The sequence below is a fragment of the Canis lupus genome, chromosome 30, assembly GCF_011100685.1.
Source record: "Canis lupus familiaris isolate Mischka breed German Shepherd chromosome 30, alternate assembly UU_Cfam_GSD_1.0, whole genome shotgun sequence".
Classification (NCBI taxonomy): Eukaryota; Metazoa; Chordata; class Mammalia; order Carnivora; family Canidae; genus Canis; species Canis lupus.
The window spans coordinates 4,955,085-5,027,173 of record NC_049251.1 but is presented as its reverse complement, the minus strand read 5'-3'; the positions used below and the strand labels follow the sequence as shown (position 1 = coordinate 5,027,173).

Here is a 72,089-nt window from a genome sequence, read left to right as displayed (position 1 = left end):
ATGACCTGAGTCAAAGGCAGACACTCAACCACTGAGACACCTACATGCCCGGAAGGAATACTTTCAAACCAAATATTCCTCACTTGAGATATTTACTCACTATGAACTTGGTCTGTAACAAATAAGTCAGCATATACTACACACTACCTTGTATTTTTCCTACTGATTTCATGAATATATATATATATATATATAGGTTCTCATATTGCATTGTAAATTCATCAATGATAAAATCTGTATCTCATTCACAAGCCATTGCATCCCAAAACACCTGCAAGTAGGAATCCTTGGCACCTGGAAAATGGCTATAAATACTTGGGGCTTGATGATATGACAGGGACTATTTTGTATGTGGAGGGACAGGATATAGATCTCAATAATCACTTTTATTTATTTATTCCACAAACTCTACTGAAAGTACCTTAGTTTCCATCCATGGGGATAGAACACTTAAAGAAAAATTGCCCTGATCTCAGAAGCTAATAGTCTTTAAGAGGAGATAGGCTTCAAATAAATAATTATAATGCTTTAAGATACATGCTACTATCAAATTTTGTATAAGGTTCAGAGAGAGAAAAAGTAGAGGCTTGCATTGGACCTTAACATATTCAGGGGTGCCTGAGTGACTCAGTTAAGTGGCTGCTTTAGGCTCAGGTCATGATCCCAGGGTCCTGGGATTGAGTCCCACATCAAGCTCCCTGCTCAGTGGGGAGTCTGCTTCACTCTCTACCTCTGCTGCTCCCACTGCTTGTGCTCTCTCTCTCTCTTTCTCTCTGTCAAATAAATTAATAAATTCTTAAAGAAAAAAAAAGAACATATTCAAAAGGTGGAAGGTATGGGAAGAATTAATCTGATTTCCATGGCAGGCTTTTCCCTTCAGATTCAGTTCTAAAGCAGTGCATTTATCCCTGAGCATATCTTTACCTGGGACAAAAACATTAGCTCCCCTGTGTTCTTTTACCCATGGTCATGGGACAGATTCTGAAGGCCCCTCCTCAGGAAAGAGCCCACACCCCTCTCCCATTCACTTACACCAACAAAAGCCTCAACAGTAGACTTGGCCAGGAAAGTTTTGTTGTATGCCTTGCCAGAGAGTTTGGACTTTATCCTCTAGTCTAGGCAATGGGGTTCTATGTTTATACTTTGTTCATAAAGTAAAAGATGAACATTTAATAGGATACAACCAAAATGGCATTAAATCTAGATCAAACCTATGACTCACATTATGGTCTTCTGAGAATTAATAGAATAATTAACCATTAATCCAGGTAAACATTTGATCCATCATTGTTTAGATTTTGGAAAGAGAGAATGAATCAAGTCTTGGAAGCATGCCAATATTCTACTCTGCAGATTTTAACAGTACTCAGAGAACCATTTTTCTGATATCCATATGTCATTACACAAGGATGATTTATTAATCATCAGATGTATTTTAAAATACTGTACATACGCAGATTATAATGTGCCCAATAATCATGCACAGTACTGCATGATTTATGTTACAGACTTCCCTATTTAACATCAGAGTCTTGTTTTTTCTGGAGGTGTTCTCTTCAGAAGAGACTGGCTTCATGCCTCTGCTGTTTTTCCATGGATAAAAAAAAGATTTACGTTACAATCCTAAGAGAAGGAGCTGTTTTACTTATCCCAGCTAACAATCATTTTAATGGTTGGTGCAACCTATCTCCCATTGAACTTCAAGCTCAGTTTCAAGTTTCAGCAGTCAGAGTTAATCTATAAAGATGGCATTCCTTCCATGAAAGCATACAATTATGATTAGGTCAACAATGTTTAGGTAGAATTAAAGACTCTTCATGTCTCCTGCGTACAGTGGTACAGATTGGGCACTGACCAACTCCAAAGAGAGCCACTCTTAGGTACTGTAGATTTATTTATCAGGACTAATGTTCTGGAAGATAGGAAAGTGTCTTGAGGAAAAACGAGCTTCTTCTAATGTACACAAATGTGCCATAGAGTCCAGCAGCACGTCAGTGTAAGAGATGCAATATTATTGAGTTTATATGTTAGTAGTATTTCTTCTTTATTCCCAAACCTATGAACAATTTTTTAATAGTATGTTTTTAGAATAGAAACAAGACCAGAAATGCTTGGGATGCTTGAGAGATGTTGAAGGAAACTGAAATTGAAAATTATTTAAACCACTATAACATGAAACAGATTAAAATATAAAACTAAACATAAGTTCAAAAGAAAAAAGCCATTCTAGAAATATGATTATAGGGCTAAGAACCACAGCGACCTTGAAAGGCCTGACCCAGTGATTTTTCACTAATCACAACATTACTAACAAAACTGAGCTAAGAATAGCCCAAATTCCAGAGCATACTATTAGTGATTTAATCAAGAGTGTCCAGAAAATTTTTCCAAGTCTATAAATTGTCTTGAGAGCCAGCCTCACTGAGAGATATCATAAGTCTTTGAACCGTTTGAGGAGCACCATTTCCCCTCTATGTACAGTAGAGAAAACACCAGCTTGGAGCAAAGCACTTTGGAAGTCAGAGATAAAATGCAGCACTCTGGGACAGCAGTGTTAAAACAATAGTTGTCTTGACTGTCAGAGTTAAAGGACCTCTATAGAAAGACTTCACTTTTTTATTCTTTCCATTCATGTTTTTATTTATTTTTGAGAGTAAGCAAATGGGGAAAGAAGAAAATTACATTGGCAGAGGGCTGACCTCTATTTTATATAATTTGTAGCTAAAAAGCTCACAGGCTAAAACATGTAAATATATGCAGATCTGAGAGCAAGACCTCAGAAGGAAAATAGCTGAGCAAGATTGAAGAGAATGTGGGCCATACATAGGAGCTGGGGCTCTTAGCAACCTGGAAACCTGAAATGAATTATTATCTGGTCCTATTGTGACCTACTTAGTCTCCTGGCAGCATGTTGGCATAAGGAGAAATTTGGGGCTGTAGGAATGGCTTATTTACTTGACCTTGAAGATACACGAACCAGTGGGATGACTGCTGATTCGGCCCAGTGAGCAGATGCTGCTGTAGTTATAGGCCAATCACATTGTGCTAAGATGACTCACCATGCGTCGTGGACAAAGGCGGCCTGAGCCTACGTCCTCTGCTGAGTTTCTCTTTCACTGGAATATGCCGTATCTTAGTTGTAAGGATTGCTGCTGATAATCGCAGTAGAAGAAAAGCAAAATGTATACCACTCCCATTCTTACTTTTTCAACTCTGCTGTGTGGTGTCTTGTTTTGTTTTGTGTTTTAAATTATGTCACAATAAGAGGAGAGACAGAGCATGAATTTCAGATTACAGTTAGAATGAGAAATCAGTTACTTTGATTAAAAGAGCATAGCATTTCTCTAAAGGGGAGACTTTAGGTGAATGAAAACAGGAAATATTTGTAGCAAAATAGAGAAAGCCAGCAGAAGACTTCCTCAGACCTCAAGATTCTCCACCCACAGACTTTGATCACATTGAAGAGTTGGACTGATCCAAAGACAACATCTGTTGTACCTGTTGGGCCTTACAGAGGAGAACACGAGGAACAAGATCACAATCCCACCTAAAGTGCCAGAGCAGAGCTCGGCTCCCCCCAATGCTCAGAACCCTCCGTGCCTTTGCGCCCAACTGCTCCCTGCAATGAATCTTCCTTCAAAATCCCCTTGACTGTAAATCTTTTCTAACGCCACTGGGAATCAGTGAGTCTTTATTTTTTTTTAATTTTTTTTTTTTATTTATGATAGTCACACAGAGAGAGAGAGAGAGAGACAGAGACACAACAGGCAGAGGGAGAAGCCCGACGTGGGATTCGATCCCGGGTCTCCAGGATCGCGCCCTGGGCCAAAGGCAGGCGCCAGACCGCTGCGCCACCCAGGGATCCCGAATCAGTGGAGTCTTGAGTAAAGTGAGCTGAGGTAAAGGCAATGCCTCTCAGCCTTATTTTCTTCTTTTGAGAAAGAATCTGTTGGGGGGCCAAGTTTGCCCTCCACTCAATCAAAGCAGACACGAAATTAGATCCTACACTGATTTTGCCTGTGTACGTCTAGTGTAATATATGTCTCACAAATGGATTCTTTCAGAGGAGCCAGAACCTGAGATGCCATGATTGATGGAAAAATCCAAGTAACCCAATTAGCACGAATGAAAAAGTTATCAAATGTGAAAACTTTAGGTGAATTAACTGCCATCCACTAGGTTATGATGTGATGAATAATGGGCATCTAGATTTTTATTAATGAATATCTAATGGAAAAGATGGGACTGGAACTAACAAGTTTAATTCCCAATACTGTGTAAAACAAGCCTAAGCCAGAATCAGGAGCCCTCTTGGCACCAGACCCTTTGACCTACAATAGGAAGCATCTTAACTCATAGGTGTGTTACTGGAAAGATACATGCCTGCCATCCAACCGTGTTTTCAGGGGACAGGATACTCTGTCTTAAACCACTCCAGCCATTACTGTATTGTCTTGACTGTCACAAGTACATCTCAGGATATGTATTACCCAGAGAATCACCAGAGTCAGTGGTTGTTCTGTACTTAACAAAGTAAACAGCAGTAGAGGGTGTTATTCACAATTGGATATATTTCTTTTTTTTCTTCAGATAAGGTTTCTATGAAGATGATTTCATTTAGGAATCAGAGTGAGGCTTATTCGTGGCCAGATAAATGGCTATCTCTGATGAATGCTGTGAAAGATCCCCCAAACATCTCTGGAACAAGTTGTTGCTGCTGTTTCCTGAAATTCTACCATCAAAGGTTTGTACCATTAGAGCATTGCCCTCTTTGGGGATAGGGAAGATAGCGTCTACGGTATCTTAGAAGTCAATGGCAAATATTCACACAAAGGCGTTAGTGTCCTCCCACAAATAGCTATAATGGAGTGACATTTTGTGAAGAAAGAGAAGACGACAGCAAGGTCCTGATCCTAGTCTGCCATGAAAGGGGCAGCCATATGGACTGGTGTCCCTGGAGTTAGTAGATTCAGTGAAGAGGATACATAATTCCAACTGGATCCTTGCAAGTCATGCTCTTCTTGCATTCCATCTCTGCACAAGTTCTGTCCTTATGGAAGGAAGTCTCTTTAAACCATGCCACTTTTCCTTCACTTTTCCTGGCTAACTGAGAACTTTTAAAGATTAAAGAAAGTACTTCAATCTTTTACTCATATCATAATGATTAGAATGCTATGTACATTCAACAATTTTTCTTTTCTTTTTTTAAATATTTTACCTATTTATTCATGAGAGACAGAGACAGAGGCAGAGGGAGAAGCCAGTTCCCTGTGGGAAACCTGATGCAGGACTCGATCTCCAGGCCCCAGGATCACGACCTGAGCCAAAGGCAGATGCTCAACTGCTGAGCCACCCAGGCATCCCTCAACAGTTTTTCAAATGAGAAAACTGGAATTAAGAAAATACCTAGGATAAATCCCCCTTAGTTCACGATTTTGTCTTGGGCCACCCTAATTAAATGAGACTTGTTTTCCTAATATGTTTACACCTTAAGTTGGAAATGCATTTAGCTAGAAAAAATATTCCAATATATGATTATATATTAAAATTACATGCATAAAAACCTTTAAATTAAAAAGCATCAATGCTAAGTGTAAAAAAAATCGTCAGTGTTTTGCCTATTATGAAATATCATGGCATTAAAATAACTAAGGAAAATACAAAAACACTAATTCAAAGGGATACATACACCCCTATATTTAGAGCAGCATTACTTTCAATAGCTAAATCATGGAAGCAGCCCACGTGTTCATCCATTGGTGAACAGATAAAGAAGATGCGGTATATATGTGCAATGGTATATTATTCACCCATAAAAAAGAATGAAATCTTACCATTTGCGACAACACAGATGGAGCTAGAGAGTATAATACTAAGCAAAATAAGTCAGAGAGAGACAAATACCATATGATTTCCCTCATATGTGGAGTTTAAGAAATAAAACAAATGAGCAAAGGAAAAAAAGAAAGAGAAAGAAACCAAGAAACAGACTCTAATTATACAGGACAAACTAATGGTTACCAGAAGGACGGTGGCTAAGGGGATGGGTGAAATACATGAAGGGGATTAAGGCGTGCACTTGTTGTGACAAGCACAGGGTGATGTATTGAATTGCTAAATCAGTATATTGAACACTTGAAGGTAATATAATACTGTTTGCTAAATAACAACAATTAAAATTAAAATTAATAATAAAGAAGAAAAAACAGGAACTTATCAATGTGATTTTTCTAGCTCATATAACATAGCCACTTTTTTTTTTTAAGTAGGCTCCACACCCTGCATGGAGCCCAACATGGGGCTGGAACTCATGACCCTGAGATCAAGACCTGAGCTGTTATCAAGAGTCAGACACTTAACTGATTGAGCCACCCAGGTGCTCCTGTAGCCACTTGTGAGGGGAAAAAAAAATCTCTGACTTTCTAACATTTTTACTGGCCAAAAACTCCCCCAAATTCTAACTTCACTTAAGAAAAGTATTTTTGTCTAAATGTTTTGGTTTCTTTTCAAATCTTTCCTTTCAAATTCAGGAAAATAAACTATGTATCTTCGTCAAGAAAGGATAAAATGCATACAAAAAAATAGAGATTAAAAGCTTCAGTGAAGGTCAAACAAACATCTCTTGGAATACATGCTATTTTTCTAGTGATGCACTTCCAATTGACAAGAGCTAATGTAGTGAATTGGGAATGGAACTATGCACCATTCTATTCTCAACTTACTAATGATTGGTGGCCTCCTTAGAAATTTAGTAATCATATACTAGATTTAGGAGGTTTACAGAATATGCAATTCCTTCTGAAAGAAATGAAATATCATTTAAAGTCTATACACAGATTTTCCCTATGGAAATGTTCTTAGCGGACACTTTAACAGGAGCAAGATGGCAGGCATAGAAATGAGAACATGGAATCCCAAAATTCTGAAGATGAATGGTCCTTTCTGCTGCAGTGAATTAATGCGATGTTTAGAAATTATTTACATTTATCATTAACTTAGATAAATTTCTGTTACATGAAGGAAGATTTTGCACTTAAGAAATATAAAAAGGTGCTTTGCTCCACATTTGTCTAAAGAAATGGAGGAATAAGGGAAGAAATGGGGGGGGGTAGTAAGAAAGGGACCCAACATACTCTCAAAGGATATTTACACTTGTAGTTAGGAGTCATGAGACAAGAAAACTGAAGAGTCGTTTCTTTTTTTTTTTTCTTATTCCAAGTTTTCATTAATATTCTGGTTAGTTAATATACAGTGTAGTGTAATACTAGTTTCAGGTGTAGGACTTAGTGATTCATCACTTACAAACAACACCCAGTGTTCATCCCAAGTGTCTTCCTTAATACCCATCATCCGTGTATGTGTGTATCTATCTATCTATCTATCTATCTATCTATCTATCTATATAAAATGGATATATATATTATGCCTAAGACCAAACCAAAAAGGAGAAACTGCTAATACTAAAAGTAGCTATTAACAAAGGTTAAAGTCCAGTTTTTATTTGTATTAATATCTAATAGTCGAGCTTTTATTTTTTTATTTTTTTAATAGTCGAGCTTTTAACAAGAAGAATGGCACATAATAAGTTGAAGAAAAAATATTTTAAAAACTCTTCTTAAAATCTGCTACAGATATCAGATTCAGGGAAATCTATTATGATGATATTTTCTTTAATGCTGACAACACTATTTTTACTGCAGTTTTTATTCCAAACTAGAAAAAGGCAATAATGATTTCACCCTGTAAGTTTTCTTCCACCTAAGTACTTCTCTCAGACTTACTATTTATTTACCCTATCTTCTGGGACATGACTACAAATCAGTTCCCAACCTGGGAATACACAAACCCCCCAAACTAATATGTAAAACACATTGTTCCATCATCCCATGGTTAACAATTGTGAAGAATTATTGGTCTTATAAATAATATTCAATTGAAATTTTAGAACAGATATGGCTCTGCCTGAGTAGTTTATTGGAAAATCATTTGTTTCACATCCGTTTTGGCATCCAGTATTCAATGTGAATTATGTAGTTATAGCCCAGTTTATTATATTTCTGTTTGTGCCACTGTGTATATATGTGTCTTAGGCTTTAAAAAGGTAATTTGTGCCCTCAAAATGTATTATGTAACAAACTGTGATTCATGCAAATCACTTTGATTTGTTTTCCAAAAATGTAACTAGCTTCGATTAATCAGTTGCTATTCATTTCATATGTCTCGATTGCACTCACAATAAAAGCTCCAGTGGGTTGTCACTTGCAGGGGGGCTGACCTCCAGAGGGTATGAAAGACACAACAATCAGACATGGTACCAACCGTACAATTATAGCATGTGTCCCCACAAGCTCCAGTAAATCACACATCACATTATGTTGGACTCCTGCCTCTCTCAAGTTCTCCCTTACCCAAGCCACCTACCTGCTGCAATCAGAGCACTCTGCGGTGTGTGGGTGCACAGCTCTTAACTGCTGAGACCTAGTCCATGATTCCCAAGGTGTAGCAGAAGTCAGCCAGGCAGATTGTCGTATCTGTGTTCTTTAGCCTGCCTATCGTGATGTATCAGTAGCTGGAAGTGCTGTGCTCCCGTACATGGACTTTGTTCTAGAAAAGAGGAAAGTAAAAGCTACATGTCAGTTGCAATTGTGCTTCGACATTGGTGATACACAATACTGTCACATGGCCTTTATTACTTGAAATGTAAAAATGGACATAGTGAAAACTTGCAAGAGATGTTATAAACTAACTATGGAAAATGTTCCCTTTTCTAAAGGTTTTATTTTAATTATGGGACATCTTAAAGTGTAATTACCACTCATGCTTTTACTTAAGTGTCACATTGTCTCAACCCTATCCCATAGGATGAACTAATAATAATGGAATGGGATTAGCATTTTGTAAGAGGTATATTATTATTTATTTTCCCAGGAATAACAGGGTACTTAGTGTCATCTAAAATAGAGGGCATTATTAAACCAAAACCACTTTTCTATGCCAGCTATTTATAAACCAACATATGAATAGTTCTAAAATATAGGGTACTGAAATGACTAATTGTACTGAGTAGACATTCATTTGGGGTAAAACTGCCCACAAAAGGAAGATTTGTATATGGAGTTCTGATATCACTCTGTCAGCCATTGCCAAGTTACTCTGATGACAACACAAGATCTTATTTCTTCTGGGGTCAATTACTATGGAAATAAGTAAAGGTTGGAGAAATGTAGCATTAGACATATTTCCACCATGTAGGGATATTGGGTCTGAACTGGGAAACAAGAATTCTCAAGACAGTAGACAAAACAAAAAGATGCCAATCATATGGCATATAACTGTGAACTTTTACATGGTTGAGTATCTACAAGATAAACCTCAGTTTCACCAAGGTAAAGGCCAAAAACAATAGTTGGCAAGTATTTCAAAAGGGAATTCTCAACTTTGACGCTGTTGCCACTGCATGTTTGCAGTTCTAATTTTCTGTTCTTATTCTTCTACTTTGATATATTGAAGAAAACAGAAAATGAAGTTGAATGAACTCTTGTTTATTGAGTTCCTACCATGTTATTCTTAATCTATGGCATTGAACACAATAGATTCGTGAAGGATAACAGTCCCTGTTTGAGCTATCAGAAAGTCAAAGAAGATAAGTTAACAATACAGATTTGTAACAGGCCTGAATACTCCAGCCTGTTAGATTTTCCTCTGCTTTACCATGAAAAAGAAGAAACATTTAGCTGTAAACCATGAGGAAACATTTATTTATAAGAGTTTTCTTTGTGAAGGTTCTTAGAAATAAAACATAATTTTAAATGATATCTTGATGTCCAATTTTTGTTAGGAAATAGGAAGTTGCAATAGACCACTGTAGCAGACTGAATAATAGTCCCTCAAAGATGTCCATGTCCTAATCTCTGACATCCATGAACATATAATCCTACACAGCATAGAGAAATTGCCTATTTGATCAAATTAATGCTATTGAAATGTGGAAATTAGCCCATATTATCCAAGTGGATCCAATGTAATCACAAGGGTCCTTGTGGTTAGAGGGAGGGGAAAGAATCAGAGTGAGAAAGGAGGAGATGTGATAAAAGAAGCGGGAAGGGAAGGGATGCTCTTTAAAGACAGAAAAAAGGAGGCAGGGGCCCAGGAAGGCTGTGGCCTCTAGAAGCTAGAAAAGGCTAGGAAATGAATTGTCCCTTAGAGCCTCCAGAAGGAATACTGCCCTGTTGCATTCAACATTTCATACTTCTGACCACCAGAAATGTAAAATAAAAGTATGCTTCATATTACTGTTCTTCACTTTATTGCACTTCACAGATACTGCATTTTTTTTCTTACAAATTGAAGGTGTGTGGCAACATTGAGTCTCTTGGTGCCATTTTTCTAAAAGCATTGGCTCACTTTATGTCTCTGAGTCACATTTTGGTAATTGTTGCATATTTCAAACTTTTTCATTATCATTATATTTGTTACGGTGATCTGTGATCTTTGATGTTACTATTGTAATGGGGGCAGGACACTGCAAATCACCCCCACATAAAATGGCAAACTTAGTGGATAAATGTTGTATGTGTTCTGAATGTTCCACTACCAACCAGCCATTCTCTCACTTCTCTCCATCTCCTTGAGCCTTTCTATTCCCTGAGATATAACAATTTTGAAATTATGCCACTTAATCACCCTACAATAGCCTCTAAATGTTCAAGAGACAAGAAGAGTCGCATGTCTCTCATTCTAAATCAGAACCTAGGAATGATTAAGCTTAGTGGGGAAGGCATGTTGAAAGCTGAACTAAGCTGAAAGCTAGGCTTCTTGTACCAAATTATTTTCTAAGTTATGAATGTAAAGTCAAAGTTCTTGAAGGAAATTAAAAGTGCTACTTTAGAAAACACATGAATGATAAGAAAGTGGAACAACATTATTGCTGATATGGAGAAAGTTCTAGTGTTCTGGATAAGACATCCAACCAACCAGCCACTGCATTTCTTTTCCCCAAAGCCTAAACCAGGGAAAGGCCTTAACTCTCTTCAATTCTATGAAGACTGAAAGATATAAGGAAGCTACAGACGAAAAATTGGAAGGTTGATTCATGAGGTTAAGAAAAGGTAGCTATCTCTGTAACATGAAGCATAAGGTGAAGCGAAGCAATAAGTTCTGATGTAGAAGCTGCAATAAGTTATCTAGAAGAGCTCACTAAGCTTATTAATGAAGGTGGCTACATTAAACATCATATTTTCAATGTAGGTAAAACAGCCTTTTATTGGCCTCAAAGCTTCAAAGAACAGATTGACTCCCTTTAGGGGCTAATGCAGCTGGTGACTTGAAGTTGAAGCCAGTGCTCATTTACCATTCCAAAACTCCTAAGGTCCTTGAGGATCATGTTAAATATATTCTGCCTGTGTTCTGGAAATGCAACAACAAAGTCTAGATGACAGCACATCTGTTTACAACATGGTTTACTGAATATTTTAAGCCCACAGTTGAGAACAATTGCTCAGGAAAAAAAAAAAAAAGAAGATTGCTTTCAAAATATGACTCATCATTGACGATGCACCTGTTTACTAAAGAGCTCTTATGGATATGTATAATGAGATTAATGTTGTTTTCATGCCTGCTAACACAATATCCATTCTGTATCCCACCGATCAAAGACTGTTTTTGATTTCCAAGTCTTATTATTTAAGAAATACATTTCATAAGACTATAGCTGATTCCTCTGATGGATCTGGGCAAAAGAAGCTGAAAACCCTCTGGAAATGATTTACCATTCTAGATGCCATTAAGAATATTTTTGATTCATGAGGAGAGGGCAAAATAGCAACATGAACAAGAGTTTAGAAGTTGATTCCCATCCTCATGAATGATGTTGAAGGATTCAAGACTTCAGTGGAGGAAATAAGTGCAGATGTGGTGGTAGAAAGAGCAAAAAGAACAAGAATTGGAAGTAGAGCCTAAAGATATCACTGAATTGCTACAGTCTCATGATAAAACTGTAACGGAAGAGGAGTTGCTTCTTATAGATGATCAACAAAAGTGGTTTCTCGAAATGGAATCTACTGCTGGTAGAGATACTGCGAAGATTGTTGAAATGATAACAAAAGATTTAAATATATACAAACTGAGTTGATGATGCAGTGGCAAGCTGTGAAAGGATTGACTTCAATTTTGAAAGAAGTTCTACTGAGGGTAAAATGCTATCAAAAAGCACCACAGAGAAATCATTCATGAGAGGAAGAGTCAATTGATACAGGAATATTCATTATTGTCTTTTTTTAAGGAATGGCCACAGCCACCTCAGCCCTCAGCAACCATTACCCTGTTCAGTCAGCAGCCATCAACATAATGGCGAGATACCCTACCAGCAAAATGATTACAAGTCACTGAAAGTTCAGACAATAGTTAGCATGTTTTAGCAATAAAGCATTTTTAAATTAAGGTATGTACATTATTGTAGACATAATGCTATTGCACACTCTATAGACTACAGAATAATGTAAACATAACTTTTATATGTGCTGGACAACCAAAAAATTCATTTGACTCATTTTATCGTGATATTCATTTTGTTGCAATGGTTTAGAACCAAACCTACAATATCTCTGAAGTATGCCTGTGATAAATTTACATTGTAGAAGACACTAAATTTGTGTTAATTATTTACAGCAACAATAGGAAACAATACAACCATCATCCTTACCTTAAAAATCAAAACAAAACAGGTAAAAGTAGAAAATTAGAGTTTTTGAACATTAGATAGCTGGTGATTTAAAAAAAGGAAAAAAAAACTAAGGGAATTAAATGTTTAAATGGACAAGTCTTTCCTAAGACAGAGTCATATAGCTGCTTTTAATGCTGGGCAAACAATAGTAGACGAAGGTAAGGAGAAACCAGCTTAATCTTTAACAATAAATAGCTACATGTGGTTAGTATGACAGATTACAGTCTCAAAGAGCCCTCATCACAGAATGAGTCTGTACCCACTCATCAACTCTTTTCCAAAAGGCCATCACTAAGTGGTTAGAGACAATGCTAAAGACTGGAGAAACATCTCCCCCAGGCACACAGAGACTTCATCAAAGCACAGGGCAGAAGCCACTAAATGCTGCAGGCTGCAGGAAGGGAAAGAGTAGAAGAGCTACTTCTTCCTGAGTTGAACAGGACATATTCACTGGGTCTTTCACTGATTTGGGAGCAGTAGGCCACTGAAGGCTGGGAGTGGGGTAAGAAAACTGAGCAATCCTGTAGGTGCATCAATGGATTAGAGAACCTGCATAGACAGAGATGTCCTCAGATACAAAAAGTCAGGACAAGTCTGGAGAGCAAAAAGAACTTCCAGTAACTCAAAGAGTTAGGGATTGAGTTCTTAACACAGAAGTATCTCTACAGAATTACTGGTGCTCATATCTCAAGCCCTACTGAAAATACAGTGCTGATCCTGACTTCAAACTATTTGAAGCCAGTGGCAAATTGGATCTAACTAAATCTGTCACAAAGTCTGTGTTCAGCTCAACTGCAGATTAGACTGAGCACCAATCCTAGCAACCTGACAGCGGAAGGGGAAAGCCCTTTGCTGGTAGTTTCTAATGTTATTGACACAAAAGACTGCCATAGATTAAAATTGAATAAAAATTTGAAACATGTGAAGAAGTAGGAAAATGTGACCAATAAGGAAGAGACAGGAGCAACCTGACAGATAACCCAAATATTGAATTTAGCTAACCTGAAATTTAAAATAATTCTGGTAAATGTGTTACAGAATCTAGTAAAAACTGAGGAAGGAAGAGGTTGAAAATTTCAGAAGACATGTAAGATTATTTTTAAAAGCTAAGTAGAAATGCTACAACAATATAAGAAGTATAAAATTCATTCATTGGACACAAGAGCATACTGGACACACCAGAAGAAAAGATCACTGAACTGGAAAACAACAATAGAAATAAAACAGAAATACAAAAAGAAAAAAAAATCTAAACTGAACAGGGAATCCAAGACTTATTGAATGATTTCAAATTATCTAGCATATATATAATTTGAGTTCTAGGGAGAGACAAAGAAAGAGAGACAATGGGGCAGAGAATTATTTTAAAGAGATAATGGCTGCTAATTTTTCAAAATTAATGAAATATATCAACCCATACACTCTTGGCACAACATAGTAGAATTGCTAGAACAAAAAAAAAAAAAGAGAGAGAGAGAGAAAATCTTAATGACATCTAGACAAAAAAACAACTTACATGCAAGAGAACAGAATAATAACAATAATGGCTGAATACTCATTAGGGGAAAAAAGCCAGAAGGCAATGGAATAACAACTTTAAAGTACTGAAAGCAGAAACAGAATGCTGTATATAGCAAATATATCCCCCAGAAATAAAAACTAAATAGACATTTCAAATAGACAAAGAGGTTTATATTTATATTATATTATATTTATATTTATATATAATATATATTTATATTTATATCAATAAATAATCTATGCAAAATGCTCATGGAAAATGTTAGTATTAAGGAAAATAATACAAGCTAGATGTATCTTGTATCTTGTATATACAAGGAAAAAATATAAATCACCAGAAAGAGTAACTATGTGGATAAATATGAGCTTTTTACAAATATATGTAAATATATATTATATGTTATTATTATATATTACATATAAATATAATATACTTATATATTACATATAAATATAATATATATAAAAACATACTTATATATTACAGTGTGTAGTTGTAAGTATATTACAATACATATAAATATATATTACATATAAATATAATAATATATAAGTAGGAGAAAGTAATGTTATATTATCATAATTATTAATCTGTTACTGATCTATTATCTATAATTAATTATAACCATTATATTTTATTATATAAGTATATACTATATTACATAGTACATATTATATAATTATATTTTGGTTATATATTTAAATATATTTTATATATGAAATTCTAATTATATATAGTATACTTAAATACAATTGGTGCCTTTGCATATATATTTATACTTAATTTAGGACTATTGACAATGTAAAGAAAAAGTAATAAGATAATAAGATATAAGAAAGTAAAATATATATAAAATACATATTCACAATATATATTTGTGAATAAGAGGGAGATTAAATAGAATTATGCTGTTGCAAGTTTTCTACATTGCTTCTAATATGTGAAGGTGGACAGTGATAAGTAAAAGATGAATATTATACTCCCTAGAACATACACGAAAAAGTAATAAAAACAACCCATTAAGGAAGTAAAGTATAATTCTTAAAAGTATTTGATTAAGTGAAAAGAAAGCAAAAAAAGAGAAGCAAAGGAAGATCAGATGGTACAAATAGAAAATAAATGCCACAATGACGAATTAAATCCAATAATATAAATAATTGCATTGAATATAAATGTGCTACGTGAAAAAGGCAGAAATTTTCAGACTGGATTTAAAAAGTAAGACTCAACTATACGTCTTTAAGATGTGCACTTTAAGTATAATGAGGAAACAAATAATGATAGAGATATTTTTTTAATGATAGAGATTTTTAACATCCCTCTGGATAAGTAGACAAATTCACAATGATAGAGATTTTAATTGCTAGACTAATAGAACCAACTACAATAAAAGGTAAGTAAAAATAGAGAAACTCTGAATGATATTACCAACCAAATTGGACAAATTAATATTTATGGAACATTCCATCCAACAACTCTGAGACACAAATTTTAAAATGCACGTGAGATAGCAAAACAAATCATGTGCTGGGTCATAAAAGAAGTCTAAAAACTGTCAAGAAAATGAAATCATACAGAATATTTCTTTGACTATAACAGTATTAAATTAAAAATCATATACAGAAAACCTCAAACTATTTAGAAAATAATCACACACATCTAAACAACCCATGAAATAAAGAATAAACTGCTAGGAAAATTTTTTAAATATTTCAATGGGGCACCTGGGTGGCTCAGTCAGTTAAGCATCTGCCTTCAGCTCAGGTCATGATCACAGGGTCCTCTGATTGAATCCTGCATCAGGCACCCTGCTCAGTGGGGAGCCTGCTTCTCCCTCAGCCCCTCCCCCTATTCACCCTTTCTCTTTCTCTCTCACACTTTCTCTCAAATAAATAAATAACACCTCTTTAAAAAATAAAATAAATAAAATACTCAAATTGAGTAAGGATGAAGATACAATACATACACATTTGTAAGATGTAGCTAAGGCAATGCTTGAAAGAAATTTATTGATTTGAACTCCTGATTAAAGAAGAAATGTTTGAGGAAAATGATCTCATTTGATCTCATTGATGAAATGGAAAACAAAACAACACACCAACTAAACAACGTAAATGTTAGTTCTTTGAAAAGATTAATATATTTTATAAAATTCTAGCAGGATTAGCCAAGAAAAAAGAAAAAAACAAATTTCTAGAATGGAAGAGGCAATAGTGCTACAAGGCCTATAGTTATTAAAAGAAAAATAAGAAAATAATTTAAAAATTATATGCCATTAAATTGACTATAGGTGAAATGGAAATTCTTTGAGAAATACAACTTACCAAAATGGATACACACAAAAATAGAAAGCCCCATATATAATAGGAGAAATAAAATTCAAATTTTATAGACATGCACACACAGATACACAAATTTGAGATCCATATGGCTTAACTGGTAAATTCTACTAAACATTTCAGAAGAAATAATACCAAGCTTACACAAAACTTCTTACAAAATAGAGGAGAAGGAAAGAAACATTTCTCAAGTCACTTATGGGGTCACAATAGCTCAAATTACAAATTTGACAAGGATATTACCAAAAAAAATTTAAGGAAATAAAATTACAGATAAAAGTCACTTATGAATATACATAAAAATCCTCAACAAAACATTAATAAATCAAACCCAGCAATATATAAAATGGTTGATACATTACATAATTAATGGCTTATATACAAGGAATTTAGTTGATTTAATAATCACAAATCAATATAATTCATCACATTAACATAAAAAAAGAAGAAATCATATGATAACAAATGGATAAAAGTATTTAACAAAATTTAATGCTTATTTGTGATAAAATTCTCAGCAAACTAAAAATAAGAGAATTTTCTCAATCTGATAAAGGGCAACTATTAAAAACATACAGTCACAAACAAATTTAATGGCAAAATATTGACTACTTTCTCCCCAAGAGGTATAAGAATGTCTATTCTCACTATTTTAACATTGTACTTACTGGAAGTGGTAGTCATTGCAATAAGGCAAGAAGAATAAACAGAAGGCATTGATATTAGAAAGATAATAAAAAGAAAAGTGTTCTTTATTCCCAAGATGATATGACTAAGTACAAGAAAACCCTAAGAAATTCATGGGGAGGGAAAACTATTACAACTAATAAGTAAATTTAATGCATTGCAAGATATAAGGTTGAAATACAAAAATCAGTTTTATTTCTCTATACTAGCTTTAAAAAGGAAATCTGAAATTAAAAAAAACTTAGAAAGCATTAAAAAATCAAATACTTAGGAATAATTTTACCAAATGTTATTTATTATATCTGTCTTGAAAACTATAAAGCTTTGCTAAGAAATGTAAAGATCTTAATAAGCAGAAAGAGATACCATGTTCTTGATTGGCAGACTTTATATTAAGTATTCATTACCTTCAAATTGATCTATAGATCCCACAAAAGTAACCAAGTACTGGCAACATCTTTTGACGAAATTGATACAGTGATTCTAAAACTTATTTGGAAATGCAAACTATAGTCTAAACAACCTTGAAAAGACAAAGTTGAAAATTTTCCACCTTCTGAATTCAACACTTGCTCTAAAGCTAAACTAATCAGGACAGTTTATTATTGGAATACGGAGATGTAAATATATCTACATGTAAACAAGCAATTGATTTTCAACAAAGGCATAAGATTCTTTGGGGAAAGCAGTGTCTTGTTAACAAATGGTGCTGGAAAGACTGTACAGATAGATGTCTGGATGAAAAAAGACCCTGGACCCCTACTTCACACCATACCCAAAAATCAATTCAAAGTGGATTATAGACCTAAACATAAAAGCTAGAACTTTGCAATCTTACAGAAGATCTTTGCAACCTTACAATAAGGCAAATTTTCTTAAATTCCAGAAGGATAACTTAGAGATTATATCTTGGTTTTTACCCAAGAGAGATGAAAGTGTATGCCTCCCCCAAAAAAATGTTTACTATATTTTTAATTAAAAAAATTTTAAAGATTTTATTTATTTGAGGGGGGAGAGAGCATGTGAACGTGGTGAGTTGCTGAGGGAGAGAAAGAGGCAGGGAGAAAGAATCTCAAGCGGACTCTGAACTGAGCTCAGGGCCATCCGGGTGTGGGGTGGGGGAATGACTCCATCTCACGACCCTGAGATCATGAGATCATGGCCTGCACTGAAACCAAGAGTCTGGCACCCAACCTACTTAGCCACCCAGGTGCCCTTGTATGATTAAAAGTTGCTAAAAGAGTGGAATTTAATTGTTCTTAGTGAATGCATGAATGAATGAATGAATGAATGGACACGTACTAATGGACTCAATGGTGGGAATTCTTTCACAATGTGTATATATATCAAATCATCACATTTGTACACTTTAAATATATTACAATTTCATTTTTTTTTAAATTTATTTATGATAGTCACAGAGAGAGAGAGAGAGAGAGAGAGAGGCAGAGACACAGGCAGAGGGAGAAGCAGGCTCCATGCACCGGGAGCCCGACGTGGGATTCGATCCCAAGTCTCCAGGATCGCGCCCTGGGCCAAAGGCAGGCGCTAAACCGCTGCGCCACCCAGGGATCCCTACAATTTCATTTTTAACTACACTTCAATAAAGCTGAAGGAAAAGAATATCCATAGCAGCCGAAAACTAGACACAATTCAGATGTTCCTCAGCAGAATTGATAAACAAGTTGAGGAATAGTTATACAACAGAATCCTATTCGGCAATAAAAAGGTAAGAATCCTATTCGGCAATAAAAAGGTAAGAACTATCAATTCATGCAACAATAAGGATGATTCATAAAAGTGTTTTCTTGAGGAAAACAAGGCTTCCTTTCTTGAGGAAGCCTTTTATATAAAATCCAAGAACTAGTAAAACTAGGGTGTGCTGAATGGAATCAGAGAATGGTTACCTTTGGGAGGGAAGACTGACCAGATAGGGGCAAAAAGGAACCCCCTGGGGTGGTGAGATTGTACCATGGCTTGTTTTGGATAGTGGGTAAATGGGACTATAGTATTGTCAAAACTCATCAAATTGGATACTTGAGAACTGTCTATTTTATTATATGTAAAATGTACATCATTTTTACTGTATGTATAGACTCACTTACCTGAGACACTAAATAATTCTATAACATACTGACAATTGTCTTTTGCAAGCATTTCTAATAAATTTAGAGTCATCTAATAAATTTAAAATGAGTCATCTTATCCTGAATATAATCGAACTTCTACATATTACTACCATTTATGAAAAGCAGAGGGTAAAGAAACAAGTTATTTGATATGACAAGGAAATAAACAGCCAAATCCAAAATATAGAATATTCTAAAGGACAATTCTTATTTCTGATCTTATTTCTGCTAAAGAAATGAGGAGGATCTGTTATAGACTTAAAGAGACAACCAAATAAAATGTACTGCTTAGGCCTTGTTTGGATCTCTTATTGAATAAGCCACCTGTAAAAAAGACATTTTTAGAACAGTTGAAATTTGAGTATGGACTAGGTACTAGCTGATAGAATGTTACTGCCTTTCTAAACGTGATACTGGCATTGTGACTACATTTTTAAAAATCTCTCGGTTGTTAGCAACATATAATGAAGTATTTAGAGTTAAACAGCATGAATGTCTGAAGTTTCTTTTAAAAGATTCCAGCATAAATAAAAATTAAGGGATGGAGATAAATGGAACACGTTTGGCAACAAGGTTGAGACCTACTGACTCTAGGTAATGGGAACATACGGTTCATTATACTATTTTGTATTTTCTTTTGTGTATGTCTGTAATATACAAAAATAAAAATTTTAATGAATTATTTTATGTGAACCACAGACTACTCTTCCAGTAAAAGAGATAGCTGGCTATCACTCAAGTTTTTACCAATATACTTCCAAATTACCTATAAATCATTTACTGTTTTTCAATTTTTGTCTTGTACTGATCTGTTTAAATCATTAAACAATTAACACTAATGAGTTAATTAAAGCAAATATCATAGCTAATAAAATTAATTTCTTTTTATTATTTTTATAGTACATCATTAAATGAATTTTCATATATATTTTATATTATTATATTTAATACTATATATTTTAATATATTTTTATATGTATCTTATAGCCAGATACTATCCCTTTTCTTCCCCCAACGAAGGCAATAAGCCCAATCTCTAATGAAGCCTTATAGACTTTAATAAACTGGATCTTTTTTCCAAAGTATTTTTATTTTTCAATTGTATCAAGTGAACAAAATTAATTTTTACTAGCATCAACTTCTCAACTCCAGTGTGCCTTTAAACTATTAGTGAACATGTAGAGAACTAAAAGTGAGGTAGATTGTCTTTTCTCATTACAATGACGATCCAAACTTGACACATTAACAAATCTCAATCTTCACCAAGGTAAAGACTCCTACTCTCTCTTCCGTTATCATCTCAAAGGACATTTTTTGCAAGTTTTTTTTTTTTGTAAAATATATTGAATAGTTTTTCATACTGAAATATTTGGTGGTTAATACTTTCTTTGGCAATGTTAGTCTCACACTGATTATGTGCTTCCATTTTTAAGGAAGGTTAATTATACATCAAAAGATACACACTATCTTAACACGCTGATGTCATACAAGATTCCATTTAATTACCAGCTACTCCACAAATCTATTCCTGATCTCACCTTTCCCACCTATCCATATCTCTTCTCTGTGTCCTCAGTGAATTTGATCTGTATCACTTTTTAGGATATGTATTATCTTCAGTCCACATTTCTGCCTTTGGAAACATTGTGAGTCATCATGTAAAATTCTCTCTGCTTTGAAGTTAGAAAACATAGTTTCTTCAACCTAGGCCAAAAATCCAAAGTTCCTGAACCTATCTCTCCATCTGTTAGAGTGAAAGCAACGTTAACCTACCTCACAGTGTTATTCTGAGTATTAAATGAGATTCCCTGTGATCTTCATACAATATCTAGTACATAATATGAACCTCCATAAAGGTTAGCAGTTTGTATTGTCATATAGTTATTTCCACTCATCTGTTCCCCACACTCGCTCATAAGTTTCTCAAGGTTAAAAATTGTACCAATTAGTTCTTTGCATATAGTAAGGTCTTAAAAATAGTTCAGGAGAAGAAATAAAGGAAAAATGACATTTTTTAAAAAATTCTATTTATTTATTCATGGAAAACACAGAGAGAGAGGCAAAGACACAGGAAGAGGGAGGAGAAGCAGGCTCCATGCCGAGCCCAATGCAGGACTTGATCCCAGGACTCTGGGATCACGCCCTGAGCCAAAGGCAGACGTTCAACTGCTGAGCCACCCAGGCGTCGCAGAAAAATGACATTTTAAGTGGATAAGAAATGTTAAGGAGTATTTTAAACAAAATGTTTACTTAACACAAAAACAAAGGAAATATATCATATTGGGTGATTAGATTCTCTTCAGAGAATGCCAGCCAGTATAAGATTACAGAAGAAGGACATATTTTAGAAGTAATTTTAAATATGAGTTGTGTTTATTAGCAAAGATAAGAGTAGTTTCTCCTAGCTTTACTACATTTTGTTTACCACCCCATATTGAATAAGTAATTTGGCATTAAGCAAAATAAAATCCCTATGGTGAGATGGAATGTTTCACTCTCCAGCAGTTGGTGCTGCCATTGTTGGACTCCCTGAGCACCAAGGAGATACAGAATGAATCTAAAATGAAAGGGCAAACCAGGAAGCACAAGTAGTGAGATTTGAAAGAGATGACAAGCCAGAAGTCTGGGTGACTTTAAAGGATAAGAAGCTTAAATCTACCGGGATGGCAATAAAATACTCCTTGCTTCAACTGTGCCAAAAAAACATGTACCTAATTCTGCATTCCCAACAGCATCGGCATGGCTGACCAACTATGGCTATACCTACAAGTAGAACCAGAAGAACAGAGCAAATCTGATTCATTGGGAAAATACTAACAATTGATTCCTTTCCAAAGCTCCAAGATGCTAAATGGACAAAAAATACCCAAGTGCTCTGAACTAAAGAATCATCTGAAATGGTAAACACTACAATCTCAAAAATGTAAAGGTATATACGGTCTGTTTGGCTCCATGGCCCAAATTAGATTTCATTTTCCAAGTCTAGCTAATATCCAAGAACACAAATAATCATCACCACATAAAATAAATGTAGGGAAAGAGCCACACTGATAAATAGTGATACATACATTCAAATAGCAGAAGGTAAGACAGAAAACAGGTTAGGACATAGTCCTGGCAGAGGGACCTAAATTGACATATTGTATCTTTGTAGTTCTCTGATTTATTACATTTTTATAATTTGATTACAAAAATAAAGCCTTTTGTTCGAAGCAGTAGTCTTACAAGTATTTAATTTTCAGATTTCCCCCAAAAGAAGCCAAAAGTGTCCTCTATTATTCACTACTATAAATGGTCCTTTCTCAGTGTATCTGGAAGAGGCTTTGTAGCCTCTTTTGATCCAAAGTTATGGAAGTTTATACTTATGACCCAAATCTTCACAGGTAGATGCCAAATAATGAAGCCATCTCCAAAAAGTTCAACCATCTAAAAGATTCCAATAGGATACAGGACCTCAGGTGCCATTGATTGAAAGTGATATTTATCACACAGTCTGGCTCTATTCAGCTTACTTATGAAGGATGCATTGATTGTAGAACAAAATTGTAATGAAATATATTTGCATTTATAACCTAAGGCTACTTGCAGGTACCCTAGAATTTCTGAAGCATAGCCAATTCAATATAATTTTATTCTTTTTAACAAATTAAATGTCATTTAATTTGTATCCCTTTGTAAAACTTTTCATAAAATAAATTTACAATTCAGAAAAAAAATTATCTGCAAGTAGGAGAATTCCTGATTTTTTTTTAATTAGAAAAACACTATTGCCGTGCCTGACATGAATTTTAAATCTAATTCTCTTTCTTTTTAAGATATAGCCCCAGAGAGGAATATCCAGAGACAACAGCCCCTTGAGACCCACTCCCAGTCAGACACAGTATAGAATTAGCATGGAATACCTCAAGTCACTGACTATTTACCAACTGTCCACCACACCTTGTTATACACCGCACTCCATTCTTTGCACATCAGAATGACTTAAAGCCGTCTGAGGTAGTCATTCAGGCTTCAAAAGATAATCCCTTTTGTTTCAAAGTTTCTAGTAAATTGGGACTGAGAGCTGCCCCGAATTCCTATAACTTGTCCTGGGCAGTATCACTGGACTGAACTTGCCCCAAGTGACCCGTGGAGACCCACCTGTCCCCAGAACAGCACCACACATAACCCAGGAAAGGCTTTTCAGTCTAGTCTTCTTGAATAGCTCACTGGATTGTTTTCGCCTCTCCATTTAGTTCTCACTGCCTGGAACTGCTGAGAGGATCAGAGCCTCTCACCTTTTCATGCAGATTGTTTTCCTCTTTGCATTTAAGTCTACTTTCTTGGCAATTTTCTCACTTTATCTTCTTTTTTTTTTTAACTTTTCTTCTCACTTTCTTACTTTTCATTAATTCTTTTTAAGTCTCTGGTCTTCCTTTTTAATTTTTTTTGTATTTTTTTTTATTGGAGTTCGATTTGTCAACATATAGTATACCATATAGTACACCCAGTGCTCCCGTCAAGTGCCCCCCTCAGTGTCCATCACCCAGTCACCCCAACCGCCTGCCCACATCCCTTTCCACCACCCCTTGTTCATTTCCCAGAGTTAGGTGTCTCTCATGTTTTGTCACCCTCACTGATATTTCCCACTCATTTTCGCTCCTTTCCCCTTAATTCCCTTTCACTATTTTTTATATTCCATGAATGAATGGAACCATATAATGTTTGTCCTTCTCCGACTGACTTACTTCACTCAGCATAATACCCTCCAGTTCCATCCACGTTGAAGCAAATGGTGGGTATTTGTCGTTTCTAATAGCTGAGGAATATTCCATTGTATACATAAACCACATCTTCTTTATCCATTCATCTTTCGAGGGACACCGAGGCTCCTTCCACAGTTTGGCTATTGTGGACATTGCTGCTAGAAACATTGGGGTGCAGGTGTCCCAGCGTTTCACTGCATCTTTTCTTTGGGGTAAATCCCCATCAGTGCAATTGCTGGGTCTAGGGCAGGTCTATTTTTAACTCTTTGAGGAACCTCCACACAGTTTTCCAGAGTGGCTGCACCAGTTCACATTCCCACCAACAGTGTAAGAGGGTTCCACCTTCTCCACATCCTCTCCAACATTTGCTGTTTCCTGTCTTGCTAATTTTCCCCATTCTCACTGGTGTGAGGTGGGATCTCATTGTGGTTTTGATTTATATTTCCCTGATGTGATGCGGAGCATTTTCTCATGTGCTTGTTGGCCATGTCTATGTCTTCCTCTGTGAGATTTCTCTTCATGTCTTTTGCCCATTTCATGATTGGATTGTTTGTTTCTTTGCTGTTGAGTTTAATAAGTTCTTTATAGATCTTGGAAACTAGCCCTTTATCTGATATGTCATTTGCAAATATCTTCTCCCATTCTGTAGGTTGTCTTTGAGTTTTGTTGACTGTATCCTTTGCTGTGCAAAAGCTTCTTATCTTGATGAAGTCCCAATAGTTCATTTTTGCTTTGGTTTCTCTTGCCTTCATGGATGTATCTTGCAAGAAGTTACTGTGGCCAAGTTCAAAAAGGGTGTTGCCTGTGTTCTCTTCTAGGATTTTGATGGAATCTGGTCTCACATTTAGATCTTTCATCCATTTTGAGTTTATCTTTGTGTCTGGTGCAAGAGAGTGGTCTAGTTTCATTCTTCTGCATGTGGATGTCCAATTTTCCCAGCACCATGTATTGAAGAGACTGTCCTTTTTCCAGTGGATAGTCTTTCCTCCTTTGTCGAATATTAGTTGACCATAGAGTAGAGTGCCCACTGCTGGGTTCTCTATTCTGTTCCATTGATCTATGTGTCTGTTTTTGTGCCAGTACCACACTGTCTTGATGATCACAGCTTTGTAGTACAACCTGAAATCTGGCATTGTGATGCCCCGAGCTATGGTTTTCTTTTTTAGTATTGCACTGGCCATTTGGGGTCTTTTCTGATTCCACACAAATCTTAAGATTATTTGTTCCAATTCTCTGAAGAAAGTCCATGGTATTTTGATAGGGATTGCATCAAATGTGTAAATTGCCCTGGATGGCATTGACATTTTCACATTATTAATTCTTCCAATCCATGAGCATGGAATGTTTTTCCATCTCTTTGGGTCTTCATCAATTTCTTTCAGAAGTGTTCTGTAGTTTTTAGAGTATAGATCCTTTACCTCTTTGTTTAGGTTTATTCCTAGGTACTTTATGCTTTTGGGTGCAATTGTAAATGGGATTGACTCCTTGATTTCTCCTTCAGTTTCATTGTTAGTGTGTAGAAATGCCACTGATTTCTGGGCATTGATTTTTGTATCCTGCCTCACTACCGAATTGCTGTATGAGTTCTAGCAATCTTGGGGTGGAGCCTTTTGGGTTTTCTATGTACAGTATCATGTCATCTGCAAAGAGGAAGAGTTTCACTTCTTCCTTGCCAATTCGAATGCCTCTTATTCTTTTTGTGGTCTGATTGCTGAGGCTAGGACTTCCAGTACTATGTTGAATAGTGGCAGTGAGAGTGGACATCCCTGTGGTGTTCCTGATCTTCGGGGAAAGGCTCCCAGTGTTTCCCCATTGAGAATGATATTTGCTGTGGGCTTTTGTAGGTAGTTTTTAAGATGCTGAGGAATGTTCCCTCTATCCCTACACTCTGAAAAGTTTTGATTAGGAATGGACACTGTTTTGGGCAAATGCTTTCCCTGCATCTATTGAGAGGCTAATATGGTTCTTGTTTTTTTTCTTGTTGATATGATCTATCACATTGATTGCTCTACGAGTGTTAAACCAGCCTTGCATCCTGGGATAAATCCCACTTGGTCATGGTGTATAATCTTCTTAATGTACTGTTGGATCCTATTGGCTAGTATCTTGTCAAGAATTTTTGCATCTGTGTTCATCAGGGATATTGGTCTATAGTTCTCCTTTTTGGTGGGGTCTTTGTCTGGTTTTAGAATTAAGGTGATGCTGGCCCCATAAAACGAGTTTGGAAGTATTCCATCATTTTCTATCTTTCAGAACAGCTTTAGTAGAATAAGTATTGTTTCTTCTTTAAAAGTTTGATAGAATTCCCCTGGGAAGCCATCTGGCCCTGGACTCTTGTGTCTTGGGAGGTTTTTGATGACTGCTTCAATTTCCTCCCTGGTTATTGACCTGTTCAGGTTTTCTATTTCTTCGTTCCAGTTTTAGTAGTTTGTGGTTTTCCAGAAATGTGTCCATTTCTTCCAGATTGCCTAATTTATTGCTGTATAGCTGCTCATAATATGTTTTTAAAATCGTTTGTATTTCCTTGGTATTGGTGGTGATCTGTCCTTTTTCATTCGTGATTTTATTAATTTGAGTCTTTTTTCTTTTTAATAAGGCTGGCTAATGGTTTATCTATCTTATTAATTCTTTCAAAGAAACAGCTCCTGGTTTTGTTCATCTGCTCTACAGTTTTTCTGGTCTCTATTTCATTGAGTTGGGCTTGAATCTTTATTAACTCTCTTCTGCTGGGTGTAGGTTTTATTTGCTGTTCTTTCTCCAGTTCCTTTAGGTGCAAGGTTAGCTTGTGCATTTGAGTTTTTCCAGTTTTTTGAGGGAGGCTTGTATTACGATGTATTTCCCTCTCAGGAGTGGTTTTGCTTTATCCCAAAGATTTTGAATGGTTGTATCTTCATTCTCATTAGTTTCAATGAGTCTTTTTAATTCTTCTCTAATTTCCTGGTTGACCCTTTCATCTTTTAGCAGGATGCTCTTTAACCTCCACGTGTTGAGTTTCTTCCAAATTTCTTCTTGTGATTGAGTTCAAGTTTCAAAGCATTGTGGTCTGAAAATATTTAGGGGACAATCCCAATCTTTTGGTAGCAGTTAAGACCTGATTTGTGACCCAGTATGTGGTCTATTCTGGAGAAAGTTCCATGTGCACTTGAGAAGAATGTGTATTCAGATGCATTTGGATGTAATGTTCTGTAAATATCTGTGAAATCCATCTGGTCCAGTGTATCATTTAAAGCTCTTGTTTCTTTGGTGATGTTGTCCTTAGAAGCTCTGTCATTTGCAGAAAGTACCTTGTTGAAGTCTCCCAGTATTAGTGTATTATTATCTAAGTTTGTCTTTACTTTAGTTATTAATTTATTGATATACTTGGCAGTTCCCACATTAGGGGCATAAATATTCATGCTTTTAGGTCCTCTTGTTGGATGGTATGTATCATATAGTGTCCCTCTTCATCTCTTACTACAATCTTTGGGATAAAGTTTAATTTATCTGATATGAGGATGGCTACCCCTGCTTTCTTTTGGGAGCCATTTGAATGGTAAATGGTTCTCCAACCTTCTATTTTTAAGGCTGGAGGTGTCTTTAGATCTCATGAGTCTCTTGTAGATAGCAAATAGATGGATCTTGTTTTTTTATCCCATCAAAGATGGGATCATTAAGCCCATTCACGTTCAGAGTTACTATTGAATTTAGTGTCATCATAATACCTATTCAGTCTGTTTTTGTGGATCGTTTCTTTGGACTTCCTCTTTCTTTCATAGAGTCGCCCTTAATATTTCTTGCAGAGCTGGTTTGGTGGTCACGTATTCTTTCAGTTTCTGCCTATCTTGGAAGCTCTTTATCTCTCCTTCTATTCTGAATAAGAGCCTTGCTGGATGAAGTATTTTTGGCTGCATGTACTTCTCATTTAGGACCTTGAATATATCCTGCCAGCCCTTTCTGGCCTGCCAGGTCTCTGTGGTGAGGTCTGCTATCAATCTGATATTTCTCTCCATGTAAGTTAAGGATGTCTTGTCTCTTGCTGCTTTAAGGGTTTTCTCTTTATCTTTGGAATTTTCAAGTTTCGCTATTAAATGTCAAGGTGTTGAATGGTTTTTATTGATTTTAGGGGGGAACTTCTCTATCTCCTAGATCTGAATGCCTGTTTCCCTCCCCAAGTTAGGGAAGTTCTCAGCTATGATTTGTTCAAATATATTTTCTGGTCCTCTGTCCCTCTCAGCGCCCTCTGGAACCCCAATTAAACGTAGTTTTTTTTTTTTTCTTCTGAGGCTGTCATTTATTTCCCTTAACCTTTCCTCATGATCTTTTAATTGGTTTTCTCTTTTTTCCTCAGCTTCCTTCCTTGCCATCAACTTGTCTTCTATTTCATTCAGTCTTTCTTCTACCTCTTTAATCCTCGTTTTAGGACCTCCAGTTTGGTTTGCATCTCATTTAAATGATTTTAATTTCGGCCTCATTAGATCTAAATTCTGCAGTCATGAAGTCTCTTGAATCCTTTATGCTTTTTTCCAGAGCCACCAGTCGCTTTATAATTGTGCTTCTGAATGGGCTTTTCTGACATTGAATTGTAACCCAAATTCTGTAACTCTGTTTAGAGTAAAATTTCTGATTCTTTCTTTTTGGTGAGTTCTTTCTAGTCATTTTGCTCAGTGCAGAGTGGCTAAAAACGAGTTGTACTTGTTAGAAGCACAAACTCTTCTCTCTGTAGCACTCCAGGTGTTCTCTCTTTAAATCTCAGGTCAAATTCATAGGTTTTCAGAATGATTTGAAAGTTATCTAGGTAAGTTGGTGGGGACAGGTGACTTGGGGACCCTACTCCCCCACCATTTTGCCCCACCCCCACTCCGGTCTTCCTTTTTATAACAACCACTTGAAGGATGTAATATTTTTCTTTGATAAGGACATGAATGATCATTTTTTGGAGTCTTCTGACCCCAGTCTAGTTCTCTTTCTTTCCCCCCAGGTTGCACTGGTTTGTTTATTTGAGTCTCTAGCTTTGGCACAAAGTAATACTTGACTTCCCACTCCTCTGTCAGCATGGGGCTTTATGAATTAATTTGAGGATCTGAGCTCTAGAACGGGGCTTGCTTATAAAAGTGAAGCAGGGATTTTTCATTGTATGGTTATCTGACTGGTTTTGTCAGGTAACCCTTAAATCATTATTTTTAGCTCTTCTTAGGTTATTGAGAGACCCTGAGAAGAATCCTTCAAGCCACTGTTCAGATGGTACAATACTGGCTGCCAGGATTCTGGAAATCAAATGAAATCAACAGTTAGAAATAGAGATGTCACATTCAGGGGGAGATATTCATTTAATTTTTTTTAATATTTTTTTAGTCAGTGCCTCCCTCCAGACTTAATTTAAAACAGATTCCCATACAATTTTGCTTTTGGCCCTACATTTACCGCCATCCTAGAGAAACATATGGTCACAAATTCTTTAGTCTTTTTATTTATTGTTTAATTATCCGTTTTCTTGACTGCTGGCTTCAGGTCAGCTTTCTAAGTTCTGCTAAGTCAGTCAGTCACAGCTAGTATATCTGCTTTTCAAGTTCAAAAATTTGAGGTTGTTGGTCCTCAATAGTTCTTTGGCCTTGTGTTGGGTAAGCCTGGGGATCTAAACAGAACAGTATTGCTCCCAAGGGGTACACTGGAAATCTGTAGAATGTTTTTTTTGTTTGTTTGCTTGTTTTTGGTTTATCACAATGATCAAAGGATACTAGTAGCATATAATACACAGGAGATAACTTCATTTTTGTCATTCTATAAATATTTTGCCTACTGAATCAAATCACAATCTAGTCCTAGATAAGAATCCTGTCTATAGACACATTTCTGAGATATAGATTTTGGCTTCTACCAAAATGCCCTGAGTTAAAATCTTTTTTTTTTTTTTACATTTGTAAAGGGAATCTTGCTTTTTTTATTTCACTTTGATCACAAAGAAGATTTTTCCTTTTTTAATATCTATTTATCCACTCAGAACTCAGAAATACAAATTAGTTATGTTAATTTTATTAACAGTACTCTGAAACATTAAGCAAGCTGAGTTTGCAGAAGTCCTAACTGTTGTTTTTGTTTCTTTTCATATTTTTAATTGCATCCTCCATGAGAATGCATAAGTAAGCCTCGGGTCTAATTTATGATAAATGCAATTAATTCAAATATTTAAAAATAATTAATAGCAGCCTAAAAAAGAGCAAAATTAATAAAATCTACAAACCAATTTTAAAAACTTCAACTATTGTCTTATTTGACTTGACCAACTCTAAAACATAAATCTCCACTAGCATACTTAAGAACGAGACAGGGAAGGAAGAAAGAAGAGTTCAGTTTTTTCTTTAAAAAAATAAAAAACATAACCCTATGAGAGTGCAGTAGTTATTCCTCAAAGGGACTCAATGTACTGTCAAAAGGGTAATTTCTTTACTTCATCACAATTTAAAAGCCACAAAATGGAAAAAAAATGAGTTCTCATGCCAATATGAATACTCTTTCATTACCTGGAAGTTAATATTTTCATCACACGCATATTTATATTAAATGTATATCTTATTTCCCCTACAATTTGCATCATTTTGTGTTATTCTACATCAATGATATATTTCCAGAAAAGGATTAAAATTATGTTGCATTTAGTGCTTCATCTTCAAAACTTCACACGAGAGCAGCCCGGGTGGCTCAATGGCTTAGCGCCGCCTTCAGTCTAGGGTGTGATCCTGGAGTCCCGGGATGGAGTCGCACATCAGGCTCCCTGCATGGAGCCTGCCACTCCTCTGCCTGTGTCTCTGCCTCTCTCTGTGTGTGTCTCTCATGAATAAATAAATAAATAAAATCTTTAAAAAAAAAAAAAACTTGACATGAGAAGCCAAACTGTCAAAATTATTAACCCATTATTTTTCTGCAAAGGTAGGTTAATGTACATTGGTCATATACTAATGATTTGCCAGGGAATCTCATTAAAGAATGTATACAATATCCTGTTGGCCTACTGTAGTTAAAAATAATAAAATACTTCTTCTATAACAGAAGAAATTGCTGATATTAGGGAAAATTGTTTTCCAAGCACATTACCATCAGTGGACTAAGAAATCTCAACCATTCAGAGCAATCCCACTCACTAAAGGGTTAACATATGACATATCTATCATAGCCACTTCTTGAGAATAAATCATTTATGGTAATAGTTTTGTTGCTTGAACTATTTGCATAGGATCTCCCTCATTCAAGTCATTAGTAAATATTTTTATTTGTTTTCAAGGTTAGCTTAATGTATATATAGGTAACATTGCCACCTCATTCCCAATAACACAATTCACATTATACTTTGAAGCAGGGTTTCAATGCTTAGACTTTTGTGGGCAAAAAATACTAGAATGCCCAAAAGTCTGTTTCTGTGTCTATAAATTATTCTTCTGGTAATTTCCCAGATGTTTCCAGCTTGCCACAGCTAGTTGAATACAGGCTAGTAAAAGTCTCCTCATTTCCACCACCCCAAATCATTCATACAGTTAATATTGTAGAATGTCATAGACTTCTTTTTCAAAAAGAAGCTTCAAAGCAGCTCAGGGAATAGAACCAAAGGCTATGCATATCAAATATTTTATCTCTAAAGAAAAAGGAAAAATATATCAAGTATATCCCAACATAAAATATTTTATTAATGCTTTAAAGACATATATATCTATGGGAGTGTATTAAAAAGGTTCTGAAAGTGTTAATCACACCCAGCAATAATAGAAAGTCATATAACCCCCCAAATAATCATTCTTCTTGTGTCCATCAGAGGACTAATATCACAAAGCAACTAAGTGACCTGAAATCTAAGAAAAGACAGGCCCTTCTAAAGAGAAAGGAAGTGAGCTCTGGCTAAATTGTAGCTGAATGTGGGAACTGCTGACCAAAGAAGGGTCCATTTGCAGGTTCTTTTCAACCGACACTGGGCACCAAGGGAAAAGGCTTTGGGCAAGGCAAGAGACCAAAGAAATCCTTTCTCAGTACTATAGACCTGGGAAGGGTGCAACCACTGCTGTGAAGAAATCCCGAAGCTCCATCAGATGCCTCTCCCCTGTGGAATAAAACTCTTAGCCCAGTAGGCAAAGGGCAGAAAACCTATTGCTTCTAGGGCATAGATGAAGGCCCTTTGAATCTGAGGAAAGGGTAAAATAAAACGTTCCTGTTTCCCTGGAGAAAGAATAGAAAACCCAGACAGTGGATGGTCTCCTATTGCTGGAGAGGGGCTGAAAATTTTCAAACATAAGACCCACCATGGCAATTTGGCTGCCACATAGAAGAGAAGCAGGATCACTGAGAAAGCTCCCCATTGGGAACCAAAGACAGATGGCATGCCTAAAACCTAAGACTGGGCTAGGATATACAGAATCACCTTTGCTCCACCTCTAGGCCATAAAGAGTAGCAAACACTCACAGTTTTCCATTAAAAGAAAGTTAACAAGATGGAGGCAAAACCCCCTCTTAAGCATTGGCACAAAGAAGGACAAAAGTAGAAGGTGGAGAAGAAACGTAACTCTGTAGCAACCCATACCATATATATAAGGTAATGGTAGAGAGATTTGCAGTTGGTTGTGCACAGAAGATAATCATAGCAACAACACACAAACACAAATCAGCTCACTCCTGAGTACTTGGATACAAACTCCAGCAATAATGACTTAGAAGAAAAAGCCTTGCCCATTTCTAGAGATATATTCTGCTTACTTTGGTCTTTACTGTTCTATGTATATATAAGCACTCAGGAGAAAAAAAAATCCCTTGTGAAGAGATGAAGGAATAAGCATAACCAGACCCAAGATGAAAACAGATATTGAAACTATCAGACAGAGAATTAAAAATATGTGCTCTTGGGTAGCTCTGGTGGCCTAGCGGTTTAGCGCCACTTTCGACCCAGGGCATGATCCTGGGGACCAGGGGTCGAGTCACCAGTCAGGCTCCCTGCACCGAGCCTGCTTCTCCCTCTATCTGTGTCTGTGTCTCTGCCTCTCTCTCTCTCTCTCTCTCTCTCTCTCTCTGTGTGTGTGTCTGTCGTAAATAGATAAAAAATCTTAAAAAAATAATAAATAAAAATATGTGCTCTTAATATGTCAATGGCTTTAAGTCAGTCGGAGGAAGACAAATACCGTATGATTTCACTCGCATGCGGAATTGAATAAATAAAACAAAAAAACATAGGGGAAAGGGAGAAAAAATAAAATAAGATGAAAACAGAAAGACAAACCATAAAACACCCTTAACTATAGAAATCTGAGGGTTAATGGAAGGGAGGTGGGTGGGAGATGGTGTAACTGGGTGATGCGCAGCATTAAGGAAGGGACGTGGTATGATGAGCACTTGTATGTTGTATGCAACTGATGAATCCCTAAATTCTATCTCTGAAACTAATAATGTAGCAATATGTTAATTAAAAATATATCAGTGGCTCTAGTTTAAAAAATGGACAAAATGTATTGAGAGGAGAATTTTAGCCAATAGATGGAAAAATCTAGTGGAAATAATAGAAATAAGAAGCATGGTAACAAGATGAAAACCTTTGTTTTGGTTTTTTTTTAAGATTTTGTTTATTTATTCCCTGTGGGGAGCCCAATGCAGGACTCAATCCCAGGACCCCAGGATTAAACCCTGAGACGAAGGCAGATGCTCAACCGCTGAGCCACCCAGGAGTCCCAAGATGAATGCCTTTGACAGGCTCATTAGAAGACTCAATACAAGGCAGCCCGGGTGGCTCAGCGGTTTAGCGCCGCCTTCAGCCCAGGGCGTGATCCTGGAGACCCGGGATTGAGTCCCATGTTGGGCTCATTGCATGGAACCTGCTTCTCCCTTGCCTATGTCTCTGCCTCTCTCTCTCTCTCTCTCTCTCCCTCTCTCTCTTTCTATCTCTATCTCTCATAAATAAATAACCTTTAAAAGAAAGAAGACTCAACACAACTAAGGAAAGAATCAGTAAACTGGAAAATAGGACAATAGAAATTTCATAAATCAAAGCACAAAGACAAAAAAATGAAATTAAAAAAACAACAGAAAGAGGATCCTAGAATTATCGAACAGTCCAAAATTTGTATAATTGAATCCTAAAGGAGAAGAAAGAAAGAATTAGGTAGAAGATATATTTGAGCACAAAATGGCCAAGAATTTTCCAAAAATGATGAAACACATCAAATCCAAAGTATGAGAGATAAAAAACTAGAACAGAAGATAGGTGAGAGGAATTTGGAGTATACAGTTATAAGTTTCTTATACTACACAAGAAGTAGTATAACATAATTTGAAGGTAGACTATTATTAAAGATGAATATTTAATACCCAGTAAAAATTCAAAGGGGTATAAATAAAATAGAATTGGTTTTTAAACAAAAATAATAACTCTCTATGGTAGAGTTTATAACCTGTCATACATGTAAAAGCAACAAAAGCAACCACTAAAATATGAAGAGTTCTTTAGATTTAAAAAGCATATCAGCGGTTGCTTGGGGATGCTAGTAGTTAAGGGGTTGACAGTTTGCATGGAGTCCAGGCAAAAAAGCATGAAGTAATGGAGTGATGGATATGTTCACTATTTTGATCGTAGTGATGGTTTCATGTGTACACACATACCAAAACATACCAATAGTGCCTTGAAATATTAATTTATTTATATCAATTATACCTCAGTAAAGCTGTTTTTAAGCAACTCAAGCAAGCAAACAGCCTATTTAAAAAAATGAGCAAAATATTTGAACAGACACTTCCCCAATGAAAGTATATAAATCCTCAAACAAAACATGTTCATGAAAAGATGCTCAGCACCCGTAGTCATTAGGGAAATGCATGTTAAAAGTACATTGAAAATTAAATTAAATTAAATTAAAAATATAAAAAATTAAATTAAATTAAAAAAAAACTACATTGGATGTCCCTTCACACTCCTAAGGTGTCTGAAACATTGAGTGGTGATGAAGATTCCAAACAACTGGAACTCTGATACATTGTTGCTAGAAATAAAAAATTACACAACCACTCTGGAAAACAGTCTGGCAGTTTCCTGCAAAGTTAAACATACTTATCATAAGACACAGGCAAACACAGGTGTTCCTAAGGTATTTTATCAAAGAGAAATGGAAGCCTGTATTCTTACAAAAAAGCTATACATGAATGTTTCTGGAAACCTTCTACATGTCCCTTGAGAATGGATATACAAACTGAAATGCCCATATACAAGGGAACACTATTTAGAAATAGAAGGGAACAAATTGATACATACAACAACACAAATGAATCTCAAAAATATTTTACTTAGTAAAAGAAACCAAATGCAATGGAACATTTACTATATGACTCCATTTATATAAAATTCTAGAACAGGCAAAGCTAATCTATGGAATAGCAAATAGATTGGGGGTTGCTCAGGGCTGGGGATGGGAAGAAAGTGGATGAAAAGCAGCACAAGAGATCTTTTCAGAAGGTTAGTATTATTCTAAATCTTGATTGTCGTAGTAGTTACATGAGTATAGAATTTTTGTCAAAATTCATCGGGCTGTATGTACAAAAATGAGTGCATTTTATTTTATGTAAGATTCACTTTAATAATGTATCTTTCAAATTAAAAAAGGAAATTTAAGGTCATAGTGGTAGTCAGTGAGGGTAAAGAAATCATCCCAGTATCTTTTATCTACACCAAACCCTACACTTAACTTTTTTTTAAAGATTTTATTTATTTATGTGAGAGAGAGAGAGAGAGAGAGAGCATGCACAAGCAGGTAGAGCAGGAGAGGGAGAAGGAGGCCAATGTGGGCTCCATCCCAGGACTTCCTCACACTGCAATCTCCTTTTAAAGGTCTGATCAGAAGTAAAGATTAAAAAGGTTTTAAACTACATTTTCAAAGTCTTAGCACTAAAGAAAAGGCCGTTTTCTGGGCTGTGCATTCCATTTAATAGAACTATCCATTCATATTCATCCTCTTAACCTCCCAAGAATGAAATGCTTGATAATTTCAACATAAGGAACACCACCAGAAGGCTTCATCTGTTGAGAATCAGTACGTTAACTTTCAAAAGCAGGATTCAAATTAATATGGACACTGACAACTGTGTCAAAGAGCAAATAAAATATGCATAGAAGAGAGATTGGAAAAACACACCCCAAAATGTCAACTAAGTTGCGGTACTATGGGTGATTACTTTCTCTTCTACTTGTTGGTATTTTACTGTTTTTATGATAATGGATTACTTTGTGATAAAAATGAGTAAAAATTATCGGAAATTAAGCACATTTCTCATTGCCCCACATATCTCTTTATCTGAAAGTTTCACGCACCTGACACTGACAATATTTTAAGATGAGCAGAACACATATGCTTTTGCTAACTTCTGAATATCTTTCCTAATTTTGAAAAGGGAGTTTTCCTGCCTAGAGTTTCTATTTTCTAGCACAAAGCTTGACTTGAGCAGCTGTATAAACACATATTGAAAATTCATACATTGCCAATAGAAAGTCAAGCAGGGGCAGAGAGCATACTCTACAGGCATCTGCCCTTAGATCCTCCTCCCCAAGGACATTGACCTCTGAATAGCGTTGACAGGGCAGGTCATTCATCTATCCTAACACGGCTCTCCTACCAGCATTTCCCTTGACTTCCTAGAAGAGTAGGGCGGCCAGTCCACCCTCTTAACCTTCTAAGGAGCTGCCAAATTACTCATCACAACCAGACCTAGGAACGGTTTTCCTTATTTTTTTATACTCAAATTTCTACACATTTTTTTATACTATCTTACAAACCCCAAATCTGCCTTGTAAGGCGAGAGCCTGAAATTTCGGTGCTCAATCTACAGGTAACTAATATACATCCCATGATATTCTTTATGGTCTCTGGTCCCTAATATGAGCTCAGACTGTTACACCAGGTAATTACAAACCAGAAGCAAATGACTTACTGGGCGAGGGAGGTTAAGACCGGCAAACAACCAAAAGGAAAGAACATAGCCTCAGCACTTTTCTTTATGAAGCCAAACTGTATTTGCTTCCCTTTTTTATGAATATAAAAGAAGACATTGCAAGCTCAGGTGGAGGTCTGTTTGATTGCTTCAAAGCCATTCCAGACCATCAAGACAACCCCGTGTCATCTACACTTTAATATTGATATGGGATTCTAAAGCAAACCCCAAAGCATGCCACTGTGAATTGTGTCTTCATTACTTTCTTAGTCCTCTCTGACTTATCTGGCCTTAATAAAGTCCTTGTCTCCCTCTTCATCCCTGTTTTTAACATTGATATTATTGGCTCCTTTGTGATTGCTTCTGTAACAGACTAATATGAGAATTGGAGATGATTTATATAAAAATTCAATAAATGGTTATTATTGTTGTTTTCATTAGTACCATGATCTACCTGTATCTTCCCCCTCTCTGGTCCCCAAAACCTTGTTTTCCATCCTATCAAATTTGAAATCTTTTTATGCATTCTAGACCCTTGCTGCTCAAAGTGCACCCGCAGACCAGCAGCATTGGTGTCACCTAGGACTTTGTTTGAAATGCACTATCTCAGGCCCAAACCAAGCCCGCGAAATCACAGTCCACCATTCAGCAAGATGGTCCGTATGCACTCCGTACTAGAAAAGCATGGAGCTAGAGCGCTCATAGTTGGGGCCATTTTGCTTGTTTCAGTTTTCCTCTAATCTTCACTCTGCCTCTAATATCAGCGAACTAAACTTGGTAGTCTTTCCTGGTTTGTGTTTTTCCCACACACTGTCTGACATTGCTAAATAAACTCAGTATCCTTGCCCCTTTTTTATAACTGTCCAGATTTTACTAGTTATTCAAGGCCCGACTCTAGGTCAACTTTTTCTTTGATGAAGAATTCAGAAACATTGTTTGACTTTGTTCTCTGACCTGACATCAGCACTCACTGCCTTTGCCAGACATAGATGGCACTTAATTTTGCTGAAGATATCATATTATTACAGACTGTCTTTTTTCTGCTTTATGCCTACTAGTTTCGTGTAATAGTTGCATTCCCACAAAAAGACTGTAGAGACCATATCTTACAGCCTCTATTCAGGATTACTCTTACCTGTGGTACTTAGAAAAATACCTTGGATGGATTGAGGCTAAGTTTCTCAGACATCAAACAATAATAAAAATGTGAACTCTAGAAAAATGGCAGTATGTTTAGAAACATTACACTTTTTCAATGAGCAAAAATTTCACCTTCTAAGTTATTCTTATAACTGGAAACTTAAGGAGCATGGGCATACTCTCCAATTCTGTGACTTCTCTTTGGTACTTTCTTGTATTTTCCGGCTGTTGGTGGAAGTTTTCACTCTTCACCCATTCTTCTGAGTTCAGTGAGCATCTTTATGACCATGACTTTGAACTCTTTATCAAAGTCATATATCACTTAATCTGTGTTTGATTAAGGTCTTTTTCTAAAGTTTTATCTTATTCTTTGTTTGGAACTTATTCCTGTTCCTTCATTTGCCTGACTCTGTTCCTTTCTATGAATAGGATAAAACAACCATCTCTTCTCTGCCACTTGCCCCTCAGCCCCAGGCTCTACCATGAGCAGAAACAAGGGAGCCTTGCCCATGCACAGGCCAGCATCCCCGCATCAGCCACCTCCAAGCTGGGCCTGCCTTCCAGAGTCTTATATTCCAGCCCTCTGTATTTAAGAGTGGATTTTATCTTCTAAATCTGCATTTACTAGAAATGCAGTTCTATAATAATCGTTCCCACTTAATTGTTGTATCACCAGGGAACTGTTACTATGTAATATTTTTCTTGGACTATAAGATTTGAAAGTAAAATAAAGGCATTATAAATTATATATTACCTTACTTTTATGCCTAATATAATTTTTACATGAAGAAAAAAATCATTATCAATTTTTAGTTGGTACAGAATGAAATAAAAGTCCTTAAGCAGAAGGCATGTAAGCTGACTTTATCACTCAAAATATGTTTGTTTTGTTTTGTTTCATTGAATTCCTTCAAGTGATACATGTATGTATGTGTGTGAACATTATGTGAGCATCATGTGAACATCAACTTTCAGTTAATAGGCTGTACTATTTCTTTTTAGTAGACATGTTATCCAAGTATAGCATGAAGTGCACAAATATTAAGTGTACAGCTCAGTGAATTTTTTACTAGGTAAACACATCCATGTAACCACCATCTAGATTAAGAGAGAGAATATTACAAGCACCCTAAAAGACTCTTTTATGTTCCTTCCTAGTGCTTACTGCCCTCAAAGGCAACCACTAATCTGACTTCTATCTCCAAAAATCAATCTGCCTATTGTTGCAGTTTATAGAATGTGAAATAACAGGATACACTTATTTGCATCTGACTTGTCTTGCTCAAAATTACATTAGATCCATCTATGTCTATGTGGCTTGTTAGTGGTCTCTTCTTTTTTTATTGCAGGTACTATTTCCTTGAATAAACCTAACAGTGTATACATCCAGTTTACTGTAGGTGGGTATTTGGCTTGTTTCTGATTGGGGTTATTATAACTCATGCTACCATTAATTTTCTTATAAATGTTTTTCGTCACAAGCTATACTCATTTCTATTGGGTATATTCCCAAGAATAGATGTGTTGGATTGTAGGGTTATACATATATTTATGTAGCTACTACCAAGTTATTTTTGAAAGTGATTATGCCAACTTACACTTCAACCAGCATCATATGTTAGAGTTGTTCCACATCACTATCAACATCTAATATTGTAAGGGGATGGGGTTTCTTTAATTTTAGGCATTCTGGTGGGAATGTACCAATATCTCTTCTTAGTTTTAATTTGAATTTGTTGCATTTTGAGCAACTTGTTATATGTTTATTGACCATTTTGATTATCTTCCTTGAACATTTTTTACTTGGATTTTTATTTATCTCATTGATTTGCAGGATTTTTTTTCTGGATACATATCCTTTGTCTATGTACTAACTTTCATGAAATATGTCACTTAGTAAACATTCTTAAAATCTCAGTGGCTTAGAACTACAAATATATATTCCATACTCACTTAATCTGTTGCTTGCAGGTCTGTTCAGTTCTTCTGGACTCTGTTAGGCCAAGCTGGGTTCAGCTTGGCTTGGCTCACTTGGCTTTGTCCATCTTTCATTCTAATAAAGGAGTGATAATTGGATCCACTACCTGGGATACCCTGTTCTCTCATATTTGAAGGTTAGAGCAAGAGGTGGTGCTGGCATAAACTATTAATGACTCTAAAAACAACTATTGTGAGGGCTCTTGGGATGCTCAGTTGGTTGAGCACTCCACTCTTGGTTTGGGCTTAGATCATAATCTCAGGGTCCTGGGATGGAGCCTTGCAGTGGGCTCTGCACTCAGCTGGGAGTCTGCTTGAGATTTTCTCCCTGTTCCTCTGCCCCTCCTCCCACTAGTGTTCACTCACTCTCTCTTTCTCTCTCAAATAAATAAACAAATAAATACAAAACACCTATCAGTCATGGAAAACATCATGTCCCTTTAGACACCATTGGCCAGAACAAATCACAAGATCAAGCCCAAAGTCACTGGGACAGGGAAGTACCCTCTCCCTAGAAGAGAGGATTAAGGGGACCAGGGAAAGCAGGATGAAAACAGTGAACAAATAATAAAGTGTACCACAGTTGGAAGTGTATTACAAAGACTTCTCAATCTTCCTTAATAATGTCTTCCAATAAACATAAATTTTTAATTATAAGGAAGTGTAATTTAACAAATTTTTATTTCTGATTTGTACTTTTTGTATTTAATTAAGAAATTTAATCTCATAAGAACATTATGAGAACAGTATTCTTCTATGTCAAGGACTGGCACCATTTCTGTAAAGGACCAAATAGTAAATATTTCTGCTTTGTAAGCATATGCTGTCTCACAACCATTCAATCCTGTCACTGTAGCACAAAAGCAGTTAGAGACAATATACAATTGAATGGGTGTGGATGTATTCCAGTAAAACTTTATTTACCAAAATAGGTGGCAAGCTGGATTTGCTGAACCGTGTTCTAAGATATCCTCTAGATGTTTTATTGCATTCACAATTAATATGTCTGGAATTGGTTTTTTGTGTTTGATATGAAATAAGGGAACAGTCATATTTTAGATATGTACATCCAATTGACCTAGTATCATTAATGGCAAAGACACTTTTTCTAATGTGTGAGAGAAATGTCTTTGTCATTAATCAAGTGATTATATGTGCAAGTAAATTTAACAATTTTGATCTTTTTCAAATATTTATCTTCTCTCGTTGACCCTCTAGATTTCTATATGAATTTTAACAGCCTTTTTATTTGCAAATACACACATACACACACACCTGCTAGAATTTTTATTGGTATTGGATTTTTTTTAAATACACATGCATTGGAAGGGATTGAAAACTTCTCAGTAGTTTTCCAACATATGGATATATATATTTAGTTAGTTTTTTAAATTTCTCCCAGTAATAATTTGTAATTTTCTGTGGAAGATATGCATATTTACCAGAAGAGAACATTTTGTAATGTGAAACAGTCAATACAACCGGAAGGTATAATAACCCTAAATATATATGCAGCTTAGAATATAGCTTCTAAGTATATAAAGGAAAATGTAATAGAATCAAAAGGAAAACCAGACCCATAATCATAGCTGGAAATTTTAGATCTCTCTGTAAAAATAAAAGAGTTGAATAACGAGATTATCAAACACATCATAAACATATACTGGATCATAAAACAATTCTCAAGTGTGTCCTGACTAGCTACTGAGTGTTCTGTGTGTTCTGACTAGAGTGCAATACATTGAAAAATTAATAGAACAAACTTAACTATGTTTATCTAATCTTAGTAGAAGAACTATATCAACTTTGTTTTGGTTAGTACTGGGATGGTAAACCCATTTCATCCTTCTACTTTGAACTTTTCTATAGTTTTATGCTTAAGACATGCCTTATTGTGGCAGGCTATGGTTGATTTTTGCTTGTTTAAAATCCAGCCTGGCAATCACAGATTTTTTAAGCTAATGTAGTCTAATTAAAAGTATGTAGTCTGTTTCTTTTTAATGTAATTACTGATATTAAATTACCAACCCATTTTCTTTCTTTTTTTTAAATTAGTTTCAACAGTAGAATTTAATGATTCATCAGTTGCATACAACACCCAGTGCTCATTACATCAAGTGCCCTCCTTAATGTCCATCACCCTGTTACTCCATCCCCTCACCCTCTTCTCCTCCAGCAACCCTCAGTTTGTTCCCTATAATTAAGAGTCTCTTATAGTTTCACCTCCCTCTCTGTTTTTTTTTTCAATTTTTCCTTCCCTTCCCCTATCTTCATTTGTTTTATTTCTTAAGTTCCACATGTGAGTGAAATCATATGGTATTTGTCTTTCTCTGACTTACTTCATTTAGCATAACACCATCTAGTTCCATCCACATCATTGCAAATGTCATTCTTTTGATGGCTGTGTAATATTCCATTGTGTATATATACCACATCTTCTTTATCCATTCATTTGTCGATTACCAACCCATTTCCTATCTCATCTTCTTTTTTTCTTTCTTTTTTGCTCTCCTTTGGATTATTTAAGTATTTTTATTATTTTAAATTAACAGTATGTGTATTGACTCTCTGCCCTTTTTATGCTACTATGATTACTTATCATAATTCTACCTAAATTTTAAAGACCACTTTAAATACATCATTATTATTATTGCTTATAAAAGTCAATATACATATAGTTCGTTGTTTATCTTTTCTGGTGCTCTTCCTTGCATTTTTATTCATCTATCTGCTATCCTTTTTCCTTTACTCAGAAAGCTCCCTTAAGCATGGCTTTCAAGTGTGGACCTTCTGGCTATGAATGCTTTCCATTCTTATTTGTGTGAAAGTATCTTTATTTTGCTTTAATTTTTGAAGAATATTTTCTCTGAGGGTGCCTGAGTGGCTCAGTTGGTTAAGCATCCAGCTGTTGCTTTTGACTCAGGTCATGATCTCAGGGTTGTCAGATCAAGCCCCACATCAGGTTCTATGTTCAGCAGAGAGTCAGCTTGGGATTCTCCCTCCCCCTCCCTCTGTTCCTCCTCTAACCTCTCTTTAAAAATATACATTATTTTCCCCTCTGGATATAGCATTTGAGATTGATAATTATTTTCTTTCAGCACCTTGAAGATATCATCTTTTCTGATTTTCCTGATTTCTCTTCAATTCAGCTGTTGCTCCTTTAAGGGTTACAACTCTTTGGGAGGAGGGGCCTGCTTTTAAAATTATATTTCTGTCTCTAGTTTTCATGTTTACTATCATATATATAGGTATTGGCTTCTTTATATTATCCTGTTGGGGGTTTGCAGAACTTCTTAAATCTATAGCTCAATGGAACCAGCACTTCTGGAAACTTTGAGTGAATATATCTTCAAATATCTTGCTTCATTTTGAGATCCCAATTACATATGCATTAGGACTCTTCACTATGTCCCATTTGTCTCTAATTTTTTTGTTTTTTTTTTAAATCCTTGTTGCATTTCACGTTTCAATCTGGGTATTTTTGAATTTTGCTCTTTCATCCTTATAAACTATGTTAAACCCAAGGAATGAATTTCTAATTTTAATCATTATATTTTTCAATTCTAGAATTTTTTCTTGATTCTTTTTCTTTTTTAAAAAGTCCAGTTCTCTGGTAAATTTTCCATCTTTATTTTCTTGAACATATTAATCTTAGTTACTTTAATGTCAACCTGATAACTCCACAATTTCTGGGTATTCTATTGTTCTGGTTCTATTGAATGTATTTATTTATGATTTTTGGTCATTTGGTTTTATTTCCTAGGATGTCTGATAATTTTGATTGAATGTCAAACATTGTCTGGGAAAAGATACAAAGGATCTGGATGAGATTATCTTTTACGAAAAATTTAATTTTCTTCTGGCAGAAACTGTCTGGGAGGATTACTCTGACCCACTCAGGGCTATATAATTTCTGTTTGCTCTCATTTCTAGGGCATAGACATTCAGGAGATCTCAACTGAAGTCCTGGGCGTGTCATAGTCGGCCCTCCATAGTTGACCTGAAACCAAATTGTGTCTCTCCAGAATCCTGAGACTGCCAAGTCTTTGCTTTGTGCTTTAGCAATGGTTTTCTATTTTGTTTCCTGGTCTCTTGCTTTTGGCTTCACTCAATATAGTTTCGTAGTTATGCACATCTCAAGGGGAAATTCCGTGTAGTTCATTGGGCTTGCTTCTTTGCAGTGTCTTTTATCCAGAATCTTGGCCCCTTCAGTCCTGGCTATCCTAGTAACCCTAAACTTCAACTTCTGGCTGCCCAGCCTGCTGAAACTGATGTAAGCTCTAAACTAATGCTTTCAGTTCAGCCTTTATGCACAATGCTTGGAATCAACACTCTCTAACCCTAAACAACTGTAACACTAATCCTAACAAATGGAATAAAAGCAGATAAGGTGTGGCTTATCTAGGCGTGTTTCCCTTTTTTCTGGCTGCTTTAGTTGCTCTAATACCTTCAAGCAGTTGTTTTCCGTGTGTGTGTGTGTGTGTGTGTGTGTGTGTGTGTGTGATCATGCTGTTTTTAAATTTACCATTTATATTTGTTCTGTAGATGGGCTAGTCTGTCATGGACACAAGCAAATATCTCTGCTATTTCCTTTCATTTTATACCTGGCCAAATGTATGCATTCATGTTTTATCCCTATACCCTAAAAGAACTTAGGTTGTTGATCCCTGTTCTTTTTGAGCTGTGCGATGAATGAGTACTGAGTTGGAATTGTGTCTCTCTCCATATGGAAGTGTCAAGCATTCTGCCCTTTGGACATATCAACATGATTACTTTCATACTCACCAAAAGTTGTATCCTAAAATCTGTTGAAGTACAGATTTTCTAGCAAAATCTGTTTTCTTTATATTTCTATTGATTTAAATGCCTTTACTATTGTAATGAGCCTTTGAGTTCAATTAGGAAAGTTAAAAAGTAATAATTATAGCCTGAAACCCAGGGCATGGGTTATGGGGTGGTAAGAATTAAGGACATTAATTATTGTTGATACATAGAGTAAACACTGAAATAGCTCGGTTTTATGTCACTTATGTGTCTTACCCTTTATATATCCAATCAGGATGTATCTTTATCCCCTGACCAGTCTGACCCAATTCCTCATCTCTCTCCTCTTTTTCCTATGCTGCCATGGCAGGCTTTCTCCGTCCCTTGTCGACTTAATGTGTGTGAGGGCTGTAAAAAGAAGCTAAGTAGTTCTGGCACAGTAAAAAAGTGTGGAGGCAGTGCTGAACAGCCAGAGGACACAAGAGCTCTACCATATTATACTGTTTGTCACTCTGATGTGAACAATGGCTGTGAGGTTATTAAACAGATTTTCCTGGGTTTTTCTTCTCATTAGGATTTTGGCATTCTCTCCCCATGCCTTTGTCCCAGGTTTCTTTCCATTGTAACCTCTTAATTATAATGCAGGCTTGAGAAGAGGAAGCACCCACTGGAAACCAAGCAGTGGTTCAATTGTTCAAAGCCACTTGGGTATTCATTTGTTTATTTGTTCCTAGGTTTACAATTCAGCCCTGTTAACTCATGGAAACTGCTCTGGGACAGATTTAAATCAAAACAGACAGTTTCCATTTTTGCTCTGAAAATCAAATGGGAAGATTTGTTTTAAATAGATGGTTAGTGGCTTGCCCCAACACACTTGGAATGTGTGTTTACTTTTTAGATACAGGATAATGTATTTTTTTACAAGTCCAAACGCTTCTGACAAAATAAACAAAAAAAAAAACACACCTTATGTGTTGAATGAACTATAGTGAAAAATTGAAAGGACAACGCCTTTCTGCACAAATACAAGTTTCTTAGCTGGAACAATAAAGTTTCCTTGAAAATTTATGATAAATAAAACTTTTTATATAGGACCTTCTGTCAAAAAAAGAAAAAAAAATCTTATTCTTTAAGCAGGTCATTCTACTTACTGGTATGAATATTTCAATATGTAAAAATAATTCTAATTTAAAATTATATTTGGGTTTTAGTTTTAAGTCTATAAACTGTGTTTCTAAGTGATGTTCAAATTCTTAGCATTCTATTGACTAAAATCTACTTAGTAGCCATAATATGCCTTGATAATAGCACATGAGGTTTATTCTGACAAATTCCTCTTTAAAAAATAGTTAACATGCCTTTAGGTTTTTTGGGGATTTTTTTTCATGTTTGTGTTGAAAGAGTACCAGAATTGAATTTGAAATAGCTCACTACTCAAAAGGATTGGAATAAGCATTGGTAACAACCAGTGTAAAGGTTTAACTTTATCCTATAATCAGTGAATTATTTCATCTCTATTGACAATGTGTTTGTCAATATGTTTCTATTAGAGACAGAATCTTATCTTAAAAGAGCATACCAGGAAGCGGGGTGGGGGGGGAGGGATAACTTGCAGGAATATGTTTTTAAAACAGATCTTTATTATTGAGATTAAAACAATTTAAAGCTGTGCAAAGTATTCTATAGAAGTTAAACAAAATTTATGGCACAATTTTCAACCTCAACAACTTAAAGTCTACACAAGTTTTGTCTGTATGGGACTCCAAAGGACCTGCTCACATCCATGGATTTCTTTATTGCTTCTCTCTGTACAATCCCACCTTCTCCAGGGAGCTCCTATGATCAAGTCAGAAATGAAGCAGCATAAAGAATTAGCATTTTTCAAGTCTCAAATTCAATCCACAGAAGCTTCCCTTTCTAGAATCCAGGGCTGTTTAAGCAAATACCACTTTGTCACCCCAATTTTCTTGGTATCAGACTGTTCCATACTGTTTGAAGTCTGCAGGCATAGATACAGAAGTGGTTTGAACAACTTGATTACATATAGCAGTTTGAATGTAGGTACCAAAACAATATTTGAAATATGAGTGTGAGGGGCACCTGGGTGGTTCAGTCAGTTGAGAATTCAACTCTTGATTTTGGCAAAATTCATGATCTTGAGGTCTCTGCATTCAGCAGGGAGTCTGCTTGAGATATTCTTTATCTCCCTCTCCCCCACCTGGTCCTTTTTTCTCTCTCTAAAAATAAATAAAAATAAAATCTTAAAAAAGAAATATGTGTGTGTATTTGGTTATTATATTTTTTAAAGGTTTGCATGGTTGTTTTGTTTTTTGCTCCTAAATACCTGACTAATCTTTGATATATTCCAATGGGCTGTTATGATCAGATTGCTCACCTTTGCCCATGTGGCCACTCCAAAAAAAGGAGGCTCCATGGAAATAGGACTCACATCCAACCTGTGGCATCCTGTTGATCTACTTTGACCCTTGTAGGAAATGTTTTCTTTTCTCTGGGCTAACAAAAAATGATCCATCTTTTTGAGGACTTATAGGATGACAACCCTCCTCCCTTTCTCCAAAAGTGGTAGAAAAGTGATCGATCATCTTCCTTTGATCAGGATGCTCCTTTTTCTTTCTTGCCAGGCCTCAGAGGTACATAGCTTTATCCAAACCCTGTGTCTCTGTGTCTGCCCATCTGAAATTAGAGAAAGAATCAACTATAATTCTGGAACTAAAAAAAAAATTGATTTTAACCAAACTAATAGAAAAGATAAACAAGACAGATATTTCCTTTCTTTGAGTTGGATACTAATAAATACTGCAGCACCTGTATCCCTAGAACTTGGGACTCTGGGGAAACAAGTTTTATTGCAGAATTCCAGATTTCATCCAACAGGTGAATTAAAATTTTGGATGTTGATGAGCCTATCCATTATCACAGAAATCGTACTGCATGAGGGTGATAATCTGTGTAACTCTGAATAAAGCTTCTCTTCCAGCATGTAGCACTGTAAAAAACAATCTAGTGTGAAAATCAATATCAATCTAAGAGATATGAGCCATGTTCGTTACTGAGAATGTATCATTGAATGCCACTATTCTGTTTTCCCTCAGCCATGCTCCCTAGGCTGCATGCCTGTCTGTTTTAAAGCTAGTTTATAAATATAGATTCCTTTTAGAAAAGAAGAGGATTCATTTACTTTAGTTCAGGTGCCCTATTTGGAGCCACTCTTTATAGGTAGGGTTTCAGCTGCTGGGGGATTTCTCTTAAGTTCTATGACCATTGTCACAAGAAGAAGCAGCACTTGGTGATGGCCACTTGTCATTCAGCTACTTTATCAAAATTCCAGGGGTATGGCTACCTCTTGATAAATACAAGGCTTTTTCATTCCTTTCACCCTCTCCTTCTCTCTCTACATTAATTGTGATTTTCTTTGCATTTGACAAATGCTTGTGCAACATTCTTTACTGTATTTTTTCCTTGTTGGTATTTAAATCAAAAGTTGATGATTCTTAAAGTGACACCTTTTGCCCATATAATATTTCTTATTTATATTTATTATTATATGGGCAAAAATATAAATATTTAAGAGGTTAAATATTTAGAATAAAAGATTACATCAATAATGTTAACACTTGCTCCTTAGGAACAAAAAAACTAAAACTGCTTCAATCCCTTAAATGTAAACTTTCTGAACTTGCATTCTTCTTTAGCCCCCCACTCTTTAAGGTCATGTCAGAATGGAAAGCCCGAGACCAAAATAAGATTTTATTTATTTATTCATGAAAGACACAGAGAGAGAGAGAGAGAAGCAGAGACACAGGCAGAGGGAGAAGCAGGCTCCATGCAAGGAGCCCAACGGGGGACTCGATCCTGGGTCTCCAGGACCAGGCCCTGGGCTGAAGGTGGCGCTAAACCACTGAGCCACCCGGGCTGCTAAGACAAAAATATATGTTGATATTACTTGGTGAGGAGAGAAAAGTTCTAGAACCTAAGTATTTTAGCTCTGTAGATGATCAGAGCCAGTTTCCTAGGCATATGACCTGGGCAGTCACACAAGATCCCATAGTCGGATCCATGCTTGTTGAAATGCTCTCCTGTCACCATTTGAAATTCCTCATAATTTTTGAACAAGGAATCTTACACTTTTATTTTGCACTAGGCCCCACAAATTATGTAGCCAACCATGGTTATAATTTTCCTTGTGCCTGGCAAATAGAGTAACAGTATGCCCCAATTTGCTCTGGGCAATCATAGGTTATACCTGTTGTCTGTAATAGTGATTTCGTGGCATCTTCCCTTCACTCCTAGAAATACTCTCTAGTTCAGAAAATAAAATATATGGTCATCTATAAAAGAAAAAAAATGAATGGCTGAATAAAAACTGAAAATGAGCTGTGATTAGAAGTCTGTGCATAGGGGCGCCTGGGTGGCTCAGTGGTTGAGCATATGCCTTTGGCTCAGGTCGTGATCTCTGGGTCTTGGGATTGAGTCCCGCATCAGGCTCGCCGCTTCTTCTTCTGCCTGTGTCTCTGCCTCTCTCTCTGTACCTTTCATGAATAAGTAAATAAAAGATTTTTTAAAAGAAAGTTTGTGCATATATATATATATATATATGGGCCAAAAAGAGTTGGCCAATTGTTTAGTTTTACCTAGAACCCTATTAATGTAATTCTTCATGAAAAATGGTTGCAGAGTACCTATGACATGATATATGCTGCACCAGGATCATACTTATAAAATTTGAAAGTTCTATATTCACATCATTCTAAGATGTTATTATTTAAAGGTTGGAATTATCAGATCAATATATAGTGTGATCAAATACACAAACACAACAATCTGCTAAAAGGACACACAAGGTAGAGGAAAGCACTGGATTGCTTGAAGTTTGGTAGTTCAAATGGAGTTCATAATTGAGGAAGGCCTTGTAAATATCTTTCTGTAGATGTAAAATATGTGTCCTTGTTTACAAGACTGCTTTGGTCTCTTGATATAGACTCCATAAGAGAGACTTTTCCAACCTAGAAATTAGCAGGATATTTTGCAGGGGTGACAAAAGGAGAAAGGAATTTTTGCATATGGTAAACCGAAGAGAACACAGATCTTTTTGCTCAGTACTAAAAGAACTTTATTTTTCTGCTCCTCTGCCTCCCTTCTTTTTTTCCCATCACATTGAAGAACCAACTCAGAAGGATACCTTTCTATCTTACCTTCTTTCCCCCACTCCTCTTACATTACCTTCATTGGAAATAAAGTACATTTTGATTGATTAGAGTGAAGAAAATTAGTTCATAGAAATCATTGGAGATTTTTTTTTAAAGACCACTTATTTTAATAAATGTCTATTTCAACTTTTTTACAGTAGAATAAATGTCTTGATGACTGTAGATATGTAAGGCTGTTTGTTAGCATCCAGAACCACAACAATGATGGTCTTCCTGACGGGTGTGTAGTCTTCAGTAATTATAAGGGATTACTTGTCTGAAACCGCTGTTAAACCAGCAGGACTGCATTTATGCATCCATCATTTTCAGGATTGTTGGTAACCTGGGCATATTTTCCCCAAATAACTTTGTCGCCTTGTGTCACAAGGCCCAACTCACTCACGTTCACTTCAATGACAGTACCTTTGGTAATAACACCCAAAGTTGTATATAGTGGGGATGAGGGATTCTTTTTTACACCGAGTATTGACAGGCAAAAGGTGGCTTTCAATTCAGGATGTGTTACATGGGCCTTTTTGAAACATAAGCCCATTGGCCTAATGAATCTCTCGTATTTAGGTGGTTTTCTAGTAAAGCCGCCTCCAACAAAGCAGACTTTAGTGACCATCCTCTTCCATGCTTTCTTTTTTCTCTTTCCTGTTCGAATGACTTTAATACTTCTGTTTCTCCCTGAGCACGAACTTTGGGTAAAGGAGCTTCCCACTTTCCCGCTTTCTCTTTTCGCTTTTGTTTAATCATATTGGAAAGTACTTTAGCTCGGGACTGCCCCTCCCTGTCCAGTAGATATGCAGGTACTGCTCCCTGCGGAGTCTTTTCATCATGCTTTTGTTTGGTGTTTCTCTTTTCATGCATCTTGATAGTCTTTTTCATTTGTATTTTCTCAGCATGGCGCTGTTTATGGTAGAGCTTAGCTTTCAGACCAATCATCTTTTTTGCTTTTTTTGAACGTTCATGAGCCTCTCGACCTTCTTTCTTTCTCTTTTTCTCATGGTAATCCAAACGATAGCCATAGCCTTCCAGTGTAACTCAATATATTCATTTTGTGGCCTGGTGACTGCTGCCTGGCGCCTAGAGGCTCTCTAGCTTCGGGCTCCTGGCCCGCGAGCTCCGAAATCATTGGAGATTTTGTAACCAAACTAGTTTGTTTTGAGAGCCTTATTATTTTGTTATTCTTTTTATTCTTTTTTAATAGATTATATCTCACAATTTGCAATACAAAGCATTGTCTTCTCAAAGTGGTATTAAAATATATATAGTACACGCTATAAAGCTGAGATAGATTTCTACTGATAAATAGGAAAGGAAAATGGGATATTGAAAGGATGTCTGCACTCCTATGTGTATTGCATCATTATTTACAGTAGTCAAGATATGGAAATATTGTACATGTCCATCAACAGATGAATAGATAAAGAAATTGTGGTATGCATACAATGGCATATTATTCAGCCATGAGAAAGAAGGAAATCTTGCCATTTGTGACGACCTGGATAGAACCTGATAACTTTATGCTAATAAGTTCTGTAAAAACAGAGAATAGAATGGTGATTAACAGGGGCTAAAGGGTGGGAGAAGAACTGGGGTGATGTTATTTTAAGGGTATAAACTTGCAACAAGTGGATAAGTAAGTCCCAGAGATTTAATCCAAAGCATAGTGATTATATTAACAATACTGCAGTCTAAACTTCAAAGTCGCTAAGAGAGTAGATCTTAATTGGTCTCACCAAAAAAAAAAAAAAAAAAAAAGAAACAATAATTGTGTGACGTAATAGAGATGTTAGCTAAGGCTGTGGGAGGTAATCATATTGCAGTATATAAATGTATCAAATTAACATGTACATCTTAATGTTACATGTTCACTATATAGTTAAGAAAAGAAAGATTTTTTAAAAGGTCATTTTAAGATGTATTCTCTTGAGCGTAAGTTTGCCATTTCAGAAAAACTTTTCAATCAACTTTTCTGCCTTTGGCTCAGGGCGTGATCCCAGGATCTGGGATCAAGTCCCACATTCGGCTCTCTGCAAGGAGCCTGCTTCTCCTTCTGCTTGTGTCTCTGCCTGTCTCTCTGTGTCTCTCATGAATAAATAAATAAATAAATATATTTTTTAAAAAATGGTAAAATGCTAAAGTGCCCATTCCTTTCACCTAATAATTCACCACATCCTTCAAACATAATCCAAAATGTGGGAAATGTTATGCACAAAAATGTTCATCACAGTAGAATTTTAATTCGTGAATAATGAAAAAGCACGTATGTCTGTCACAGTAGGGAAACAGGTAAATTATAGTATATGCTGTATATATAATATATACAATTTTCTATCCTTTTTTCCAGTTAATATTATAACACAAGCATTTTTCCAACATAATTCAAAGATCATAAAATGCATTTAGTGGCTGCATTGTATTTTCCTAATTATCTACACCATGAACATATATAATTTTTATAGCTGGAAATAAAACCTTTAAAAAAAGATAAAATATCCTGCAAGTGGCTTTGTATTCAAATAAAAAGCTGGTCTTGCTCTAAGATACAAGAATGATGAACACTCAACTTTTTTGTTGTTATGCAGGAATTTTGGTTCTAACTATAGGGACCAAAGTAAAATATTTTTAGAAATATTACGAGGAAAAAAAAAAAAAAAAAAGAAATATTACGAGGAATAAATCACTTCATTTTATTCTCCACTAAGAAATCAAAATGTTACAGAGCCAGTTCTCTGAGTAATGTTTTTAGGTTGAGTGAATCTGCATGATAATTTTCTACATAGTCTTTCTCTGTATCATATTGGAGAAGCATGTCAAAAATGTGGTGATGCAACCCGATTGATTACCAGCAGAGAATGCCGCCCTTGGGATGCTTTTCATCTTCTTTCATTTTCATCCAGCCTATGCCTACATCTAACTAAAATTTCATATGAAAATCTTATACTAGAATGTGAAGAAAGCTCAAGGAATAAAGTCTGACTTACACGTTTGCACTGGAGGAAATCCGTGAACTCCATCCTATGGTCCTTGCTCTAGCAGAGCACATAGGAACTTCACGAGGAATTCTGCCAAGAGCAAGATGGTGAGGTAGGCCTCGGTGGTGTCAAATCGGATTAGTTCTGTCTGCCTTGGCCTGGCTGAGTGTTACAGAGGATGGCACTCTTTTATTGTGTTTAACCACTTGTGCTTCAATATATTTTTATCTTCACAGACAGCTAAGTAGGCAAAATTTGGAGCAGCTGTCTTTTATGGAGGTGGTAAATTTATAGCATATATGTAATATGTGTTTTGTAAAAAAAACAAAACAAAACATATTGATCAAACCAGCTTCCTTTATTATACTTAATATGCAGAGAAAAATGCAACATTTCTTAGCAGAGAAAATGCAACATTTCTTAGCATTCTCATATGTTGTCTCACTCAAACAAAATGGAAGGAAAGCATTTAATAATACTCTGAGTTTTAGAGTGGTCCTTAAAAGACCTTCAGTAACTTATGACAGTATTCTCATAGAAGAGTTTATGCTCAGTGTGCCCTTCCAGAACATTAGCCAGTCAAATCAGTGAAGAGAAGTGAATGGTTAAACAGCTTGTTTTATTAAATGATCTAGCTCATTCTATCAAAAATTTTTACTCTGGGGGTCCCATGATTCTGCAGGTCATGTTCCTCAAAAGCAGACCTGAAACAGAGGCAGGTGCTATGACGAATTGTTCTCCAGCACCATACTTGCAAGAGAGTGAAGTAAGAAGAGGGAGATGTGTGTGCTTAGACTGCAACAGAGGCCCACTAGAATGCTGAATCTGGAAAAGCCCTTCAAAGATGCCTGAGTCAGAAGAGCCAGACCTCCATATCCCTGCATTGACCAATCATTCATTGGGTGGGAACTGCCTCCAGGTAGAGAGTAGAGCCTGCAACAAGGTGGTTGCCTTCGGCATAAAACAACCCTGGATTGAAATCAGCTGTGAATCATCTAGTTTCCAGCACCATACCTGGAAACTAGAGAAAGTGTGTCTTTTGTCCTAAAGGAGGAATCTGGGCAGCACACTCCAGCATCCACTACAGTCGACTTCTTTGACCATTCAGATTCACTTGCTTCGGATAGTAAGTTGCCACGTCTGGGAGTAGAATCCTCCAGGATTCTAGTTCATCTTTTCTCCTAAAGGAACTATTAAGAGGAACTTTTGTGAGATGAGCTACACTCTACTCTATAGCTAGTCTCACAGCCACGATTAATACTTACCATCTCCCTCCCTCCTTGATGACCCACTTTTTACTTGTCCTATGCAGAGTTATCATCCCTATTGGTCACTAGTTTACCAGTGGGAATGGGAGAGAAAGTGACCCAGATCAGATCCCCATTGTGGGGGGTAGGAGGGTTGGAAAGCAAGAAAACCTGCAGGTGGAACTTACCGCAGGCAGCCCAGGTGGCTCAGCGGTTTAGTGTCATCTTCAGCCCAGGGCGTGATCCTGGAGACCCAGGATCAAGTCCCACGAGCCTGTTTCTCCCTCCGCCTGTGTCTCTGTGCCCCTCTCTCTCTCTCTATCTGTCTCATGAATGGATAAATAAAATCTTTAAAAAAAAAAGTGAAGGTGGAACTTATTGCAATTCTTACTGTAAATTAATTCCTTCCCATGATTGTCATCTGTGAATATGTTTATTAGCATATGAATGCCTATATAATTTTTTCCAATTTTATTGAGATGTAATTGACATCACTTATGAGTTTCAGGTATATATAGCATAAAATTTTGACTTAAATATATTATGAAATGATGACCACAACAAGTTCAGTTAACATCCGTCATCTTCTATAGCTATAATAAAAAAAGATGGGGGAAAAAAGGAAAAATAATTTCTCCATGTGATGAGAACTCTTAAGATTTACTCTCTTGACACCTTTCCTGGATATCATATAGCAGATCTCACCATAGTTGTCATGTTATATATTACATCCCTAGAACTTATTTATCTTATAACTTAAAGTTTCTACCTTTTGACCACTTTCAATTGTCTCCCAGTTTGCCCTCCACATCCCACTCCCACCTCTGGTAACCACAAGTCTGATCTCTTTTTCTATGTGTCTGGGGTTTTCTTTTCAAAAGAAAAGAAATCTAAAAAAATTTAGATTCCACATATAAATGAGATCCTACAGTATTTGCCTTTCTCTGTCTGATGTATCTCAGTTAGTATACTCCTCAGGGGGTGCCCTTCATATTGTTGCAAATGGCAGGATTTCCTAATTTTTATGACTAAATAATATTCCATTCTGTATATATACCACAACTTATTTAGCCATTGTCGGTCCATGGACACTTAGGGTGGCATCCATGTCTTGGCTACTGTAAATAGTGCTGCTGTGAACATGGGAGTACAGATGTCTATTTGAGTTTTTGTTTTCTTTTCCTTTGATAGAGCCCCATCTTTGAGTCCCCAATCACTATACTCTTCTCAGACTACTTTTTTTTAAGATTTTATTTATTTATTCATAGAGACAGAGAGAGAGAGGCAGAGACACAGGCAGAGGGAGAAGCAGGCATCATACAGAGAGCCTGATGTGGGACTCGATCCAGGGTCTCCAGGATCACGCCCTGGGCTGCAGGCGGTGCTAAACCGCTGTGCCACCAGGGCTGCCCTCTTCTCAGACTGTTGATGCACTTGTCCATTTACTGTCAACATTGGGCAGGAGAGTACCAAAAAGAGTGCTGAATGTATGTTTCCTGTAATGGAATTTCAGAAATTTCCTGTGCCAGGGTATGTGAGGTAACCAGGAGGCAATCATACCTTCAAGTTTAATGGGTCTCTTACCATTTACCCTGGTAGGAGTGTCCCCCCTTGGGGAACCAGGACCTCAAGACCTACAGAGTTCTGGGGACAAGAAACACAAATCTGCAAGTAGGTCACTGCACTGATGGTTTAAAACAAAACAAAAAACAACCCACTCCTACTTTTATTCTTGGTTTCTAGGCCTGTGTACTCTACCTTTTTGGTATGTAGCCTTGCATCATAAAATGGCCATTAATTAGGGTGATTGGTTTCTACTGCCTCATGGAGGATGGTGACTCATCTTCTCAGGGTATCATCTCCAACCTGATGCCTTAGGCATATATTCCAGAAGCTGTTTCATTGCCTTATGGGCCAGCATCTTCTGGATAGTATGAGATAGGGCCAGTGAATCCCCCGGTCATGTGTCCACCGCACATAATTCTGACCTGAGACAGTATGATGTGGCATCCTGTGTCAGAACATTAAATACTCTTAGAGCTACAGATAGTGGCACTGATTGTAAATGGATCTTTCCCTCATTAAGCCACTGATGAGACCAGAGCCCTGGTTATTTGCAGTGCAGCCTGGTAAGGCATTGAAGGAGAAAACCCAGTTAATTTATGCCTAGACTTTTGACCTACAGAAACTGTGTGTTCTTTTAAGCCACTAAATTTGCTGTTAATTTGCAATGCAACTTGAAAAACTGATGGGGGGGTGGTGGGGCAGCCTGGGTGGCTCAGTGGTTTAGCGCCACCTTCAGTCCAGGGCCTGATCCTGGAGACCCAGGATCGAATCCCACATCGGGCTCCCTGCATGGAGCCTGCTTCTCCCTGCCTATGTCTCTGCCTATCTCTCTGTGTGTCTCTCATGAATAAATAAATAAAATCTTTAAAAAGAAAAAAAAACTGATACAGGCCCTGTGGACAAAAAAAAAAAAAATCCAAATCTGCAACATTGCTTATTCTAGTCAAGATGAATTGTTGCCTTTCTAGGGTAAAAGGGATCCATTGTTATCCATTGCTAACAAGTGGATGATTGATCTTAAGGAATGGTTCTATTTTGAGGGCTTAGTATTAAGTGGTCTCTTGTCATGAACACACTATGAAGGCACACACGAGAGTTGTGTCTTCCTACAATGTCAGCTTTATTCATTCATAAAGCAAAGCTAAATCACAATTAAAAAGCAGGTTCAGGGTTCCAAACTCGATGACATTTCACCATGTGATTAGACCTGGCTTCTTACACAGCACACAGAGCAGGACAGAAGACAAACCACACGACAAACCAGATAGCAGAAGAGTGCAGTAAGCTAAGGAATCAAACGCAAAGTCATTCTGTGGGCACACAGTTGAGATAAGGCCTCGTCTGCTCTGGGTCAGCTCTCAGCACTTACTGCTTCTTCTGTTCCAGCAGTGAAGGATCTCGGTTCTGTTCAGAGATCAATCGGGCAGAGCCTTTGGCGGCAGTTGCCTTTTTTAAGTGGTCAAACCTGTCTGACAGAAGAGTCTTGACAGCTTGCTGCCAAAATTCTTCACTTTTTAAAGAGATTTAATCAGTTTTGGGTCCCTGCAGACCTCCTCTGGTTCTGCTCATTATCAGCTCTGGGGTGTCAGCTGACATCAGTCCTGGCGATATCTCCTAGTTGCAGCACCTTAACTGCTTGCATCGCTGCTTAACACAGGCTTCTGCTTGACATGAGAGACTCCGTTTGGCTCTCTCCATCCCTGTTGTCTGCAGATTTGACATTTGGCGGTGATAGTTGCCGTATCAGCCTCAGTGAGCGGGATCTGTGCTGCTGGGCCCAGGCACAGTTCCCATTCTCACCACATAAACATTGTGCCAGCACTTGGGTCACTAATAACAGAGGTTGGCTGATGTCCACTGGCTTGTTCCATTTATTTGGTCATTTAGTACATCTTCCATGGTAGATGCTCTCTGGTAAGAATCACTATGTAATATAAAGGTCTTCACACTGTGTGCCCATACCAATATATCCATGAAATGCCTGCTCTCCAACACTTTTGAGCCCATCCTTCCAGTCTCTCCCCTTCTAGGACCTTGGCCAAACATTCAAGCATTTTGCCACTGTCCGTGAATCCATATATATTCCAAACTAGGGCTTGTTCTCTTTCCACACAAAGTGAATGACCAGGTACACAATTGAAAGCTCTGTCTCCTGGGAGCGTTTCCTCTTACCACAGGCTCTAAGGGCAAGCCCCCTGCAGCTCTAGTACCGCAGCAGTCTATTTTTAGCATGCACTCACATATTGAGCTATAAACCAACCAAAAGAGTCCTCTTCCTTCTTGATCAGCTAATCAAAAGTGTTGTTTCCTCGTAGGCTTCCACGTGAGCTAAAAAAGAGGCACTGATATAACAGTGGTGGGTGGGTTCATGGGAATATGGTCCATCTGCTCAAGACATTTGATCATCCTCTGGTTCTGCCAGTTCTTGACCAAAAATGTAGTACTTCCATCTCACAGTAGATTATCTGGAGCTCAGATCATGATGGGCAGATACTTCTGGCCCCTTGATCACGTGGTGTCCTATGGTCGGTATCAGGCCCAGTAGAACTCAAGAAGCAATTTTTCAAATGATGTGAAATTTTCTACTGTGGAGCATATAGTCCTTCTTCAGAACTCATGAGTTTAATGGTATGATTTTCCTATTGTGATTCACCATAAACTCTGCATGACATTTTTTCCCACCACTGTTAGATAATTCTAATATCTGGTCATATGGCCCAAAGAAAAGGGCTGGTTGCACTGCAGTCCAGATGTGCTGTGCAGTCCATTCAGGGTTCTACTCATATCTGGACATCTTCAGTGTTCCCTGGTAAGTGGGTTAGAGCAATACTCACATGTATAGAACATGCTATCTCCAGAACCCAAAGGGACCTACTAGGGACTGTGAGATATGCAAGGTATAATTGTCCATTTGCTTTGAAGGAAATGTTCTGACATCTCCAGATGATACAGTGGACCCCTAAATCTTCACAAAGTGTGTATCTCCCACTCTCTGGAGCACATATGTCTTTTCATGTTTTCCAACATACTTGCCATTTCTTGTTTATCTGGTTTAATGACCATAATGTCATTGATATAGTGGGCCACAGTGATGCTCTGCATCATTTTCTGACAGTCCAGGTCCTTTTAGACTATGTTATGACATAAGACTAAAGAACTGATGTGGCTTTAGGAAAGATTGTAAATGTACATTGTTGTCCAGCCCACATGAATCCAACTGCTCTGTTGTACCTTCCAGATAGGTATTAAAGCACATTCACCAGTTAATAAATTCTTGGATCTATTCTTGATCTACCCTATACTTGAGGTCAGGGAAATATGATCTAGCAAAGATAGCACAATTAGTACAACATTACAATTGCATCTACTTGGCTGAGTTTGTAATAGTCCAATGTCATCCTCCGGCATCAGTCTAGTGTTTGTTAGGGTCAGAATGCTGAAATAAATAAAGATATGATAGAGCCCCCCATCCCTCGTCCTTTAGGTCTTCAATGGTGGCACTAATTTTTGCCATTCACTCTGGTATATAACTGTTTTAGTTGCTAATTGTCTGAGGGGAAGCAATCCCAAAGGTTTCCACTTGACATTCCCTGCTATAATGGGTCTAATCCCACAGACCAAGGAACAGATATGGGAATACCACCAAATATGAATAAATGTCTATTCTAAGTATATATGCTGAAACTGAGAAAATTGGACCCAGTGGACCAATTTTGAGCCCACACCTGAGCCAGGACTTTATTTCCTAGCTTTAGATATCCTCATGCTAATGGGTCATAAACGATGCTTTGGATTTGGGTCAACAGCCATCAAAATGTCTAGGTAGTAGCCTTCTCCAGTGAGCAGATACTCAAGTAAATAACCCTAAAGTCCCTTTGGGAAGGGACTAAGAAAATCATTACTGTATGTAGTTTTTTTTTTTTTAATTTATTTTTTTTTTAAATTTTTATTTATTTATGATAGTCACAGAGAGATAGAGAGAGGCGGAGACATAGGCAGAGGGAGAAGCAGGCTCCATGCACCGGGAGCCTGACGTGGGATTTGATCCCGGGTCTCCAGGATCGCACCCTGGGCCAAAGGCAGGCGCCAAACCGCTGCGCCACCCAGGGATCCCTGTATGTAGTTTTTATGGTCCTCTCTCAGGAATTTGGGCTCTGAAAACTGGCTCAGAAACTGGGCAAGAGATCATGACTTACTATTGGAGGAGTTGCTCTCATTGTGGTTACCCACTCCTGTATTCCTCTAATTTTATAGATTGAGCAGTTTCCTCATCAATTACCCAGCTGTCTTGTCCCTAGTGATATGGATTCTGTTACCATCTCTGTAGCTCTCTACTAGTGAGGACTCCCTGGCTGCTACTCCAAACTTGTCATTCATTATGACAATTGTACATACCTTGCTGCTGGTGATCAAATGCTACTCTCTGGCTTCTATTATATCTGTATCTTACCATCCCTATTACTATCACGGAAACTGTGTCTATAGTAGAATCTCCTATGATGAGCCCTGGCTTAAAGTAGATAGCCACTGAACACTTCAATGATACTCTTGTCCCTTCCACTAGTTAACACCTTATTTTGGAAAACAGAGTTTCATTTAGGCCCTCCCATGGAACACATTCAGATGGTGGGCTTTGGCCTTGCTTATATCTACCATAGGATTCCCACATTTCTGGCTCTTACCATCATCCATGGCACTTTACTTCACTTGGTATGGGCCATTGCTTTCTTTAAACTGCAAAGCGCGGGATGCCTGGGTGGCTCAGTGGTTGAGCATCTGCCTTCAACTCAGGGCATGATCCCAGAGTTCCAGGATCGGTCCCACATCAGGCTCCCTGTGAGGAGCCTGATTCTCCCTCTGCCTGTGTTTCTGCCTTTTCTCTCATGAATAAATAAATAAAATCTTTTTTAAAAGTAAATAAACTGCAAAGCACCATCACAGAAGCATATTAGCTTCTTTTCTTGGAGTCTTTGACAGAGGGTTACATCCTTATCACAGAATAGTGTTCTCTTATCAATAAATTCTCCTTTCCAACTTTATGTTCTGCCCCCTTAATTTAACATCTTTGGGATCCAGTTTCTAAACATACTCTCCTGGGTCTCATAAGTACATATTGACTGGATCCTTTAGCACATCAAGGCCACCACTTTCCCAGCTGGAATGTGCTGTGCTTTAATCCTCATTATGGTTTTGGTAACCAGGAGGGGAGGTGAATATAGCTTCTGAGGGAAGGGCCACATGCTATCTTACTGGTCAGAAGCCTCTGCATTTCTTCAGATAAGGGAGGAACACTAGCTTTTGACAGGGAAAAGTGGGCCACTTCTGCAGGCTCAAAGGGTCAGGGAAATTGGGGGGCATTCAGTATTTTGAAGGATATTGGCTCAGGGTCCTACTCCTTCCCAATCAGGACCCCAAACTTGATAGAGACAACTCAGACTCAAAATTCAACCATCTCTTGAGATAATCTACTCCTATTAAGTTTTGAGTCAGATCCTCAGCTTTTTCACTTTGCAGCTGCAAGAGATGGGAGTCTCTTTATATGCTGCCAAGGGGGCCCTCTGGCTTTTATACTTCACCTTAATTTGGTGATTAATCACCCTCAGCCTTTCATGTCTTCTCCAATGCCTGGGTAACTTGCAGCAAAAATTATCCAATTCTATAGTCCTTTAATTACTATTTACTCCGAAGCTCTCAAGCACCTAAGATATTACACTTTGCAATGCCTTCTCTTCCGTGAATATCCCATCACAATTCAACATCAAGAAAAGTTTTAACAAATGCACCATGGCTACATCCCAGAGCTATCGATACCATATCTACTACCAGTGATGGAGTCCTAATTACCAGCCAGCCAGCAGATAACTCAATTCCAAAATCCCGTTTTAGAGCCTGCCTCCTAGGATCATCCCCAGTATCAACTTCCATTCATTGAATTTCCTGTGAAAAGAAACTCTGAGCCTGAGATTTGCATACAGGTGGTTTATTGGGGAATGCTCTCAGATATGATGTTTGTAAGGGAAAGGTAAAAAAAAAAAAAAAAAAAAAAAAGACTTGTTGAGAGATGCTGAACTGTGATACAATCACAGCAGAGGCCTGAGGCTCAGCCTCAGTCATTGGGTACCCTGAAGCTGGGATGACCCACCAGAAATCTTGCCAGGTTTAGTCCCTGGATCAGGCTGGACCCGAGGCAGGACTGAAACTTTGGAGAAGATAGCCTCTCTTGGCCAAGGGCAAGTTTTAGGTAAGTGCTTGACTGTAAACAACGGCAAGGAGCACTCTGGCCCCTGGGAAATGAGTGCCTCCATCTCGAAGATCTCGTAGGTCCAGCTACATCCACCACACTCTACAAGGGTAGATGGGTATTAGGTAATCAACTCTTGGTCAGCCATTCTGACGGACAGGATGTAAGCTCAGATAAACGCAGAACAACAAAGGATTCTAAACTCTACTGGCCTCCAACATCAGAAAGTGATACATGACCTACCTTCAAAGACAGAGAACACTCATGCAGATTCACCTTTGTTGATCCTTGATGCAGCATTTTGATCCTTTTAGTCACCTCCCTGCTGGGCAAAAGAGTCAGGAAGACTGAGATCCCAGACAAGTGGCCACAAAAATGGCTTTCACTTACAAATAATCAGGTCAGCTATTTTGCACACATGTACATATCTGTTTCTTAGCACTTTTATTCATCCTATAAAACTTCATTCAGCACTGCAAGCAGAATTTTAAAAACAAAACATTTAAAATAATCCATGAAGCTCTAAAACGTAAGAGGAAGATATGAAAACACCTAGCGTAACCCATGAGATTCACAGTCATATTTCCCTGTAATAAACTCTTACTAATCAGTTCAGAGCTTTATAAAACAATAGGAGTGGAATGACAATGCTGTCATTTGTATATTCTCCCTCAGTTCTCTAATGGAAAGCTTTTTTTTCTCTGCCAAGTCATTCCTGACAATGTTAATGATTCACTATAAAGCAGTTTCTGGGCTATGATTTGTGACATTCAGACTGGTTAGATGGGAGGGCTCGGCAGGTTTCTGGGGAGTGTTTTGGATGCAGAAATGCCTTGAAGATAGCACTTTATTATATTTAGGACAAGTATGACATCCCACTTCAAGGAAGAGGCCCCTATACATATTGAGAAGGGATTTCTATGGTTTAAGTGGGGAGGAGAAGGTGGGTTTAAAAGAATGCCTCTGTGTGTTTTTTGAGGCGACATAAAGATAGGAAGCAGAGAAATGGAGGCAGGAGGCAGAAGGATTATGGATAATGGAAGAATTTTGCCTGAGGGTATATGCCTGCTTTGCCTATTCCTGTATAACTAGAATATTTATAATTCAAATACTTATCTTTAATAATTAAAAACCAAGGAATATTAAAGACAAAAGGTAGAGAATATTATGTACACATGTGTAGGCATCATGCATTAAATCCCCACCCTTGCAAAATACAGCAAGAGGGAGCTTTAAAAGGAGGTTAAAAAGTGAATATTTTAAAACGTCTTGAAAACAGAATTTCTAATTCACTCCAATTCTGCCAGGAGTGATACCCTTACTTCTGATTTCTACACACACTATCAGTCATGGGGATAGGCACTAAAAATACCCAGCGTGGTGGTTTGACATCAGCACATCAACAATTAAAAAGTGGATACAAAATATTTCAGGTTTTCAAGACCATAAGATTTTTCCTCTAGATTTCTGAAAACATAGGATGTGCACCGGAAAAGGAAAAGTCATTTTTGATTGTTTTCACAGAACATTTAGTTGCACAGTCTATGTAAACTACTAGTTACAATGGAATGTAATACTCTACCTCCGCCAGAAACTCTCTCTGATCTTTTGCCTCTTCTCAGACAGCAAAGAAACAAAGGAAAACAGCCCTGGCTGTGGATGGAGAGGAGTGTTTGAAAAGAGAAAGAGACCTCAACCATGCCCCCCGGTATTATAAAGCTGTCAATTATAACCATGATTACAATGAAAATACTGAAATAAAAAAATTATTTATTTAAGGGAGGAAAAAAGGCCAACTGCATTTAAAAAGAAAAGAAAAGAAAAAAAAAGAACAACTGAAAAACACATTGTTCAATTTCAACCTTAGAGATTCTAAAGTTAATGAAAAATAATACAAACTAATGGAGCTTGGTTGTTTCCATTACAGTAGCAGGGAAGTGGAATGCTTAGCAGCCAAAATATGAACAAATGAAGACACTGGGTGAAATGGTCAGGTGTCACTGTTTTTTGAAGAATGTGGTCTCTGTGGCAACGAGTTTATGAATAATAGTTTCAATTCATATCTAGATCAGAGGCGTTAATATTTACACCTTTGCTAATTGTGGCAAGGAGGAGATTAATGAAAAAGTAAATGTCTCTATCTTATTGCCTCCCCATCACACCAAGCAATTTCTGGTTGAACATTAACTCAAGCTGACAATAATATGCTGGGGTGAAAAAGTAAGAAGGGGTACCCACAGATCCTTATATGCATAAAAAGAATGGTGATAATGGCTAAGCATTGATTATAGTTACCAATAAAACTAAAAATGACACTTAAGACTTATTTTGTAAAATTGCACATGTTTAGAGCTGAGACTCGGCCTGGCAGCTGCAGTACGTGATATACTGATATACTGATGATCTTAGGTGGGGGATCTTTTTTTGTCCACCTGTAATGCTGCCCCTCCTGGGCTATGAAACACAAGGTATTGTAAGGCAAGGTATTGTAGACCAGCAGCAGCAGCAGCAGCAGCAGCAAACCCAGTATTCCCCAAAAGGCATGTTTGTGGGGTTCCAGCTGGGATTAACAGAGCAGGAAAAAAGGACTTGCTAAATATTGAATTTGGGAAAGTGGGGAAATTAAAAATCTTCAAGTTTATCATGTCAGTTGAAAGAAATTTTAATTTCCCAAGAATTATTGCATGTCATCGTGCCGAAGATGGGAAGTTTGAAAGAAAACTTCTCCAGGTACAGCCTACCCACGTCTCCGCAAGATTTTGAAACTCGGCGGTTGTCTGTATCATCTGATAGTTTTCTCGCGTTCAGTATGTTTGTGGGCTCACGGAGAGGGGCCTCTTATCTACTTCCACTCTTGCTGTTTGTCTTACATCTTTATTAGCTTTCCACAAAGTGCAATCATAATTAAATTCCAAAGCAAAGGATGAAGTCACCCGAATCATCATCCAACTAACTGCAAATGACGGTGGCAAGAATGACAATGATACTCCGCACTTCTTCATTTCTGGTTCGGCAGCATTTAGCTCCCTGACCTCCTGCTGTTGTCAGTGCCATGGGCTGCTTAAATGCTGTGCAAAAGCATTTCTGCTTTATTTGTTCTAAATTTACTGGTTATTAATTTCACAGTGTGACCTCCTATTCGCCTATTAGTTGGCAGATTTCACCATAGCCTTCAAAAAGCTAAAGATTTCCATCAAGCTACTTTCTATTTCTGTTTTGTTTTTGGTTTTTTTTTTCTGGCCATCTTCCACAAGATATAAAATTTCCTGTTTCCTTAACCATCCTCGTGACCCTTTTCTGAGACTCATGCTGTGTATCCATAGGACTTAGAAATTTCTCATTCTTTCCTTTTAATAAAGATTTGCATTTTCTCAACCCCTTTCTCACAGATCTCAAAAGAAACTGCTTTTTTGTTGCAAAGGTTGGATGTTGAATTGTTTGCATGTCTTTGAGTAATTTAAAGCTTTTACTTGGCATTTTTCTCATTCACACAGAGTAGGGGTAGGGAATAACTTCTATTACACGAGGAATAGAAAGACAGTGGCAGCGTAAATTCACGTAGCCTGAAGGTCACTATGATTTCCTCCATCTTTCTCTTGGAGTCGTAAACCTCCCACTCCAGGGCCAGATCTTAGAGCTTAGAGGGAAAACAGTCCATTTACTGCTGATGCTCAGAACTAAGTGAATTTTTTGGCTATTGTATCAGAAAGTGTATATCTCACCTCAGGGTCTTAACAGTTTGCTGTATGTGAATGTATGAATCTACAAACTGGACTTGCTTTGGGTCATTTCGGGTTCTGGAAATTTTGTGGCATCTGGTGTCTTTTCCAGGAGCTGCACCTACCTGACCGTCTCCAAAAAAAAAAAAAAAAAAAAAAACCACCCCTCGGTACTGACAGCCTAATTCTTAAAAGAGTGTACCATTCCATGTGGCTTTGCAAAAGCTCAACTCCATCATATTGACCTCCTCACATGTCATCTACAAAGGCCATAAGGGATTTATATATGAGAGCTATTGTGTAAGAATGGTAAAACCTAGAAAACAGATAAAAGAGTGCAAAAGGAAAAAAATTATAACACTGGTTCCAGGTCAGATACTCAGAATTTTAAATACTGCAAATAGGGAAGGTAAGTCACCACTTCACCAAGATAGAAAAAGCCTTTATTGGTGAACTATCCTGGGAATTGAGACAGAGGAAGAGGGGGAATTGAAGGTACTAAAGAGCCGTAGGATAAAAGAGGGACTGTGTGCCTGCAGAGCACGAGCACTTGCACTCCTTTCTAGAAGAGCCTACCTTTGTTCTGGTAACTTCTCTAAGATATCTTGGAACTCTGCACTATGAAACTTAATGTATGACATAGCAGTGAATTTTCTATTAAACTATTTATTCAGGGGAACCTCGGTATTTCAGTCAGTTAAGCATCTGCCTTCAGCTCAAGTTATGATCCCAGGGTCCTGGGATCCAGCCTCACATTGGGCTCCCTGCTCAGTGGGAGGTTTACTTCTCCCTCTCCGTCTGCCCCCTCCTCCCCACTCATTCTCTCTCAAATAAATACATAAAATCTTTAAAAATAAAACATTTCAGATATTTTATTTTACAAATGAGACATGCCTATGCCATGCATTCCATATACACATGTGCCGTTAACATTGTAAGAAGCAGGCAAAACAGTAAAAAGTATCTGTGCCCCCCATAATGCATATTCTTCAAAGAATGCATCAGCAAAGTCCTCTTTTTATAAAAGAATTATATGTAAATTATTTTGATTTCCAAAATCATTTATATCTGTAATTTCATATCATTCTCACTACATCATAGAAATGAGTTATTGTTTTCCCCCAACTTCTACAAAGTTGGATGGCAAGTAAGGTGGCCTGGAGGCAACTAAGGCAAGAAAAAGCTTCAGGTAATAAAGATGGCACTGGGTTCCGCAAACTAGGAGTCCCAGTCCTCCCCTCCTCTGTGCACTAGATGATTGCTTATCTTGAAAGCTTCATTCCAAGTGGCATAATTTTACACTAAAGCAAATTACAATGGCAAAAACATGCCATCCTCTTTCCAGGATATACCATGAAGACTATTTAATAGATTGCTAGAAGCAGCTCCTTCAAGTTCCCAGGATTTCTGTTGGAAACAAAAAAATGAATAGAGACATTGGCAAGATTCTGTCACATTAGGATTATTCTCAAATTGACTAATAATAAGCAACTTTTAGCGATGTGTCGTTAAACTGGGGACAGTGGGGTTCTATAGGGATAGGGTTGAGACCAGTGCTAAATGAAAGGTCCAAATTGATGCCCTGATGGAAAAAGCGAATAGCTGTGAGCATATCAAACTAGGAAAAACTTGGGAGGATCCCTGGGTGGCTCAGCGGTTTAGCGCCTGCCTTTGGCCCGGGGCCTGATCCTGGAGACCCGGGATCGAGTCCCATGGCAGGCTCTCTGCATGGAGCCTGCTTCTCCCTCTGCCTCTGTCTCTGTGTGTGTGTGTCTCTCATGAATAAATAAATAAAATCTTTAAAATAAAAAACAAAAAACAAAATAGAATAAACTCCAAACAATGGAAGATCTTGGGAGGAAAAATTTATTTTTTTTAGATTTTATTTAAATACTGCAAAATTATTTAAAATTACTTTATTTAAATACTGCAAAAATAATTAAAATTATTTAAATTACTTAAATAATTACTACCTGGATATCCATATCCATGACTTCAAATCATCTGATCAATAGTTCTACCTCTATTTGATGTCTGGAGTTCAGAAACAAATGATCCTAAAGGTTGATAAGATCAAATCTTTCAAAAGTCCAAACAAACCCATCACACCTAAATTCCTCCCTTCAAGACAGAAAGCAAAGAACAGTAAACTGGTTCCGACAGGGCGGAGTCTAGTTTCAGCTCTGGTAGCATCAATCCCCAATAAATGGCAAATGAAAGATCGTAAACTTGGAAGCAATTGGTATTTTTTAAGCAATACATTTCACAAAAGATACTCCATAATTAATGTAGTCAAAATTAAGAAAATTCGACCTGATTATTTTGCAATTTTGAAAAAATGAAAATGAAATTTTAGCAGCATGCCATGAAACATATGCCAACAAACTCATTTCTTTCTTCCTTGCACATAGAGCCATTTACTGGATATTATGCCAGCATGGCCTTGGTTTCCACCCAGGGTGGAGGCACAAACATGAAAATTGAACAGCAACTAATATTGGCAATAAAGTTATAAATTAGGTTAATACATTCTTAAAAATGACCCACTTGCCAAATTTCAGGTTATTTTATTGTATAGTAGACATGACTATGTATACCAACAGGTTTGAAGACTTTCACTTCTTCCTGTGCATTAACTAAAAATACATTAAGTACTACCACTGTGTGATAAGTATGAAACTCCCCAGAATAGAGAAGAGCCATGTCTCTAAACCAAGGTTGCAGTGAGTGATTTTGAAGCATGCACAATGGGGATCAGCACTATAGGGCAGAGAGCTTTAATCAGTGAATAATCCATAGAATGAGCTGTTATGGAACAAGGTGTAACAATTTATAGCTGTGCTTGTTTAAAGTTTTCACTCTTGGCACAAAATTTGGAAAATGAAAAAAAGTGAATATTTACATTTTTAAGTAATGTACTTATGTAAATAAATCTTTTTTTCCGGTGTTCAAAGCTCCAAAAAGTACTGGGGTTGAAATGTATCATTTGAAATTTAAAAAAAAAATTAAGATTTTATTTATTAAAAAAAATATTTTATTTATTTATCTTAGAGAGAGAAAGTGTGAGAGAGCATGGGTAGGGGGTGGGCAAAGGGAAAGGGAGAGAGAATCCCCAGCAGATTCTCTGCTAAGCATGGAGACCAACACTGGACTTGATCTGAAACTCTGAGATCATGACCTGAGCCCAACAAAGAATCAGACATTTAGCCAACTGAGCCACCCAGGTGCCCCATATCATTTGAAATTTTTATGAAAAACTGGATACTGATATTTAATTTAATAACTGTTCATTGTACTCTCCAATGCCAGTCCTCTTTCTCACGTCAGTGAACAAATATCCTGTTATCCAACTTCTCAGAATTTTCCTGGGTGAAAAAACAACTTTAAGAAGTTGAATATGGTGCTATAGTGACATCATTTTGGATGTCTTTAGTTTACTGCATTGAAACTGGACACTTGAACAAAATTCATTGATCCACTTCAGCCCAAATTCTTGGTATCTAAGTTGTCTTTGATAATTACTCATGGCTGATGCTTCTGGCTATAAAACCATGTGAATGTCTGGATTAAATCTTTCCATCCAGAGAGTTAGAAGTTTATTAAACCCATTATAACTTTGTGGAGGTACCCCTCAGAAAAAGAAAGTCTTGCGGAAAATGTTCTTATACAATAGGTTTCTAAAAATTATTTTCTTCTTTAAATTCCATTTGTAATGTCAGAAATACACTCTGCTGTTGAGATATGACATTTATTTCAAGGTAAATATTTAACATGGCTGTTTATTTGCTTTTGAGGACACTTAAACTACCTTGAGGTAATAATCACTAGGTACCAGTTCTGTGTCAGGCACCATCTGAGAGAATGCTATGAGGATGGCACCCCTGGTTGAAGCAGGCACATCACTGTCCAGCCTGCAATTTATCTTCACACCATGCACAATAGATTCCTTACGTTGAAGGCAACAGAAGCCTCCAAAGAAACAAAAATGACCAGATCCAAGTATCTACAAATTGCAGGCTCCTCATCTTTAAACTTTTCTCACCTGTTTGTAAGTTCAACTCAAAATGGCTTGCATTTGGAGCTCACCTATGATTCTATTTACATATGTATCATTTACATTAAGTTCTATTTATTTAAAAAAAATAGCATGGCATGAGAGCCTTTGATAATACTTGAAGCTAATTTCCAAAAAGAAAGAGAATGTTATAACGAGGTCATCAAACAAAATTTGAAAGTAACTAGCCCACAAAATCAAAAACACAATTTCAAGACCTGTTCCAAAGAAGCCACATTAGGAAGTAGTGACATGGAGTATAGGCAGGGGGTGATATAATTCATATCTTCTGTTATGTAAACTATTATATGCTCTTATACAGTATAGATACAAAATAAAAAACATATGGAAGAGACACTTGCAGAATCAGACATATCTCCTCAAAGTTCTTGTTGGGAGCTCCTTCACACTCAAGATGGCACTGAACCACTGAACAGATAGACCATATAGCCCAGTCAGTCACTGGAGGTAAACATCACAAAACAATAGTACTGATCCAGGGTATAAATATAATTTTGAACACCCCTGGAAAACATGTTTCCTTGAATCCTAAGAAATCTAGTTGGCAGTTTTTAAAAAATCATTATGTAGCTCCCAGTGTTCGATGCTAAATTCGGGAAAACATGAAAAAAATTTCAAGAAACATGAACCAGAACTCTTGACTCACAATGTTATGATTATTGAAATATGTATTCCTAAATCTAAATTAAGTTGCTTTCTTAAATGAATAGGAAGAGAATTGCTTTTTGCAAACCTGGATCATGCATCTTACTACATATCTTGGGGTTGGTGGGTGATATTTCCCCAGAGCAGAAAGTATTTATACTCTCAAGAAAAATCTCTCTATACTGTCACTCAATATAATGGGTGATTTTTTTTTCATGATCCAAATATCTGAACTTTCTCAGTGTGATTCCAAAGACCTCTTTCTTTACTCTCTTTCTCTGCTGGATTATGAGGAAGTCATAAAATCAGGCAATAAGAATGTACATCATAGATATTTCTTTATATATTACAGACATTTGAAGATTCATTAACTAAGATAATCATGTGAGAGTGAGTAACACAACACCTGACAGAGTCAGGCCCTCAATAAAATGTTCATTTCTTTCCTTCACCTCTTCCCACACTCCTTCACTCAGTGTTTCTCTCTCTTGCTCGCCATCATCTTGTTTCTGCATCACAACACTGTAGGAGGCAGTCTAATCTTTCAGCAGTGGCAATGAACCTGATCATCAGCCTCAGTTGTGGAATTTGGGATAGATAATATAGTATCTGTCTAGGCTTTAGGTCTCTAGTTGCTCATTGTCTGATCCACTGTTTGCAAAGGAAGTTACAAGAATCAATAGCATAATAAGTAGGTTTTCCCTCTACATATGCTTTAGAGTTTTGTGACCTTTAAATATTTCATATATTAAATAAATATATGCTTCCCCAGAATCCACAGTGAGGCCTGTGAAGGAATACAGTACAGCCCAAGGATGAGTCCACATCTTATACCTGACACATATACAATTTGAGAAGCTACATGTAAGAAAAATTTACAATGCTAACTTAGGTCTAACTGCATATTTCTGCAGAATAAGAAAGAAATCATGACAAATTACAAAGCCTAAAGGATACAAGTACCACAAATACACAAAACTCAGAAAAATAATATAATGTTTCTATGTATTAACTGTCTGACACCTCCTCTAACATACTCCTTTTTGGCTGTAGACTTCTTCATATGACAATAATTTTATAATAAAAGAGAACAATAATCCATTCTTTCATATAGCATGGTTATCAAAAATTGTTTTTTTATTAATAGTTTAGAAAAGTTTTGGTCCATTTTGCTCTGTCCATGGCATTTTTGATGGGTTGCATCATCTGGAACCAGGAGAAGGCATGTTGAATGGGCCAAAACAAAACCCTATATATTGGGATGCAAAAACAGATGACTTACCATGGTCATAGTCATTGTTTGGAGTCTTATATCTACAAACACAGAAATTCTTAAATTCTCTTTTGCATGATTCACATTAACATAGAAAACAAATGTGCCTTATATAATTATATAAGCTGCTTAATCAAGTATATTCTTAACCAGATTTCAATGAGTCTTGAATTTTCCACTTATTATTTTA

At 36.9% G+C, this 72,089-nt stretch overlaps 1 long non-coding RNA gene and 1 pseudogene across 1 annotated transcript in view; both read right to left on the bottom strand.

Annotated features, from left to right (window-relative positions):
- LOC119866861 overlaps window positions 1–3,217 on the bottom strand; it is an 11,089-nt gene extending 7,872 nt beyond the window's left edge. The window contains exon 1 of the long non-coding RNA XR_005381447.1: window positions 3,060–3,217. This is a non-coding gene — a long non-coding RNA (uncharacterized LOC119866861). The remainder of the gene's footprint in view (window positions 1–3,059) is intronic.
- A 47,184-nt stretch (window positions 3,218–50,401) lies between these two features.
- On the bottom strand, window positions 50,402–57,588 carry LOC100687419 (annotated as a pseudogene).
- Between the last annotated feature and the right edge of the window lie 14,501 nt (window positions 57,589–72,089).